This window comes from Panicum virgatum, chromosome 2N (genome assembly GCF_016808335.1).
Source record: "Panicum virgatum strain AP13 chromosome 2N, P.virgatum_v5, whole genome shotgun sequence".
Classification (NCBI taxonomy): domain Eukaryota; kingdom Viridiplantae; phylum Streptophyta; class Magnoliopsida; order Poales; family Poaceae; genus Panicum; species Panicum virgatum.
This window is the reverse complement of record NC_053146.1, coordinates 21,840,195-21,911,254: the sequence shown is the minus strand read 5'-3', so window position 1 is coordinate 21,911,254 and position 71,060 is coordinate 21,840,195. Positions and strand designations below refer to the sequence as shown.

The following is a 71,060-nucleotide window of genomic DNA, read 5'->3' as shown; positions in this document are numbered from 1 at the left end:
CAAACAAAGCTGCCTACAAACTTACAAAGTAATTTTATTACAACATTTCAGCATCTTGAATCTGTCATCAAAGCACGCATTCCTAGTATCACAGCAGTAATCAATAAAACTGTAGATGAACTTGAATCAGAGCTGGACACCATTGGGAGAGCTGTGGCTACTGATCCAGGGGTCAGTCATTTATATCATATTTCTATAATCATGTAATCATGGTTGTATTTTATCTTATCTTATGATAACTTTTCCATAAATCCCAGGCACAACTTTACACTATATTGGACCTATGCCGTGCTTTTGATCGCGTCTTCAAGGAACATCTTGATGGAGGGTTGGTGTTATCCTTCTTTCATATCTCATTTTGTTTCTCTGAGTACATAGCATGGATGATTTACTTAATGAAGCGTATTATTGCGTATTATTCACTTGTTAAATGTCCAGTAGCACATGACAAACCATCTGTTATCTTCTCATATACTATTTAACCTGCATGTTTGGTTTATGGACTAATTTTTTTCACTCCTTATATCTATGTTCCATTTTTTCTTATGGTGCTTTAGGATTCCACTCACTATCTTATATGGTGGACATTTTGAAAAATAAATCCTTAAGCATTCAGTTTATTTTGTGTTGCTACAATGCGTGGGATATGCAATATTTCTAATTTGGGTTAACAGTTCATCTTGTATTGTTTTATGGACTCATGCAATTACATTATGTTCTTAGGTTTATTCTGTTCCGTAAACTCTTTCATGCCTAACTGCAGGAGGTCAGGCGGCGATAGAATTTATGGTGTGTTTGATCATAAGCTCCCTGCTGCTTTTAAGAAGCTTCCCTTTGATCGCTATCTATCTGTGGAAAACGTGAAGAAGGTGGTCTCGGAAGCAGATGGCTATCAGCCCCATCTTATCGCCCCCGAACAAGGATACCGTAGGCTTATTGGAACTGGCCTTACCTATTTCAGGGGACCAGCTGAAGCCACGGTTGATGCGGTAAATTCTCTCCATGGCTTTTCTATCTAGTCCTTCTATTTGTTGAGTTAATCTTCCATTAAATGATCAATCGATGATGTACACTGACTTGGGGCCTTCAATTAGTGACTCGCCGTATGCATTAATCTTTCCGCTTTACTAGTTGTATTCTGCATTGACATATGGTCCAAATGCTTGCATTCCTTGTTTGGTAAAACACCTTATTACCTTCTGATTCTCAGTAAGATATATCTGACAAAATCTATGTTCCAGGTCCACGTTGTTCTAAAAGACTTGGTCAGGAAATCCATAGGAGAGACAGAGGTGGCTTCCCTTTTCCATTATTCTCAGTGCTTTCGCATCTTAGCAATATACGATAAACACCCCATCCTTGAAATAAAAGAAAAGATTGACATGATATTCGTGCTTTGGGGATTTCAGCAACTGAGAAGATTCCCCACTCTTCAAACTGCGATCGCGACCGCTGCTAATGAATCCCTGGAACGATTTCGGGAGGATGGGCGCAGCACAGCACTTCGTCTGGTGGAAATGGAGGCTACATACCCGACGGTGGAATTCTTCAGGAACCGTCCTCAAGATCTTCCTGCTGCGGATGCTAGTAGTAAGGCAGGAGCTAAGCGTTCAGCGGAGTCGCCGGTGCCTCTGGACCGCTATGGCGACGGGCACTACAGGAACATTGCCTCCAACGTGTCCCAGTACATACGGATGGTCGGAGACGAACTCTTGAAGACGATCCCCAAGGCAGCTGTCCACTGCCAAGTGCGCGAGGCCAAGAGATCTCTGCTGAACCATTTCTACGTGCAGATCGGGAAGAAAGAGGTAGGCCATTGCCGTATGTACTGTTTCCGTGTCCTAGTTCTCCTATGTTATATGATGAATTGATAACCGTCCGGAGCAGGCCGGGGAGTTTGCGCATCTGCTGGACGAGGACCCGGCGATGATGGAGCGCCGGCAGCAGTGCTGGAAGAGGCTGGAGCTGTACAAATCTGCGAGGGATGAGATCGATTCTGTGGCATGGAGCAGCAACAGATAGGTGATGAAGTGATGAGAAGGATTGGAATCGCGCGCGCGGACGGACGACGACACACCAGTTTTGGGCCTTTTGGCAGCGCTACGTAGTGTGTATATATCATATATGTATGATTCAGAGATAATGAACAGATACTGGACATGCTTTAATTAATTACACGAAATATATATATGTTCAGAGATTTTTTTCCGAAATGGTATATGATTCAGAGATAGTAATATAACATAACCTACATTGCTCGTGCTAGCTGATGGAGTTTATTCGTAATCTAAACATGCGGGATCGGAATGAAATGCAAGCAAGATCAAGGCCAGGCGCATGCTGATCAAGAAGCAGCAGGATACGCGCATGCCAGGAACAGACATGCCGCCCGTCAGTAGCTGGGCGCGGATCGGAGCGCGTAGCTCGCGAGTATCTCGCCGCAGTTGGGGAGCGGCTGCTCCTTGAGGAACCCCAGCGGGTTGGCGCGGCGCACGGTGGTGGCGAGCCCGGCGTCGGTGAGCAGCGCGACGGGGGCGCGGTCGCGGCCCACCTCCTTCTCGCCGCACCCGGGCATGGGGCTGCTCACCAGCGCCACCACGCACACCTCCTCGGCGCCGCGGTTGTCCACCAGCTCGATGCGGTACTGCCCCGTCGCGTTCGTGGACCCCTCCGCCGACCGCTCCACCGCGCCGCTCGCGCTCTTGTAGTGCCGGCACTCCAGCCGCACCTTGGCGCCGGCGATCGGCGTCGTCGCGTTCGTCTCGAACCCTGCCCGGCAGGTGTCGCAGTACACCGAGCCCTCCACGAAGAAGTCGTCGTCCCGCACCGCCGCGACGAGGACGCAGCTTGCCGCCGCCGTCACCACCGCTGCGCCGAACAACGCTGCCGCTGGCCACCGCGCCATCATCAACTGGCCGCTGTAGTAAGACCGTTACAGTACTGGTCGCCGGCGAGATGCGACGTGTATATATATATATATATTTATGCATGGTTCAAGTCATACTCGCAAGTCCCGGACGAACGATCGATGGAGAGCAATTGTAGCTAGGAATGGCCAAACCACTAGCTAGCCATGGCAGAGGCCGTCCGTCCCTCGTTACATGTCGTGATTTAGACCAATACTGACCACCCATTCATTCTTATGCATATTATAATCCCAAATTCCCAATAAAGATAAACACACGCAACTCCACTTACTAGTATGTAACTAAACATACTATATATGTATTATTGCCAAAAGAAAATACTATATATATATGTAGATGTATATAATTACAATATCGGTTACATTATTATATATGCGATAGTGTCTCATCTCTCTATATACGAGTACATAAATGTATCTACATACAACCTCTCTCCAAAACAATACAACAATTAAGAGAGAATTATTTCCTTGGTCCTAAAAAATTTGTGCTCAGTTTCTTAGCTTCATTTCTCTTGAACTTGGTTCTTTGGACCCAAAACAAGTTAGTGATTTATTTATAACAATATCTATTTTTTAGTAGCTCAAATAGCATGTTAATATTTTTTTATGGATCTAGCATGCTTAGATATGACTTCATTGAATATTTTACTATTTTACAATGTTCTTGTGATTTTTCTATGATTTAAAAACAAAAAATAGGCTTATAAATACCTAGAAATTATTTTAGTTGTGGAAAAATACAAAAAATTCGCAGAACATTCCTTTCTGTTATCGTTTTCCTGATTGAAAAAATCTAAACGGATGCATTTGAATATAATTAGACCGTAGATCTAACTTCATGTGACGAAAGGACCAAGAAACTAAACAATACTAAGAGCATCTCCAGCAACAACCTCAAATCACAGCCCTCATATAGCTTTTGGGGGCTGGTCCCCATCCCGTAGCCTCCAAATAATACATCCAAATCCAGCAGAAGCCTTTATATTTGAGCCCTCATCCAAGTCTAAGGAGGTTGGTGAGTGGGACCCACGGATGCAGGGCTCCCTGGAGACCCAGGCTTAGGGGGGTGGAGGAGATTTGGAGGCCTCCTTATTTTAGGGGCTCAAGTAGAGGACCTGCTGTAGTTATTTTTTTATTTCACCCATCAAATTTGGGGTAGGAGGCATGATATAGGGTCTACTGAAGTTGCTGCAAATGCACGTGTACATACAAATACAACACAAAATAGTAAGTAGTAACTAGTTAGGCCATGAGGCCAGCGGCGAGTGAGGCCCCGTCAAGGAGTTGCTCTAAGAGGCCCCGTCGAGGTGATGCAAAGAGCGTCTTTTTTATTTTTGTATTTTTCAAAAAAAATTTACAGAAATATATTTTTAGATTTAGGTTTTACAGATCTATACCCCTACCGCCCGGCAGGGGGGCGGCAGGGGGCCTACCGCCCGGCAGGTGGGCGGCAGGGATCTATATGTAAATAAAAATAAATTTTTTTTGCGCAGAGGTCCTTGGAGGGAGCCTGCCGCCCCCCTGCCGGGCGGCAGGCCCCCTGCCGCCAACTGGTGGGGCGGCAGGGGGCCTGCCGCCCGGCAGGGGGGCGGCAGGCTCCCTCCTCAAATATAAAACTCCAACCCTTCCCTCTGCGCCCTTATTTTCTGACCACGAGATCCAAAGAGGGGAGAGGGAGAGAGGAGGGGTGAGGGAGGTAAAAAAAAACCGGCGAAGCCCTGCAGGATTTTTGATCCGAATCGCAGGTAACCAATATTTCTCAACTATTATAGACTTGTTTCTAAAATAATCATGAATTAGAATAGATTTAGATTTTGGATAGTGAAATATAGAATAGTAAACTTAGTATGACAGTACCTTACTGTTATTGCAGCATAAGGCAATGTCTGCCTCCAATTCTGTTGGATTTTCATGGACCGAAGAAAAATCCAGTATATTTCTTGAGATCATGACACGTCTTGTAATCAGTAAGAAGTTGGATCCATTAGCGGATGGTACGATAGAGATGGTGTTGTCCAAATTAGTTGAGTTTAAATATTTGACATTGTTTCGAGGTATTACAATGCAAGATTTAAAGGAATACCTGCTAGAACGTAGGAAGATATACATGAGGGTATGTGAACTAGCGAATCATCAACATGTTATTGGATTCTTACAAACTACTTGTAAGATATGGATGCGGCCAGAGGTGTATGAGATGCACATTAAGGTAACTCTTATTCAGTTCTAATCACGTCCGTTATTTGTAATCCATATTTACGAAATAGTAAAATTATTGTGTAATTATATGCTAGGATTACCCCGAGGACACGGAGTTGATTAACAAATCGATACCAAATTTCAAAAAATTGGTATGTATCTTCGGTGGAGTTATGCCGCAAACTAGACGAAGGAGGTGGAAAAGATCTTCGGGTCATAGTTCTCGGCCTCCGCAAGAACACGTGACCGGAGGTTCGTCAAGTCGTGCTGCACCACCTCGAGCACCTAGTTGTGTTAACTGGGATGACGATATGGATGACTTTATGCCCCCAAATCGTGGCCTCGAACACCTGATGTTCCTCCCCCTGTACATGAAAGTAGAACCATAAAAGAGAGAAAGGGAAAGTCAAGAGGTTCGTCAAGTCAAACTGCACCACCTCCAGCACCAAGTTCTGTTAACTGGGATCACGACTTAGATGATTTCATGCCCCCCAAACCATGGCCTCCAAGAGATGATGTTCCTCCCCCTGTGCGTGACTACCTAGATGATTTCATGAAATAATGTGTAACATATATTGTTCATCGGTCTAGATTGTGAAGCAAATTGTACTGAAATAATTTGGATTCTTCAGTATCATGGATGTGTACTCATTTAGCTATCTTCTATGTGTCACATTATGTGTCCAAGCATTTGGGGCTAGCCAATTTGATACAATGAACGATATATAAATATAACGTTAAACAAGATACCACATAAGATATTACATTAAAGGTTACGTTCATTACAACCAAATTCTATAGAAATACGCACTGCCAACTAGTTAAACAAGACATTTAGACATAGTACATACACAATATACTTAATTTCGTACACACAAATAAATGCACAACTAGATGCGGCGAATTCTTGTAGGTGGAACCGATCCATCCGTCGGATTCCCGGAAGGTCCAGCCTCGGCAGCACCATTGGGTACTGATAGTTGTGGGCACTTCTTGTAAGTGTGACTGTCCGCTCCACACAAGTTGCAATGTTTTTTCTTCTTTCCAGCCTCGGCCTCGTCCATTCCGTTCCGGATACGACGTGTCTGCCTTCGGCCTATGCCCCGCTTCATAGCTGCATCAGGGATGAGAATTGGATGGAGATTTTTTTGAGTGAATGGGCCTAGACTACCAATGCCGTATATCTCATGACACCAAGTCTGTGCTGCGGCTTCTTTTGTGAAATATTGAGAAACATATGACGCAGCATCTAACCCAAATACAGAACAAGCCGCGATGACATGGGAGCATGGTAAGTGATGCACCTTTGGCTTCTGACATCGGCAGAACACCCTCCCGTCAATGGTTATCAAACCTTCTTGAATTACCCTTTGTCTGCGGACACCCTGTCCGGTCCTGTCCCTGCATGATACCTCAAATCTTTGCTCCTTTGTGCCCATCGATATGACTGAGTGAAATCGAGCCTTTTCAACTTTTTTCTCCATGTACTCATTGACCCTTCTGCAAAAATGCACTCCTGGATCATTAAGTAAGGGAGCGGCTGATGTGTATCGCTCCCGAAAATACCTTATGCATCCATACATGATGAACTCAACAATGCCAACAAGAGGAAATCCACGAACACGACGCATTACCATATTGTAACATTCAGCATGGTTGGTCGTCTCGATCCCATAACGTCTCCCATCTGTGTCATACAGAAGTGACCACTTCTCTTTAGGTGCACCATCAATCCACTGTGAAAATGGCTTAGCATGTCCAACTAATGAATCTGTAGAACGTCTCCTGCTGGATGATGAGGCCTGGCTCTTAAGCAATTCAGCACTCATGTCATCAATTATAACCCACAAAGCATCAAACTTCCTCTGCTGATTCTGAGTGCACAATCGCTTGAACAAATTCATCAGATCCTTATTCTTGAACCGCTCATAAAAGTTAGCAGCCATATGCCTCACACACCACCTATTGACAACATCTGGCCATATAGGAGGTGAAAATTGACTACCTTCTTGGAGCTGCCTTATAGCTGCAAGTAGACCTGCATGCCTATCACTGATAAGACAAACATTAGGCCTTCCAGTAACAACGTGAATCTTCAGACGTTCAAGAAACCAGTACCAGCTTTCTGTGTTCTCATTCTCAACAAAGGCAAAGGCAATGGGAACTATCTGCTTGTTGCAATCAATTCCGATTGCCGTCAATATTGTTCCCTTATATTTCCCTGTCAGGAAAGTGCCGTCAATACACAGAACAGGAAGGCAGTAAATGAATGCCCTCACACATGCTCCAATGCAGAAGAAAGCTCGCAGCAGAATGCTTGGCCCCCCTGACAAGCACGGTACACTGTATGTATCAAAAGCACTTCCATGATTTCTTTGCACAATTGCTTCAAGCATACGAGGTAGGTTGTCATATGATGCTTCATAAGTGCCAAACCTCATCTCAAATACTTTTTGTTTAGCCCGCCAAGCCTTTGCATAGCTGATCACATACTGGAAATTCTGTTTGATGTCCCTAATTATCAATGCAGGCTCATAATCCATTTTGTCAAGAATCACCCCATACATCTTCTTAGCCACGAAAGTTGATGTGATATTACGATGATGTCCCACTACACCTGTCATTCTACAAGTATGTGGTGTAACAATTGAACATTCCCAGTGTGTCTTGAACTTTCCCTTGTATGCATGCACTCGCCATGTACAGTCTCTATCTGCACACCTCACCTCGTATTCTTTGCTGCTAGACTTCAGTACTCTGAATTCCTTCCTCAGAGATACAGCCCAGAGCTTCATAGCATCCTTCACATCCTCAATGGTACGGTATTTTGCCCCTTGTATGACCTCATTCACTCTGTATTCAAACTCCGGACATCTAATATCTTGTACCACTGGATTACCAAAACCCTCTTTATGCCATTCACCTAGCACTGGGAAGCGCTCATCGTCCTCATCGTCCGATGAGTCCCCACATTGCTCTATTATTTGTGCATCCTGGTCTTCTTTCTCCATATCCTCCACAATTCCAGGTATCCGCTCGCCTTCATCTGCTAAACCTTGTGGTTCTGGTTCTGGTTCTAGTTCTGGAGCTTGCACGTTCTCTTCTTCTTTATCCTCTTCCATCTCTTCATTGCAGTCAGATGTTGTGTGTGTTGACCCTTCACCTAAATCACCGGTCTTCTGGTGATTCTGAATTACCATTGCGAGAGGCCACCCACTTTCAAGAGCTGCGTGCATGTAATGTTGCCATTCTTCCGTACTATTTATATGCGTCAACTCCCAGAAATCCCCATTAGCTTCCCAGGAAGTCAAGGTATGAACCGTAAGCAAATGGGTCTTTGAATTCACATTGAACATCTTGTGAAGACATTTCCGTATGGACTCAAAACTCCTCTCTAGGGGTTTGTCTAGACTGCACTGTCTTCTTTCCAATGCTGATAGATTTACTCCATAGGAATCATGAGTAATTCTATAGAAGTCACCGTAATGAACTTGAAATGCCACTTTGCTCGACATATCTGGAAGTGCAAAGACTTCATTTTAATTAATCTAATATCTACAAATATACTATGCCTTCAATTATAACCACTAATCCGAACCCTAAGTGCTTACAACAATAAAAAATACTAATCATAAAATTAAATATAAAAAAAATCTGGAATGACAAAGTTGAGAAATATTGGTTACCTGCGGTTCGGATCAAAAATCCTGCAGGGCTTCGCCGGTTTTTTTACCTCCCTCACCCCTCCTCTCTCCCTCTCCCCTCTCTGGATCTCGTGGGCAGAAAATGAGGGCGCAGAGGGAAGGGTTGGAATTTTATATTTGAGCAGGGGGCCTGCCGCCCGGCAGGGGGGCGGCAGGCTCCCTCCAAGGACCTCTGTGCAAAAAATATTTATTTTTATTTACATATAGGTCCCTACCGCCCACCTGCCGGGCGGTAGGGGTATAGATCTGTAAAACCTAAATCCAAAAATATATTTCTGTAATTTTTTTTTTGAAAAATGCAAAAATAAAAAAGGCGCATGCAAAGATCTCTCGTCCTTGTAATATAGGGCCTATTTGGGAGCTCTCCTCCGCTAAAAAAAAAATACTCCACTCCAAGAAATCACTCCACCTCTCAGTTCCACGCTCCATCTTTTTTTTCATTCTGTTTGGCTTCACTCCTCTCCACCAACCGTTGTGGGCCCAAGTTGCCATCCCCATCCATGTTGGCCATCTGTCAGACCCGGGGCAGCGGGACTGCTTATAGGCATAGAATGTTCTAGAGTAAGAGATAGCACATGGATGTATCTTTTTTTTTGTAACTACCCGAATAGGTGTAGAACTAGCTGCAGTACAAGGAAACTATCTGATCGGATTGTAGTAGCACTCCAACAGTACTCGGCTAGGACTTTTCATGTAACCCTGTCCCCCAGAGTATATAAGGGCGGGCAGAGGCCCCCTCAAAACATCAATACCTAAGGCAATACAAGAAACCACACAGGACGTAGGGTATTACGCACCTCGCGGCCAGAACCTGTCTACATCTTTGTGTTCCTTGCACCATCGAGTTTCAGAGCTAGTCGATACCTTGCCAACAATCCTACTGCTAAGGGTATCCCAGAGCAGGCTTGGCGGCTAAACACCGACAGCTGTCGCGTCAGGTAGGTGACTCGGTGAGTTCATCGACGAATTCGATGGCCACCTTTGCTTTCAGCACCATGGCGTTTCCTCGAGGCACCACCTTCGTCTTTGGATCATGGGTCTGCGTCACCAACGGTTTAGGCGGTTTTGACAGCCACTTAATCAATCCTATGGAACCAGAGGCGATCTCGTCAGAAAGTTGCAACGCCATCACTGGATCAGATGTGAAAGCGATTGGGTGCTCTAGCCTAAGAGGGGGAGGGGGTGAATTAGGCACTTTAAAAACCTTAACCTATGCCTCCAACTAGTTTGCATAAAACTTAAACTGTAATAAGCTATCTAGATGTGCAACTACGGTTCACCTTAGTGTGAAACCCTCATCCCAAAAGAGTTTTGCAGCCTATAGCCAATCCTAGCAAGATACTATACTGAAAAAGTAAAAGCACACAAGTTGCAATATGAAATGCGGAAGCTTAAAGAGAGGGATGAGAGGATGCGAACTCTCGACACGAGGATTTATCCCGTGGTTCGGATTGCCACAAAGGCACCCCTACGCCCACGTTGTTGAAGCACTCACGAAGAGTATCGCTTCCCGGCAATCAAGTCTCTTTCGTGAACACAATCACGGTCACCTTGATCCAGATCTTCACTAAGGGAGATTGCCCACGAAGGAGGGGTCTCCATCCCCCGCACAATGTTGTCGACGCCGTTCCACACCAAGCTGGAGGGTCGTTGACTTGCCGGCGAGCCACCAAAGCTCCAAGGATGCCGACGCACCGAGATACAAGTTTGGTTCACTCTAGAACCACAGCACAAGGATCTAAACCTTGCTTGATCACTCACTCAAGAGCTAACCTAGCACTAACACTCACAAAGCTTGTGCTTAGGACTAAGGATTTGATCTTTATGCTCTTGGATGGCTTGGAGGTGTTCTTGGATGTGTGTGTGGGATGTGCAGTAACTCCAGCAATCTTCAAATGGCCGGGAGAGCACATATATATAGGCCTCCAAGTCGAACTAGCTGTTTGTAGCCGTTAGCAGCTTTCTGTGTAGGCATCGGAACTTCCGGTGCAGGGGCATCGGTTCTTCCGGTCACTCACAGCAACTGAAGTAGCCGTTGGCTTCCTGACACAGTTGCAGCGACTCCAGGGACCATCGGTTAAACCGATGCATAGGGCATCGGTTAAAACCGGTCACACATAGCGCCAGGACTAGCCGGTGGACCTCCCACTTCTGCTGACGTCATTGCACCGACGCTGTGCTCCGATGCACCATCAGTTAAACCGGTGCTGAAGACTTGGCTCCTAGGCACTTAACATCGTCTCTGGAACATAGTACGTTGAATGCACCGATGCTTGACTTGACACTGTCGGTTCAACCGGTGCTTCACTTCTTTCTTCACTTGATCTCCAGAGGCGCTCAGTCTTGCACCAATGCCAAGACGTTGGATCTTCCAACAACCATCGGATGCACCGATGCTATAGGCATCGGTTCTTCCGGTGCTACTGATTTCAGTAGAACTCTTCCAATTCATCGTTTCTTTGAGTTCTTTCTTCGTGTTTTGCTTTGTATGGCCTTTTTACTTCATTCCTGGGATCTAGAAATGTTCACTCAACAAAATCATTAGTCTCATTGATTGCGTTGTCATACAATCACCAAAATCACTCGAAATGGCATAAATGGTGCCATGTTCGTTACAGGATGATCACGGCGACATGCTACTTCCCGACCTCGCCAAAGAGATCGAACAGAAACTCGATGACAACTCGAGTTCCATTCGGACTCAGTTCAATCTCGACCCGAGTTCTACCCAAGTTGGGACTCTCCTTGTTCAAACTATCTTTGGGTTGCGCAACCCCTCGTCTGCTTACCAGTGGATGATCGAACCCATCTACTCCTCTCATGAAGCTAGCTTGGATCAAAACGCACACGTCAAGAACTCGTCTGCCACCGCTAGTCGGGAGGCACATGTTTTCGACGTGTACTCGGATTCAGAGAGTCATCTCATGACAATCTGGACCTTATCATTGATGTGTTGGCAAAGCTCCAAGTCAAGTCCTGCCATGGTCACTCACCTGCAGAACTACTCGATAGCCTTTGAGAAGTTGCCAGCATCGATGACCTACCGTTCCAGCACGGTACCCCCCCCCTTACACCCATATGTGAAACTGGATCTAGGGGAACTGAACTAGCCGACTACGGGTCAGATCTCGAAAGTTACACCCAAAGCATCAGATCTCTGTGATCATCCAGAATCCACTAGACCCAGACGCCCTCAGTCAGCACGACCCCAATGAAACCCCAGATCAGATCTCGAAGGATAATCTGACTGCAAATGCCCCACAAGATGAGGATGAAGCTACGCTGAATGCGCTCGTATTAACCCGCTTGATCTCAATCAAGACTTTGACAACGAAGTAGATGCCGTCTCCAACACTCCCATTGCTGCAATGGCAGAAGCTACTATGCGCCTCATGCAACTGCCAGGAAATCCAGAGACAGAGCGCATAATCCAGCTCACCCGCAACGCTGTCGAACAAATTGAGCGACAAAACCCTTTGTCCTCAATCTGCGGTACTCGATCCAGGGCTATTGCGTCAGCAGCTCCGCAAGCAAGTCGCACTCCAGGTGGCCATCGTCGTCCACAACAAAATCAAAGGGTACAAGAAGAGCAAGAAGTCGCTAGCGGCCTGCATCCCAGAGGAGGACAACCTGCAGCTAACCAAGCTCCAAGGTACAAAATAAACCGCAACAATAGCCGCGGCCACAACCATGAAAAAGTAGCCCATTTCGGGGTGGACATGCAGGAGATCATCAATGCAAGACGCCAAGCGCATCTCGCAGATAACTCTGACTGGTTTCCAGCCCTCAGCAGCGTCTCCGACAACGTCCACTACCCAAAGGATTTCAAACCCACCAACATCCAAAAGTATGACGGTAAGCAAGATCCTACTCAATGGTTATGTTTATACTCGACCGCTATCAATGTTCCAGGAGGAGGCACCTATACCAAGGTCCTCTACTTTCCCATGGCTCTGGAACCCGCGCCTCTCACCTGGTTGGAGAGCTTAAAGCACGAGTCCATACACTCATGGGAGGATCTCAAGAAGGCCTTCATCGACAACTTCCAAGGATCTTTACACCGGGTAGCTACTCGCCATGTTCTTGCAATGTGCAAACAAGAGCCTGGCAAAGCCATCAGGTCCTACATCAAGCGCTTCTTCGACACAAGGGCGACCATCACCAATGTCTCCGACGAGGACGTCATCCACTATTTCCATGATGGCATCACCACCCAGTCACTCTACTGTGATTTCGGATGAAACTGCCTGGACACGGTGGTAAAACTACATCATATGATGCAGCGGTGGGCAGAAGAAGAGGAACAAAAGCGCAACCGCTTCCCGTGCCACAACAACGACAACAATGGGAAACGTAATAATGATCATGGAGGCAACAGCAACCAGCGGGACCCGGCGCGCAAACGCAAGCCAGACGATGTCGTCGGGGCTATTGATCGCAGTCCGCGTGGTATGAAAGCTGGAAAGCCCCAGGATCAGTTCGATAAGATCCTGCACAAAAAGAAGTGCCTGCTCCACCCTAAGAGTAATCACTCGATGTTCAAGTGTACACTCATCTGCAAGTCCTTCCAGTCTCCTTTGCCAGATGCACCCAAGAAAAAGCAAAACAAGGATGATGATGATGACAAGAAAGATCCTGGTGGGTTTCAGAAGCATGAAAATGTGGTCAACGTCATATTCTGAGGAGATCCAAGGTTCTCCAAACGTGCCCAAAAGCTGCTGCTAAGGGAAACCCTTTCCGTCGAGCCTGCAATTCAGAGGCCTTTGAAGTACAGCAAGGTCCCTATCACATTCGCCAGGGAGGATCAAAGGACTAGCTTCTCTGAACCAGGAAAATTTCCACTAGTACTTGATCCAGTCATGCAAGGATCTAAGCTTACTCGAGTACATATCAACAGTGGAAGCGGGCTCAACCTGATTTTTGCTAGCACCATAATGAAGATGGGCCTCAACTACATGAACTTGCTCACGCCAAGCAAAGCTCCCTTCTATGGCATCGTCCCAGGAAATTTCTCTACACCAATTGGCTCGGTCACCCTTCCTGTCACATTCGGTACAGAGCAAAACTTCCGGACAAAGCATATCAAGTTCGAAGTAGCCGACTTCGAATCCTCTTATCACACCATCTTGGGAAGACCAGCACTGGCCAAATTCATGGCTGTGCCCCACTACGTCTACTTACTTCTCAAGATGTCGGGCAATACAGGAGTCCTCTCCCTGTGCGGGGACCTCCTCAAGTCATTCGAGTGTGACAAGGAGGCAATTGTCCACGCCTCCAGCATTGGAGTATCAAGCTCCGTGAGCGAGATACTCACAGCCGCTAAGGAGTTATCTCTCAACAAGGACTCGATGCCCTCCAAGAAGCCGAGCCAGTCGTCGGTAAAACCAGCCGGAGACGATGGCACCAAGACCATCTAGCTACAAGAGGGAGATGAATCCAAAACTGCTATTATCGGAGCTGGCTTGAATGACAAATAGGAACTCAAGCTCGTCAACTTTCTTAAGGCCAACTGAGACATATTTGCATGGAAACCAGTAGATATGCCAGGGGTGCCCAAGGAGTTGATCGAGCATGCACTAAAAGTTGAATCCAAAGCCATACCATAGAAACAACGACTACAACATTTCTCCCCGGACAAGCAAGAAGCCATCAAGAAAGAGATGGCAAAACTACTCGCAGCAGGGTTTATTAAAGAGGTCTACCTCCCCGAGTGGTTGGCCAACCCTGTACTCGTCCAGAAGAAAAACAACAATGAGTGGCAGATGTGCGTCGACTACACTGATCTGAACAAGCACTGTCCGAAGGATCCCTTTGGGCTGCCCCGCATCAATCAAGTAATTGACTCTACAACAGGATGTGTGCTGCTATCCTTCCTTGATTGTTACTCAGGCTACCATCAGATAGCCCTCAATGAAGAAGACCAAATCAAGACGACATTCATCACCTCATACGGGGCATACGCCTACAGGACCATGTCTTTTGGGTTGAAGAACGCAAGTGCTACCTACCAGCATGCGATACAGCTGTGCTTCACTGATCAGCTACATCGCAATGTTGAAGCTTATGTCGATGATGTCGTTGTCAAGACCAAGAGCCAAGACTAGTTCATAGCTGATTTGGAAGAAACCTTGAATAGCCTCCGTAAGTTTCGCTGGAAACTCAACCCAACCAAGTGTGTCTTTGGCGTACCCTCTAGAAAACTACTCGGATTCATCGTTAGCCACTGAGGAATTGAAGCTAATCCAGAGAAGATTAATGCTATCGTGGCCATGAATGTTCCAGCAACTGCCAAGGACGTCCAGAAGCTTACAGGCTGCATGGCAGCCTTAAACTGGTTCTTGTCTAGAATTGGTGAATGGGGCCTACCTTTCTTCAAGCTTCTTAAACGGCAAGACAAATTCGAGTGGACCATAGAAGAGGCGGAAGCACTCGAGAACCTCAAGCATCATCTCCAGTCACAGCCAATTCTCATAGCTCCACTACCAGGAGAGGAACTACTCCTCTATATCGCTGCGACTACTCACGTAGTCAGCACATCAATTGTGGTTGAACGCCCGGAGGAAGGCCACGCCCATGGTGTCCAGAGACTAGTATAATTCATCAGTGAAGTACTTTCCGAATGAAAATTCAGATACCCTTCAATTCAGAAAATTATCTATGGAATCCTAATCACATCCAGGAAGCTTCGCCACTACTTCGACAAATATAAGATCTCAATTGTCACTGACTTCCCATTGACGGACATACTCCACAATCGGGATGCCACAGGGAGGATTTCAAAGTGGGCAGTGGAATTGGGAGCCTTGGAAATCAAGTTCAAGCCAAGAACAACTATCAAGTCACAAGCACTAGTCAACTTCCTAGCTGAATGGCGGGAGAATCAAATCCCAGCACCTCTCAACATTCCAGAGCATTGGGTAATGTACTTTGATGGCTCACTCAAGCTCGATGGAGGTGGCGCGGGAGTTTTATTCATCTCTCCCAAGGGAGAGCAGCTCAAGTACATGTTCCAGATCCTATTTAAAGTCTCCAATAACGAAGCAGAATATGAGGCACCCTTGTATGGGCTTCGTCTGGCGGTTTCCCTCTGCATCAAGCGACTACTAGTATATGGCGATTCTCTACTCGTCGTCTAGCAAGTCAACAAAGAGTGGGACATCCACAAGGAAACAATGGACGCATATGTGGAAGAAATCAAAAAGCTCGAGAACAAATTTTCAGGATTGGAAATCCACCACGTAGACCGCAATAACAACGTGGGAGCTGATGCCCTTTCCAAGCTTGGATCTACTCGAGCCGTTGTTCTACCCGGTCTTTTTGTTCATGAGCTACATCATCCATCGGTCAAGATTCAAAATCAACAAACCACTAACATGGAGGCCTCGGCCATAGTTAGAGAGGTGACGATGATTGAAGAAGACTGACGGATACAATTCATCAACTTCATCAAGGAATTCAAACTCCCACCGAGTGTTGAAGAGAAAAGCGCTCAGGCAGCGCGCATCATCCAGCGAAGCAAAGGTTTCGCCCTAGTTGGCGACAACTTGTACAAGCGCTCCGCCTCAGGCATCCTCATGAAGTGTGTAACTCTTGAGGACGGTAAGGATACCCTAAGAGTAATCCACGAAGAATTCTTCGGCAACCATGCCGCATCAAGGACACTAGTCGGCAAAGCTTATAGATCAGGCTTTTTCTAGCCAATTGCTATATCAGACGCATAAAATCTTGTCAGAAGATGTTCTGGATGTCAATTCTTTGGAAAAAAAGCTCATGTCCCAGCACACAGTTTGATTACAATCCCTCCATCATGGCCATTCGCATGTTGGAGTCTGGATATGATTGGACCTTTAATTACGGCGCTAGGAGGATTTAATCATGTATTGGTGGCAGCAAACACGTTTACTAAATGGATCGAGTACAAGCCAATTGTTAAGATCTCATTAGACCGAGCAGTTGATTTCATCTCTGACATCATTCATCAGTTCGTATATCCTCACACAACAATCACAGGTTTGGGTTCTAATTTTACCTCACAATCTTTTTGGGATTTCGGTGACAACTCCTGCATAGAGGTCAAGTATGCTTCAGTGGCCCATCCACGGGCCAATGGTCAAGTGGAGCGCATCAATGGCTTGATACTCGATGGCCTAAAAAAGAGGATCTACGACGCTAATTCTAAAAAAGGCGGCAAGTGGATTCAAGAACTGCCTCATGTGGTCTTGGGTCTGCGAACGCAGCCTAGTAAGGCAACTGGACAATCTCCCTTTTTCCTCACTTATGGATCAGAAGCTATACTACCCGCAGACATTATGTGGAAATCTCCAAGAGTTGAGGCTTATCAAGAAGTAGAGGCAGACAAAGCTCGACAACTTGAGTTAGATACAGTCGAAGAAGCAAGAATCAATGCTTTGACTCAATCGGCTAGATATCTTCAAGGAGTCAGACGCTATCACAATCGCAATGTCCAGCAAAGATCTTTTAACATAGGAGATCTAGTTCTACGACGAATTCAAGATGAAACAGGACTGCACAAGCTCAATTCCAAATGGGAAGGACCTTTCATAATCTCTAAAGTTACAAGACCATGATCCTACAAAATTACCGATGTTGATAGTAATGAAGTACCCAATTCTTGGAATATCGAGCACTTGCACAAGTTTTATCCATGATTTAGTTGGATGATAAAGGTGTTAGTTGATCTCTTTAATAAAGCAATGGTTCCCAATACCTCTAGACTACATTAAAGGAAGCAATCAAACTAATACTATCAAAGATCGACTACTACAACCAAAGGGTTTTTCCAACCAGGGTAATCTTATGAGATTCACACCGACCTGGATAACCCAACATGATAACCTACACAATTTTTTCTACATGGATATCCTTTTAAGGTTCATCCGAATCGAATAACTATACTGGCCACATCCCTGTCCTTGGTGTTGGAAATATGCACTAGAGGCAATCATATTTCCTTGTATTCATGATTAATAAAGTGTTCCTTGAATATCTATGGATGACAACTTGTATTGATTAATGCTTATGTGAAGTATTTGTGAAACTCTTTACTTGTATGAATATTCTAAAATGTTCCTAATCTGAGTTCATGTGAGGACACACATGAATATTAGACTAGCACATGTATTAGTTGATTGACTATATTTCACAAGTCATGGACATGGGGATGCAAACTAATAATGTGGGTTCATGTGAGACATGAGATTGAACTGACCCAACATGAGATGATGACTTCTCATTACACAATATGTACGCTGTGTCTTAAGGCCTGAGATCATCATATGTACTCAAGATGTAAACCGACTTCCTTAGGAGCCATCAAACGCTACACCATAACTGGGTAGTTATAAAGGTGGCTTTCGGGTATGTCAAGAAACATGCTGTGAGACATAGTCAGTCAAGATGGGATTTGCCCCTCTCTGCAAGAGAGTGATATCTCTGGGCTCCTCGAGTGATTCGGATCAGGAAATGCATGGCCATGCTGCAGTTAAGAGTTAACCAAGGATTCCAAATCACAGGATCGAGAAAGAGTGGTCCGCTTAAAGCTAGACCAAATATCGTGAGGCAAAGAGAACAACATGTATAAGATTGTGACGGCTCGACAGATATGATTCGCGCGCACATAAGAGTTGACACGTCTTGCTAGAGACCGCTATCAACTATTGGCGAGTAGGAGTACCCGGCCATGTCTATTCACGCATGAGCCCATAGGGTCACACACTTAAGGGCCAGAAGCCTAATGAGAATGAGATCCAAATTAGACTGGTCTTAGATGCACTAATGGGCCTCATTAGGCCCATTGGGTTGGACCTCAGGTGGGACTCAGAGCAGCCCACCTAAGGGGACGCCCAAGGTGGGGCCCACCAAGGCCCACCAAAGTGGGCGCCCCAGGCCATTATAAGCAAGGGGGGCATCCCCTGAACCCTAGCTTCCTACTGGCCACCCCCTTTGCCCCTTGCTGGTCGCCGCCCCTGCTGGCGCCTTCCTTCTGTGCATCAAGCTCTAGTTGTTCTCGTGGATCTAGCAATCCGGAGTGCGACGCTTCTTCCCGTACGTGTGGACTTCATGGAGGTACTGTGCTTGCTGCACAAGGACAAGCCGTTCGTGAGGTGGTTCACGCAACTACACTGCCGGCTTCCATCTACACTGCACCGACGCACTACAAAAGTTCCACAACCACACGTCTAGTGGTTATCCTGTGATCTATAACTAAAGAAGTAATCCTAGTTTATGCGGTAAATTTTTTTTGTTTTTGCTACCCCATATCCCAACACTTGGAATAGGACGCATTGTACTCGCTGGCTCGAGTAGGTTCTTGGATACCTTTAAAAAGTTAGTCCCACTTGGGTAACCTGACAGGGTTCATCCTAATCGGTCAACTTTTAAGGTTACTCCAACCGTCTAATAAGGCACAACTACTCGCTTGCTCGAGTATGTTATGGATACAACAACAACAACAACACAGCCTTTTGTCCCAAGCGAGTTGGGGTAGGCTAGAGACGAAACCCAAAAGACACAAAGGTCATGGAGGCATGTTGATAGCTAGTCTCCAAGCACTCCAATCCAAAGCTAACTCCTCAGAGATATCCCAATCTTTAAGGTCTCTCTTAACCGACTCATCCCAAGTCAGTTTAGGTCTACCTCTACCCCTCTTTACCTTATCAACACGCTTTAGCACCCCACTACGCACTGGCGCCTCCGGAGGCCTCCGTTGGACATGCCTCTTTAGTATGTTATGGATATTCTTAAAAATAGTTCTTCTTGGGTAACCTGACGAAGTTAATCCTAATCGATCAATTTTAAGAGTTACTCCAGTCCACGATATGGACACTCTACTCGCTTGCTTGAGTAGATTTTGGATATCTTCATAAAGTTTTTTCTATCTGGGTAACTCGATGGGGTTCATCCTAACTGATAAACTAAGGAGGTTACTCCAAGACGCCCTACTCGCTTGCTTGAGTAGGTTGTATATATCGACTACTTGTCCTATGATCTCAGAACAAGCCTCTGATGATGCATCCTTAGGACAAAATATTGATTTATACAACAAAAATACATGTCTTTACAGATCTGGGAACTACTACTCTGCCAAGTTCTTAATGATCTCCTCAGCAATTGGAACAACTTCATTACGATACTGGAGGAAATCTTCATCCGGACAATCAGAAGCAATTCCTAAAGCTATATCAGCTAAGTTGTGCTGAGGCCAATAAGACTTTATAATGCCAAGCATGTGAGCAATGTAATTCTTGGAGGTTGCAGAAAGGTAGTCGAGGATCTTCCTGGGAGCTTCTTCCAAGCGTTCGACCAGGGATTTACTACTCGACATTCCTTCTTCCTGAGGATCAACCATATCTAAAATTACTTGCACTGCAGCTACTAGCCGCTCATGCTCACTTGATGGACCTACACAAGGAAAAAGACTTCAGTGACCCTGAAACAACTGCTAAAAGCTATCAGGTATGGTTCGAGTACTTACAAGCTTGGGAAGATTGAAGTTGTACCTAGAGCTTTGTCTTCTCCTCTTCCAAGCTATTGATTTGCTGCTTCAAGAGACAAGTCTCTTGCGTATGCTTCCGGTTGGCTGCATAGAGCTGGTTCCACCAAGCGAGAGCTTCATCAATGCGCTTCGCAATCTGCTTATCTTTTTCAGCAAGGAGTTTTCGGTTGTCTAAAGTCTTGTACAGAGCATGCGACTTTAGAAACGAACGATTGGCAACATCCTACAAGAAGAGATGACACATCAGCTGTCAAATTACTCGATACTAAGGAGAACTTGGGGGAAGTTGGTTTACTTGCGTAAACTTGAAGCTCCATTTCATATAATCCTGGAGTTTTTTCATGTTCTCAGGAGTGAGAAGGGGATCATAAAAAAGATCCTTACCCAACTCCTCTTGAGAAGAAGGGAGAGACTGGAAGGGTATTATTCGAGTACCAGAACTACCCAACCCTCCAGCCTTTCCATCAGTAGCAGCAGCAGCATCAGTGTAACACCCTAATTTAAATTTCAGCATTTAGTAATAAATTTAATTGGCTTTATTTAATTTTCTAGGATTTATTATGATTAGTCTTGCATTTAATCTAATTTTGTTTCACAAGGAATTAAAATTTTTCTAGGTTTAAACTTGTTTGTGCATTCATGCTGGTGCATAACTTTATTTGATTGAGTGTGGTTTGAATTCAAATTCAAATTTGAATTCAAATAGGTTTAGTTTGGTTTGAATTAGAAAAAGAAAAGAGAAGAAAAAGGAAAGGAATCCAAACCTAGTGACCAGCCCAACCCAGCTCGGCCGGCCCAGCGCCCGCGGCCCACTTTCCTTCCCTCGCGGCCCGCCTCATCCTTTTCACGTCCGGGCCCAGCAGCCAGCCCTCGGCCCAGCTAGCGCCAGCTCCTCCTCGCACGGCCCGCTCTCCCAGCTCCGCTCAGCCCGCAAGCACGCGTCCCCGCCTCATCTCGCTGACAGCACGGCCCCAGCTGTCGGCGCCCCTTCTTCCTCCTTTCCTTCTTCTTCCCCGCGCAACTCCGCTCCGCCGAGAACCCCGGTCACCTTGCTGCCCCGTGGTCCTGCTCCACCCCTCGCCGTCGGTGAGGTTCAGATTGCCTTGACCCCCATCACACCTGCACAGGACCAACGCGGATTTCCTTGGTGGATCAGCAAGCCCGGAGACGCCCTCCTTTGACCCCGTCCCCGAGCTGTGCCCGTGCGCCGCCGCCGGCCATCGACGTCAACCCCTCTGCATGGCCACATCGCCCGTTTCCAAGCCTCGGTAAGCACCCCGAACCTCCCTTGTCCTTTTGCGCTAGGTGTTGTAGGCCGTAGCGCCCTGTAGGTGCCCGAACGCCGATGACGGCGCTCCGTCGCCGTCGCCGCTCCGCCGTGGCCATGTCCGCTGCATCATGACACAGCCCCGCACGGGCCTCGTTTCCACTTGTGTTAGCACCGCACACGCACACGGGAACCTTTGTGCCCAGACCAGACCCCCAGAGCAGCCCAGCGCACGCGTGCCGGCGAGTGCAGCCGCGCAGACCCGCCGCCGTCGCAGCACGCGCCGCTACAAAACTCCCCGAGACCCGCAAAGGCCCCAGGTGGACTACGCGTGTCGCGTAGTCCACCCCAGACCCAAGTCCGGGTCGATTTGACCCCCGGACGGCCAAGTTTGGCCAAGTCCGGTGAGTCCCCGCCGCGGGAACGTGTCGCCGGCGAGTCCCGCCGCCGCCCCGCGTGCCCCTTCGCCCAAGGCCGCCCGATCAAGATCCTGCGGCCCAGATCCGTTCGGCCCGAAGTCAACCGGATCAGAAAACGGTCAGCGCTGGTTGTTTTGCAGAAAGCCCCCTGCTCTTTACTAGAATAAACCCGTAGTCCTGAGCAGTGTAAAAACAATTCCAAAACCGCCCCTGCTTTTACGTTTTAGACCCTGAGTTTCTTTAAAATAGAACCCGCAGTCCAGCCTGGTAGTTGTTGCGCGTTAGCCCCTGGATCTACCCATTAATTACATTTAGGTCCCTGGTTTTTGCGCAGACGCCCCTGGAACTCTGTTTTTCTTACAGTTTAGCCCCTAGATCTTGTTTTAGGCCTAGTTTTTGCGTTCTAGCTCCGTTTTAGGTGTTCTTTATGTCCACGCGATCGTTGTAACACGTAGAATAGATCTAGCTTGGTTTTGCTTGCTGTTTTTATGTATTTTTATACTGTTTCTTAGTGTTATCCTTTATTTGCATGTATGTTTATGTTGTTGCCTTGTTTTTGGCCATGTGTTTGTGAGTAAACGTTGAGCTACCGGAGGAGCACCAGTACCCGGAGCAGCCACCATCTTCTGAGCAGTTTGAGCAGCAGGAACAGTTTGAGGAAGGCAAGTATAACATGAACACCACCTATCACTTTTAAATACAATTTCATACTGTATTTTAATATTGTATGCCTATAAGGACTTTCCTAGCCACTTTATATCATTTATATATATATATATATCCCTCGGGTTGCATTTTAGTTAGTTGTGCTAGGCTGCTGTGCTATAACACACTTGATCCTTTTTAATTAATTTGATTAATGGTAAATGCAACTTAAATCTGGGAGTGGCCCTCTGTGATCTGTGCTTGAGTGGCTCATGTCTCGTTAAAAATTATTTTTTCTAGAAACTTGGTTTAGGGGCTCGCACTGTGTTTGGTGCTAGCTACTCTCCATAAGGACCGTACATCATTAGAGCGACAACCTGGGACAACCGCGCAACCACAATACTAGAATGGGACGGTCTTGGCTTACTAATTAGGTCTTTTGGGTTTGGAGTAACTTACCTGTGGGGCAATGGTGGTAAGCTTCTATGGCCCTCGTACTGAGTGGCCTCGTCTGTGCTCCGTGTCTTGACGCCCACTAGACCTGCTCCATAGTTGCCGATCCAACCCTCGCGGTTACTCCTTACCAACGAGATTCTTTGTAATGGCCTCGTAGTGAGTTTGCTAGCCATCTCACCTACGGAAGTGTGATGAACAACTAGCGTAGCTCACGACTTGTGGGTAAAGATGTGCAACCTCTGCAGAGTGTAAAACTGGTATACTAGCCGTGCTCACGGTCATGAGCAGTCCGGATCCTCCTTTTGATTAGTGGGGTTACCTTGTGGTTTCGATTTGGTTCTCAATAGTTCATAATTAATTTTGATTAATTACTATGTAACTGGGTTTATGGTAATTCATCCACTTGTAGTAATTATCTTAATAAAATTTTGCTAAGATTAAAAGCTAATGCAATTGAGTCAGCCAACCTTAGAGCCTCATAGTTTGTGTTATACTTGTTGAGTACAAGTTGTGTACTCACACTTGCCTCCTCTACTCTTTTCCTCTTGTTCTTTTTGGGATACTTTACTGCTGCTCAGTTCCTGCCGACACGAGGGAGTTCACCCAGAGCTACCAGGAGTACGAGGACTTCTAAGCATTCGTCTCCCAGTCGACGTCCCTGTGGCGCCCAGCTTCCGAGAGTTTCTCGTATATGTATTTACGCTTCCGCTGTATCAGACATTTTGTCATTCATGTAATAAATAACATTTGTACTCGCTTTATTATATCTTTTACGTGATATGTGCTGTGATATACTGTTCATTCTATTATATATACGTGTGACTTGATCCTGGCACGTATATGATTACTCGGTTTATGTCCTTTTATAAACCGGGTGTTACAATCAGCATCAGCAGTAGCGCGGATGGAGAGGGCCTTTCAGTATTAGCCAAGGATGGAGCAGACTTCTCTGCTCCGGGAGCATCTTCCTTTGCTTCCCCAGAAGCACTCACCTTCTGGGTTGCCGCATCACTAGAACCTTTAAGCAACCCCATTATTGGTGAATCGGGGGCTGGTCGAGTAGAAGTTTCTGGATTCGCTTGGCACCAGTTGCGAAAATCTTGTATCTGAGCTTTTTCTTGCTCAGGAAGATGTTGAACACTGAAGACGCCAAAATCAACACAAGGCAACTGGGCATGAATTGATATTGAAATAGATAAGACACTTACTCACCACTGTCAGTATGATAGACTTTCCTTCGCAACAGAAAAGGTCCGGGATTTTCTTTCCACATCTTTCCAATGAAATCAGCTAAGCTCCGATTGTTGTCATCAGACTGGGCAACTTCAGGAGGAGGTGGAGGCATGCAATACCACACCTTTTAGTTCACCTGCGAGAAAGATTATGTCAAAAAAGCAGAAGAAAGCACACAAGGGAAGTACTCGAGTATACTATCGACTACTTACCCAGGTATTCTCAGGTGGATTTGCTGCGTAGAACAACATTGGGAGAGTCGGTGACTTGTCAAAGCCATTGAGTACCTTGCAGCATCTCTTCAGTAATTCAGACTGATGGATCTTCTCAGGGGAAAATCTTGATGGATCATCAAGACCTTCATATCTGAATTCGGGATATACCCGACGCTGCAATGGTTATACTCGACGACCTAGGAAGGAGTATACTACATAGTCTCTAGTCACTCTCCTATCTTTTTCAGTCTCTCAAGAGTGCACCAAAGTTTCACAACTTGACTCCCACCGGGCCCAGCGCTCATCCAATTCGCTTGTGCCTTGGGGGCTCTAGGAGTTCGTCCAGTCAAAGGAGATTCAAAATTTCCAACATAAAACCAATAATTTTTCCAGTCGACTCCTTTACCCGAGGGCTGATAAGATAAGTACTCGCTCTCACTCTCAGGGGAGAGTACTAATTCAGCTCTACCTACGTCAGCAGGCTTGCTACCATTGGGGATTGGTCAAAGGTAGAAGAAGTGTTGGAAAAAGTGAAAATGTGGCAAGATGACAAGGAAAGCTTCACATAAATGAGTAAAGATAGAGAGATGTAGAATAGATTGGGAGGTCAGATGATGCGATTGGATTCCCCAAAAGCGCAGAAGAGCATGGAGGAAATCCAAAACTGGAACCGCAAGACTGCATTGTACAAAATCGCGGAAAATGACGGTCTCAAAGGTACTTTCGTATGAACAATCTTCTCCTTCAGCAGGAAGCCACTGGATGATGGCGCAGCTCTGTAGCATTCCCAGATTCTCCAACTCTTGCACATCTGCTTCTGCCATCTTGCATTTCTTCCATCTTGTGGCAAGATCGGGAGTTTCCTCAACTTGAATCTTGGACTTAGACTTCTTCGGAGCCATCTTAGTGTCACGAGCAGGATTCTATGAATTACGCTCGGGGGCTGAAAGAGGGGCTCAAGGAATCGGAGAGAAAGTGTGAAAGGTTCAGCAAGTCCGGATCTACAATTGGCGGCGGCCAGGAGTAGAAGGGGTAAAAACCCTAGGGAATTACCAGACAGTTAAATAAGATGGCGAGTGGCAATTTGGTGAATTTCCAGAAGTCCAACGATCCTCCCCTATTCTAAGTAATTTCTAAAAATCGTCAGAGAATGGTTATATGCCACGAGTTTTTGATCCTCAAATATAAAGTAAAAGATTTACATTCAAGGCTCGGGGGCTGCGGGATATGTGGCATCAGAGATTTATTTTTCAATTTTTTTGGAAATTAAAGAAAGAAAAAGACTGAAGTGACCCTCAGCCTGATTCTGCGATTCAATCTAAGGCTCGCGGGCTACTCCATATGGAGCGCGAGTACTTCGTGCACCATATATGATTAAGATTTTGGGGCTTGAGCACCTCACAGCCTCGGAACAGTCGGTAGAACTTGGAAGACTACTCGATGTACTCGAAGTTAGACCCAGAAGCAACCAGAAGGATGTTCTGACTACTTGAAGTACACGAAGACGCCTCGCGAAGTACTCGATGCCTGCAGGACTCGGCTACGAAGAGCTCAGGGGATTGTCAGACCCGGGGCAGTAGGACTGGTTAAAGGCATAAAATATTCTTGAGTAAGGGATAGCACATGGATATACCTTACCTCTTTTGTAACTACACGAATAGGCGTAGAACTAGCTGCAGTATAAGGAAACTACCTGACCGGGTTGTAGTTGAACTCCAACAGTACTCGGCTAGGACTTTCCATGTAACCCTGTCCCCCCCAGGGTATATAAGGGAGGGCAGGGACCCCCTCAAAATATCAAGACCTAACGCAATACAAGCAACCACACAGGACGCAGGGTATTACGCACCTTGCGGCCCAAACCTATCTAAATCTTTGTGTTCCTACAGGACGCAGGGTATTACGCACCTTGCGGCCCAAACCTATCTAAATCTTTGTGTTCCTTGCACCATCGAGTTTCAGAGCTAGTCTATCCCTTGCCTACAATCCTACTGCTAAGGGTATCCCTGAGCAGACTTGGCAGCTAAACACCGACACCATCCTGATCCACGGAGGCCAACCGCCGCCCCTCCGTTGCGAGACCTCCACCACATGTGAGGGTCCTGAGGGTGGCGTCGGGAGACCCCATGTGCGGCAGCGGCGGCAGACCCCGAGGGCAGCGGCGGCGGTAGAACCCGTGACTGAGGGACCGGCACCAGTGGTGCGAAACCCAGGCGTCGGCGGTGGCGAGACCCCGGTGGCGGTGGTGCGACAGCAGCTCCTGGCCCGGGCGGCGGTGGCGGCTCCTAGACCAAGTGGCGGCGGTGCGACGGCAGTACTGCCCCGGCGGCGGTGGTACGAGGAACCTCCTTAGCGGTGGGCGTCATGGACGACTGATCACACTATCGTGGGTTGGAGTCGCGAGCGAAAGTTGGCCGAAGTTAGAAGAGCGAATCGTCTTTTCCCACTTACCAGTAGTATGGTGGGTAAATAACTCTAACTCCTTCAGCTTCAAGATTTGGTGGAGTACCTCTTGAGGTGCTCCAAAAAAAGATTGAGTGGAGCTATATTTTTATGGAGTGGAGTGGAGCAAGGTGACCTGTTTGGACAATATTTTTTTTAGAAAAAGTCTACATAACCCTTCAACTATTGCACCCGGACTACATAACCACTCAAACTACAAAACTGATTATTTTACCACGTGAACTTTCCAAAACCGGCCAAATAACCCCCAATGTGGTTTTGTCTTTGTCTTTTTTATTTATTTCAGCTGAAACATTAAAAAATCATAACAAATCACATAAACATCCAAAAATTAAAAATCCAATTCTGTTGGACTCTACATGAGTAGATTCTTATAGTGAACATATAATATGGTATGTTTTAGTATAAATTTTTTATTGTGGATTTAGATCTATACTTTTTTGCAATTAATAGAAATAATTCATATCTGCAATTTCTGGTGTCCAATTGTAGTCAAATGTTTATGGTGGGATAACTATTGTATGCTTGAACTTTAGTAACTATGGTGGATTATGTATAATTTAGTTATAGATTTATTTAAATTTAACCAATACGAACATAAAATTTTTTTAACAAAGGTATACATGATCTAATGAGTATGAAGTCTTTACTAGAGTTCAATCATACAATAGTTATTCCACCATAATTGGACCATAGAAAATGCAGCTATGAATTATTCTATTTAATTATAGAAAAAATATATATCTAAATCTACAACAAAAACTTTGTATGAAAGCAAACTATATTATATGTTTATTGTGTGTATCTACTTATGTAGAGTCCAACAAAATTTAATTTTTAATTTTGTATTTTTCTATAATTTATTATGATTTTATAAAGATTCAGCTGAAATAAATAAAAAAGAAAATGACAAAACCACCATCCAAAATCTCCTTAGGGGTTATTTGGCCGATTTTGAAAAGTTCAGGGAGGGTAGAATAACCGCTTTTGTAGTTTGGAGGGTTAAGTAGTTCAGGTACAATAGTTGAGGGGGTTATATAGACTTTTTTCATTTTTTTTTGAAGTAGAGCAGATTTTGGTCGAGTGGAGAGCTACCAAACAGACCTATAGCCTTAATACTAGTATCCATGAACGTGCAACACACAAGTGCTATATGTCGGTACATCTAGTATAGAGGTGAGTGGACAGCTTCTAATAATTCGTACCAAGTTCACAACAATATCACAGTGTGTTCAAGCCAATAATCGGTTATTATGTCAATTTTTCACAATTTATTTACACTAGCAAATATAGTACATTGTTGTTCCATTTATGAACCGGTTTGACATTGTTAGGAAGAAATAATAATTGTAACTCAACCTGGACAAGCCTGTCCACCATGGGTCCATGGCCAGAAGTCAGTCTCCTCCAAATCCTCCGATCCATTTCTCTACCGTGTGTTGACGCCTTTTACGGGCCAACACATGATCGCGCTAGGTCGCACGGCGCGAGGAGGAGTTCCTTGCAGCACCTCCTGTGTGGGGCGGTCAGACCGGTTATCTGGACCGGTCAGACCGGTTGCCGTGCATAACGGCGACGATCCGACGAACGCTCGCCCGGGAGGGACCCCGTCGGGGTAAGCGCGCGTAGGGTTACCCTAGGCTCGGCAGGCCAGCTAGGTCGTCCTCAAACGCCATGGAGACGAGAGAAGAACAACATGTCGAGGTTGGAAAAGTAGGGTAACGAGGAAGAAAGGTAAAAACGATAAGGATAAATGTATTTGATTGGTTCGATTGGATTGTTCCTTCAATCGGCCGTGACCCTTTATATTTATAGGGTGGGGAAGACTTACCCCGCAAAAAATCCTGTTTACAGATCTAAATCTATTAAGAACTCTAATTATACTCGGACTCCTCCTAGACCGGTCAGACCGGTCGGACCTACCGGTTAGACCGGTTGGTCATGACAGACCGTCTACAGACTCCTAGACCGGTCAGACCGCCTGGACATACCGGTCTGTTCAAGTTGCTGCCAATTTTGGTCGTCAACATATACCCCCTGTTCTTTGGCAAAGCTTGCGGGCCAAAGAACACTTCTCTGAACCAAAATTGTCTAAGGGCGACGATTAACAATGCGTCGACCATACATTATATTTAAACATGCTAAAATAGCCAAACTAAGAGAACTAGCATGTAACAATTTCTAGCTTACGATCAGCAAACTATTTCGGCTTTACATTTCTTAGCATGTTCAATAACAAAAATCTTGAGACGGCCAATGCGGTCGATTATACAAATCATAGCTCCTTGGTAAAGTATAAAACTGATAATCATAATATGGCGGCCAAGGATTATGATCAAACCATGGATTAAACACACCTGAATATGCAGACCATGGTACGTGCATCGACGGGATGAATGACGAAGACCAATACGATGACCGTTGATGCTTTCTTGATCTTGGTGGTAAAGAACTCCTTCTTCATTTGTCTTCCAATTGATTGCTTTGTTTTTGCGTAGATATCTTCTTGTATTTATCCAGAAGCTCCTCAAAGGTCGGCTTGATCCTATTTTTTGCACCACCAGACTTCCCAAGTTCAGACCGGTCTGACGAACCGATCAGACCGGTCCTGTCAGAACCGATATGGTTGCTCTTATCTTGCCCCCCGACCGAACTTGAACATTGTTCGACTACATTATCAGGATCATCATTGGGGACAATTTTACTAATTGAGCTATCTGATTGCTCTTCAACAACCGGCTTCTCTTTATCTAGTGTCAAATCTGAATTTTTGTTTAATCGTCCATCTTCTTGGACACGATAAACTTGCTTGATCACCTTGTGTTTCTTTTTCTACACAAACCGATTTTTAGGATCAAAACGGCTATCAATTGTAGGTGATGGCTTACTAATTGCTGGCTCCTTATAGGTAATATAATTTGGGCACAAATATGTAGGAAGAGATGGCATACATGAATTATAATACCATGACGGATAAAAACAGGGCATGCTATAATAAGATCCGCATGGCATATGTATAGACGACCTATATGATGAAAACGGCATTGAATTAGGAAAATTATTCGGCTGCCGATTCCGATCATGGAATTGCTGTCTTGGAGTATATCTCATGTGTTTTGGATGTTTTGACCGACTAGCATCATTATTTTGTTTTTTGGATTTAGCCGGAAGATCTCCAAGAAATGGTTTCGGCTTTTCCTTTTGATGCTTGTGACGGCCTTTGGATTCAACGGTTTTCCAAACACCAATCTCGGGTTTTTTGGGCTTAACCATCTTAAGTTTTGATTTATTTTGCAAAATCCTAGATGAACCGGTTAGACCGGTCGTGGAACCGGTCAGACCGGTTGCAATGCAACCAGCATCTTTGACTTTATTTTGTTGCCCCCCAAGCATTGAAGTGCTAGATTTAGTCTTTGTGCTCTTGTTAGGGGATTTTGGTTCAACAATTTCGGCTTGGGATGGCCGAATTGTATCTTGACAAGCAACATCAGGCAAATTTTTGTAAGGATAATTAGCCGGTTTTTCAATAGCCGACTTTTGAATAATAGGAATTGGATTTACTTTATCCACTATATCAATTAGTTCAGGTTTACCAAGCAAATACTTGATATAGATACGATCACTATTGGATAAAATACTTGTAGACTGTACCTTTCTTAGAACATCGTGGTATGATGGCGATCCTTTGTTCTCCATCCAGCATGAAAAACTCAGGTCGATCTGTACTCGAAGAATCTCCTGACATAGTTCAGAAGTCATCGCCATAGGTATGTCTTCGGATTGCACCATATTGCTAGGGCTTGATTTCGGTTATGCAAAACCGAAACACCTTTGTCGCCAGCGGAGTCGCCAATATGTGTTGACGTCTTTTACGGGCCAACACACGATCGCGCTAGGTCGCGCGGCGCGAGGAGGAGCTCCTTGCAGCACCTCCTGCGTGGGGCGGTCAGACCAGTTATCTGGACCGGTCAGACCGGTTGCTGTGCACAACGGCGACAATCCGACGAACACTCACCCGGGAAGAACTCCTTTGGGGTAAGCGCGCGTAGGGTAAAAGATTCAGGACAACTAAAACCCTCTCTTTATGTGTCAGGTACTCGAATTCTCCATCCTTCCTTTCTCTCGTGTGGAGAGTCCTCCACGCCGGAGCTCATATCCTTCTCGCTAACTCGTCATAGTCACCAAATGCAAATAGCAAATGTTCCCTCCGTAGGCGAGCACCGGCCGGGAAGATCCAGGGCAGCGGCAGCCCCTACATGGTTGAGCTCAGGGTAGGCCTCTCCATGGCTAAGCTCCATCCACGCGTCCGGGGAAGCGGGCTCGTGGGAGGTAGGTTCGTCGGGGCCATATCGCCTCCACGCGCGGACGGAAGGGAGTGGCGCAGGCCTTGTCGACGGGACTCAGTAGAGTAAGACTGATGATTTAGTCTGCTGCTGGCCGCAAAATTTTTTGCAGTTCATTTCTCAATTCATTTGTATAGTAATTTAGCTCTCAACTATTAATACATGATCTACTTGTCTATCTTACAATTTTTTTGATTCTTATGTCGAAGCTGGTTGTAAGTTAACAGTTCACTTCTCATATCTCTCCTCTTCTCTCTCCTCCATCTTAACATTTAGCTTACTACATTTAGTTTACTCATAGCTCACCATAATATTTGGTCTTATTACCCCTACGGCTGCCTCGCGCGCGCCCAACGAGTGCCGCCGTGCGCCGTGCTACTGCGCAAGGGTCCAGGAGGGAGCGGCGCTCACGAATGGGAGGCAGCAGTGCCGTGGATGGTGTCATCGGGAGTGCCATAGATGGCGTCATCGGGGTCGGAGGGGCAGCGTTACGATCAAGGTGGGACGGGGTGGCCAATGTTGAATTTACCATCGCCCGTACGCAACAAAAGTCACGATCGATATGGCTCACGCGCACGTGAATCCCCTCCCTCCACCCCACCCCGCCCCGCCCCGCCTCGAGACCCCCCCCCCCCCCCGCGTTGAACCCGTTCTCCGTTACCTTCCTCCTCTGTCTCCTTTTCTCTTTCCCCCTTCTCTAGATCCCGGATCCAGGCGAGCGGCGCTGGGGAGCTCTTGCGGCGCGGCGGCGGTGGCGTTGGGAAGCGGCCGGGTGGGGAGGTGCGGCGGGCCGGCGACGGCGGTGGCAGCGAGTAGCGGGCTGGCGACAGTTTGTTTTGTTCTTTTTTATAATCTGAACAAAATTTTTCTACCTCAAATTTTTTATGTAATTTTTATCCAATTGATTTTTGCACAATTTTTTCTCGTTAATTTTTCCTCCATCTCTTCAAAAATTTTCTTGAAAATTTTTTCATCTCCCTTATTTTTTTCTTGCAATTTTTGTTAAACTTTTTTTATGAGAAAACGACAAAACTTTACCAAAAAGGAAAAAAAATTGTCTGAAGATCGACCATAAGGAACCCTTTCCTACGGTCGACCGTAAACTAGCCTCACCCGAGGGGGTGCCGGCGTGCCGTGACATCCATGTGGACTCTGGAGTTCGGTCGGGGATGTCCGAAAAACAATAGGTGGAGTTTGGCCGACGGGTAAGCGAGGGATTAGTGAGAAAAATAATCTATTATTGGCAGAAACATCTCCTAACTCATGATTTATATGGATCTACCCTTCTTCCCAACTTCCTCGATACTGACAGGTGGATTCAGCGTGAGAGCTATGGCGGATCCAATATGGATGAAAAAACGTTTTCAATTGTTTTCAACTTTTATATATTATATTAGATTAGATTATATTATATAAGTGTAACCAAACTCAAAAAACATAAATAAGTATGTGGACATACGCATACCACGTTGGTGTATCAAAGATTGGGGTAACTACATGCGCGTATAGAAAAAATTATTACCAAAACTATATATACTATATGTATGTAGATGTACATATATACTAACATGTATCTCTCATCTCTGTATATACGTACATACATGTATCATGTGTGACCTCTCTCCAAATCCGAAAGAATAATACAATAATCAACGATAAGTAAATGTAAGTATGTATGTGCATATATGTGCGCTGGCTGCAGCACAATAGCAACTACTTAGACCAGGAGACTGGCGGCGAGCAAGAACCCGGCGAGAGCGAGGCCGGTGGCGGTGGCCTTGGTAGCGGCGGAAGCGGGCGTGGAAGGGGTCTGGGGAGAGACCGGGGCGTTGGCGCCGGGAGCGCCGGCCGGGGCGAGGGAGGTGGCGCCGGGCACGACGTCGACCTGGAGCTTCATGCCCCCATCGCAGTGGCCGGTGATGCCGCAGATGAAGTAGCGCGTGCCGGTGGAGGTCAGGGCGATGGCGTCGTTGCCGGAGGTGTGGGTGGCGACGGGCCTGGCGTTGGAGCAGGAGTCGTAGTCCGCCTTGCTCACCTCCACCACGTCGTGCGCCTGCGGGGAGTACCTGAAGACGATCTGGTCGCCCGGGTGGAACCGCTTGGAGGCGGCCCAGTCGCCGTAGTTGGTCCGCAGGTCCCAGGACCCGGCCGGCTCGCCGACGTTGTAGACCGCCGCCGACGCCATGCCGACGAGGGCAGCTGCCATCACGGCCGCAACGGCGATAAATCTTGTTGCCATGGCACAAGTAGTCAGGTAGGTAGCTATTAGCTGCTGGAAGGGGTGGTAAGCAGAGAGATCGCCGAGCTTCGTGGAAGAGCAAGCTAGCTAGCGTGCTGCAGAGCTTGCTATAAACTTAATGAATGGATGGATTGGTCCGAGAGATCGGGGGGCATACATATATAGCGTCTATGTGATCGACCAGTTCGCGTGACCACGTCAGAGCTTACTTTACGTTGGATTTGCTGCTACGTACTGGTAAAAGCCATGACCAGTTCGCGTGATCGACCGCGTCGTCATTTCAGCGGCGGCGTACCTGCTGCGGCCAGGCCAGTCGGCTGCGTGTGGGTTTGTTGACCTGGCTGACCTTTCTACGCATGGTCGTCTGACCACCGTACCACTGCGTGCACACCCGTCAACAGAAGTTGTTGTGTTCGTTGTGCAACAAGTGAACACGAAGAAGAAGCATTCCAATCTGACGGCGGCGCGGCGGCTCTCTGCTAGCTAATCCTGTTGAATGTGTCATATATTCAGATCAGTAATTCAGCATATATGCATCGGAGAGCTAGCTATATCGTTTATTATTAGTGCAAAAGTTCGTTCTTTCTCAGATCTTGTAACGATCGCGCGTCTTCTTCGTTCCGTGCTCGGGGAGTGCACGTATCTGCAGCTTAATCAATTCGCGCGAGTCGCTGTCGGGGACCAGGGACATTTTGTGGCCGTCGACGAATTCTTCCATCGCCACGTTGTAGGCAACCTCGATGCATGGACCAAAAGTCTCGATCTGAAAGCCTCTATGGCGGCCCTGCGCTAGCTGCTGGCTGCTTTTGACTTGCATACAATTTTTTCGCGTTGGCATTCAAGCCTGAAAACTAGTGAAACTTTTCTGCACGCAGCTATTACTCACGTCTGAAATGCAGAAAATATTTCTCGGCCAACAGTACCTCTTCCAGAAACGCGGTTTCACTTTTTTCTTCCCTCCTGTTGTCCTCTCTTTCCCCCCTTTTATTTTTATTTTGTATGGTTTTTAATTTTTCTCTCCTGACCACAGTACGCGCGCCGCATAAAAAGTTAAAAACATCATCGCTGATCTTGCTCTGCCCGCCGCCCGAAACCTCCCAGAACGCAGCTCGATCCGAAGCGAGCCGCACACTACTAGCACCTCATTACCGCCGGTTCAAAATTGCCATAAAAAACCTATTTTATGAGCATTGGATTTACTCGGCGGTGATGGAAGGAACCACCACCGCCGGTTGTAGATTCGGGCGGTGAGCCGGTGACACTCCCGTCACAAAAAAAAAAGCATACTATTGCCGCGCCGTGCTTCACGTCATTGTTGCCCTGCTCTGCACTTGCCCACGTGCTGCTCGACATCGCTGCTCGGGCGTCGCGCCGCCGCGGCCCCACATACTGCTCGGGGCCCCACATGCTGCTGTTGCTGCCGTACAGTCGGGGCCCATGCTCGCCGCCACCACTGCCCCGAGTAACGCGGCGTACACAGAACTTGCAGGTTGCTTGTGGCCCAGAAAGTATGTGCGTAGAACCATTTCTCTATTCTCTCGGGATTATGAGCTCCTCCTTTGGCAATGTAATGCTTGTAAGCCTTATTTTAAAAATAAAGAAACTAAATATAAGAAGTTAGTTTATATATAGTCTTTTTGTCAAAGAATTATCATGGTGTACATATAGATGACAGGAAATTTGCTAACATCTTGAGCATGAATACGGATTCTTTGTATATACTCTTTGGCCAACCCAAGAAGTAGTCCGATACGAGAACTTTCCAAACTTTGGTTGTACTAGAAAAGCAATCCAATGATCTCTGCAAAAATACTATAACAAATAATTGAAATTAGATTTACTTGACATAGTATGACCATCATTTCCAAGGGTAGGTAATGGCGTCACCCACTCCTATGGCGGGCATCTGAAAATGCATTATTAGGATGGCTTGGAAGTTACAGTAGCAAGTGGCGGAGCTGGCGAATCCGCAAGCCTAGGGCCACCCATGTAAGAGCTTAAACCATCCACATCAGGTCACGTATTGATAGTAAGGCACTAAATGCATGATTAAGTTTATCTCAATTCCAAGCGTTGAAAAATAGAAGTATTTGACTGCATTGTTGCTTTTTATTTTATTTCGGCTGCTTTGCTTCCATATTATGAACTCATGTACGTGAACCTGCCTCTCAAGCTAGCATCGTTATAGCTAGTTTGCGTGTATGTTTTATGTTGTTGAGTTCAAGAAAATTGGGACATGGACTAACTTACATGCTTTATTGCACGTGTAAAAAAAACATACATATTTCACCGCCACGGCTAGAAAATCTAGCAAGCATAAGCATTAGTACCGGTCAGCAACCCCTTTTAGTACCGGGCGGCTGACCGGTACTAAACGGTTTTGCGTCCAAAAATTAAAGAAAAAAAGTGTTGAGTAGCTAGGAGGCCCCTGCACACGTGCGGTCCTTGGGAATCGAACTCACGACCTTCGGCCTCGCACATTTACCATTCCATCTATGCATCACTTGTGACTATATGGGAGATACATTTCTTTTGAAGTAACCCCTAGAGGACCATTTAGTATCGGGCCAAGCCCACACCCGGTACTAAATGTCGCATTTTAGTACCGGTCGGTGTTACCGGAGGGTACTAAATGGCCGCGCCATTTTAGCACTGGTTGGTAACACCGAATGATACTAAAATGCGACATTTAGTACCGGCCGAGGGCTTGGCCCGGTACTAAATTGGTTCTGGGGGATTTGAAATTTGGACCCGGTACTAAAGTGGCGTTGAGGCAACTTTAGTACCGGACTAAAACATGACCGGTACTAATGATCGGGGACGAATGAGCCATTTTCGGATAGTGTGCTTTACTCTGGGCACCAGCCGCCAGCGCCTGCATAACAGCAAAAGGCTGCAGCTTGCAGCGACGCCGCGCCACTGCTCGGCCGCGCGGCCTCACTGCACCAGTCGCCGAACACCCCGAGCTCCGGCTTGCCGGGGCAAGGCACGACTGCGCTCCATCCTGCAGCCTCATCTGGCGGGGGAGGACTCCAATCCCAGCATTAATGCCGCCGCCTGTCTCCAATTAAATAGATGCGTATTGGATCAGGATTTGGCAAGTGCAGAGGCCGGTCACACACAAGAGGCCGACGAGTGCAGTATTGGGCCACTCGTGAGGCTAGCTTGTACCTTTTGTTGTTGCTCGGCCCTTGTCCAATTGGAGTCAGTTCATATAGGAACCAAAATCAGGCTAGGAAAACATAGGTGGGCTATAAGGGGATTTTGGGCAACGCCTAGAGCCATGGCCCTAGGTGCCCTAGCCCCAAATCCGCCTCTGACAGTAGTCCTGATTCTTTGTAGGAGCAGGTTATCTTTTGAGTTGCTCTTAGAAGAAAAAGAGAGCGCTCCTAAAAATCATTTTTTAGTAGTGGGCAGCGGATCCATGATACTTTTTTTTTCATGGGTACAAGAGATGCAAATTTGACCTTATTCAAGTGATAAAATCCAACCACCAAACTGGTGGAGCAAGTTTTTTTTTCATAATGAGTTTAGAACTACGGCCATAATAGATAATGTCTGATTGGATACAATCATTGAGCCATACTCCTGTCCCAAAAAGACTGTTTGTTTAGCCTTTAAATTTTGTTCCACAAAGACTATTCCTTTAGATTATAGTCCCTCCATAATTGAAAAGAATGTCGTTTTGGACAGCGACACGGTCTCCAAAGCTTAACTTTGACTTCTTATTTTTATAAACATATTTATCACAAAGTGATATATTTATATTTTTATAAAAATATTTTTCAAGATAAATTTATTCATATGATTTTTGTATTTTGAAACTCAACAACTTAAAAATTATTCATGATTTATGTTACCAATGTTTGACTCAAACCTTGTACAAAACGACATTCTTTTCGAGTATGGAGGGAGTAGTAAAGTTCATCTAATTAAAATAATATCAAATACCAAGAAAAAATTGCATTGAGAAGGGCATGGAGCCAATCAAATGTTTACTTTTCTAGTTCCAATGCATTTGCATTTATTGATGATCTAGGAAATCAAATAAACATCACGGTCTTTAATTACAAGTGCTATAATTAATTAGGGGTAATATGACCATTTTCTACAACAGGTAGTATGTCTAAATTTTTTCTAAACGAACAGTCTTTATGGGACAGAGAGTGTACACCACTATCATGTATTTTTCCGAAAAGAATATATATCAGTTGTCATCATAGAACTATAAGCCGGCGTTACAATTTTGTCGTGAAAGTCCTTTCATCATATCGATCGATCGATGGGATATACACATGCAACAACACAGTATATGTACGAATTTACGTACACATAATCACATATGCATGCATACAATGATCGTTTATATGCAATTCACGCCTCGGAATTCCCTTCGAATTTCCATCGGACATATATATGTTACGCTTGCGCGTCGTCGTCGGTTTGCTGCTGCTGCTCATCGGGATCCGGACCCTGCTCGTCATCGGCGGCGCCTCCGCCTGCGACCGTGAGGTAATCGAGCGCGGTGACGACGTCGCTGATGGCAGGGCGCATGGTGGCGTCCTCCTGGAGGCACATGGCAGCGATGGCGAGCGCCTGGTGGAGGCCCTTGGTGGGGTAGTCGCCCTGGAGCATCGGGTCGGCCATCTCGGCGAACCGGCGCTTGTTCTTGAAGCGCGGCCCCGCCCAGAGCACGAGGTTGTGCTGGTCCGGCGGCCTGGTCGTGTCGATGGCGCGGCGGCCGGTGATGATCTCGAGGAAGACGACGCCGAAGCTGTAGACGTCGGACATGGTGGTGAGCTTGCCGGTGAGCGCGTACTCGGGCGCGCAGTAGCCGTAGGTGCCCATGACGCGCGTGGAGACGTGGGTCTTCTCGCCGGAGGGCCCGACCTTGGCGAGCCCGAAGTCGGAGAGGCGCGCGCGGAAGCCGGTGTCGAGGAGGATGTTGGAGGCCTTGAAGTCGCGGTAGATCACGGGCGGCCGCGCGGTGTCGTGCAGGTACTCGAGCCCCCGCGCGGCGCCCTGCGCGACGCGCATGCGCGTGGCCCACTCCAGCGGCGCGCGCCCCGGCGGCAGGTCCAGCAGGTGGTCCTCCAGGGACCCCAGCGGCATGTACTCGTAGACGAGCATGCGGTGGTCGGCGTCGGTGCAGAAGCCCAGCAGCGTCACCAGGTGGGGGTGCTTGAGCAGGCTCAGCATCAGCGCCTCCACCAGGAACTCGCGCGTGCCCTGCATGCCGTTGCGGTCCAGCTGCTTGACGGCCACCTCCGGGCCCGTCGCCTTGGGGGGCAGCCGCCCACGGTACACGGGGCCGAAGCCGCCCTCGCCCAGCAGCGACTCCGGCCGGAACCCGCCGGTGGCCTCGGACAGCTCCGCGTACGTGAAGGTGCGCGCCGTCACCTTGCCGGCCTTGCCCATCTTGAGGATCTCCTCGGCCACGCGCTTGTGGCGGTAGCTCACTGCATGCATCACAGATTCACAATCTCACATCGTTGCCATTCCAATCATCGATCGACATCCATTTATTATATATTGCCCATCTTTGGGAGGTGATCGATACCTGAGTCGCCGACGATCTCGTTGACGAGGGCGACGAGGTTGCTGTAATCAACGCTGTTGTTGTTCCTGCTGCTCCGGTCCTCGCCGGGCCGCCGCTCGGGAAGAGGACGATCCTTGTTTCCGCTCGACGAGGTGGCAGAGGACGAAGAAGCCGCCGATGAGGGAGGAACAGCCTGACCATGGTGGCCGCCCCCGCCACCGGCGTGGGACTGGAAGCAACACAAGATGCCCATCGCCGTCGCCTCGGCCGATTCCCGACTGGTCAGCTACCGGCCAGGAATCGAGACGAATGCTTGAGCAAATTCGAATCGAATTTGCCCAAGCATTCTTCAGTCCAATGCAATCCAATCGGATGGGATTGTCAAGAGCAGCGACACCCCGATGCTGGGTGCAATGCCAATGCAGTGGCGAGCCGTGCGCTCCACCGGCCGGCAAGGTGAGGGGCGATCGCAGGCAGCGATGATCCGATTGGAGGGAGGGCTTGGACCCGGAAGAAACAGCAGCAACAAACGAATCAAGAACAGGTCACCTAGAAAGTGAATAATCCAGTTGTCTTGTTGCCAGCACCCTGGCCGCCAAAAGCGGACCAATATAACTAATGGCTGCCCACAAATAGCATATGGCCGCGTGCATGGTTGTGTGCTTGCAGGTTGCTGCTAATTTTGGAACAAAAACAACTGCTTCTCTTCTCTTTGGGTCATTTCAGTTAATATACATACTATCTTGGATGAATCCATCTTCAGAAAACATATTGTCAGCCCTCTATCAAATTCAGTAGATACCAACCAGATAGATTGACCAGACCTTGGAAAAGAAGCACTATCAGGGTGCTGATATGAGAATATGGCAACCTAATTCCCACTCTCAGGATCATCACATTGCCCACCACCATTATTTTCAAGATTCACCTTCACCAGCGTCTTCTGCTGCTCATCATCTGAAGGTACATGCAGATGAGCCTCCAAGGTAAGGATCTCCCAGTCATGATGCCGCAGAAAGGAAAGCAGACCGTCCTCTGTGTAACACAAACAGACTCCATCATCGCGTTGTATCAGACGCACAACTAATCAGGCACAGCAATGATAGAATTGAACACCAACCTTCATTTCGGGTTGCCTCAATTTGGAAAAAGCCTGACCCGTGTGGCCCAGATACAGGGAATGTGCATGAAACAGACTTGCGTTGGTGGCCGACCTCAAGAGATGCTTCATACCACGGTCCCCTGACTAGAGGTACCCCAATTGCCTCGACAACCTTTTGGTTGTCAGCAGCCTTCTTCAATTGCCTTACTGAAAGAATTCAAACTTGTAAGTTCTCCTTTATTAGTTTTATCAATTATCATTGAGAAAAGCACACAAAAATGCAATGTCACATCCATGTACATTTCTACCATTGCATGGCGGCACCAGGTCAAATATAATATATAGAAAACCATGTTCATAAGCATCTAGAAAATATTAGGGTAACAGAAAGTACGATGGCTGATGAACAAAGCCGATGTCCGTAAAACAATAAGATTAAAGGGGAAAAAATAAGATGGATGGAATTCAGTTGGCAGGCGCACAGCTATGTAATCTATTTGGTGCGAGGAAAGCAACAGAGACCAAATAGACCAACCACATCATATGTGTGTGAGGACTTAACCCAATCATTCCTGTTTGCATTCATGAAACCGAGCACCACTTACAAAAATAACAAATTACCGTGCAACCAGATAATAGGAGCCCCATCGTGGCTGTCCAAGATCAAGCCACAACTCACATTGAGTGTTGCACGTCAATTTTAAATACATTGGCATTCAACAGTGAGCATCTGATTTTATACATAACATAGAGTTCAGTCTTAATTGTAAGGAAGAAGTCTATATAACCCCCTCAACTATTGGACCTAGACTACTTAACTCCCAAACTACAAAAGCGGTTATTCTACCACTGAACTTTCCAAAACCGGTCAAATAACGCCCACAATGTGTTTTTAGGGTGGTTTTGTCTTTTTCTTTATTATTTATTTCCGTTGAATATTTGAAAAATCATAACAAATCACAGAAAAATCCAAAAATTGAAAATCAAATTTTGTTGGACTCTACATGAGTATATTTACATAGTGAATATATAATATGGTATACTTTAGCACAAATTTTTTGTTGTAGATTTAGATCTATATTTTTTGTAATTAATGGAAATAATTCATATCTGCAATTTCCATTGTCCAATTATAGTGAAATTTTTATGGTGGGCTAACTATTGTATGCTTGAACTCTACTAAAAACTTCATTCTCATTGGATCATGTATACCTTTGTTATAAATTTATTTATGTTTATGCTGGTTAAATTTAAATAAATCTATAACTAAATTATACATGATCCAATGAGTATTGGGGAAATGCTCACTAATTCACTATTGGGGAAATTGTCCCAACTTTGCCGTGCCCACCCCATGCCATTTTGATGCTCTTGAGTAAAGACCAAAGCTACTGATGTTTGGCACTCGCAGTTGCTCGCATAAGCAAATTCAATTCTCTCCCGTGACTACTAAAATATTGGGAGCACAAGAGTAGATTGGTATGGGATTTTTTTTTGAGCCTCTCATCTGGGTACAGCTGTAGTATCTGTTCATGTACAACTCACACCAACCCTACACACGCACACCACACGTACACAAACAAACCTACAACTACACTCAGATCAAATCGCGTCCTTTGTGAGATCACCGGATCCATCCAAGGCTCCGTAGGCGACGGGCGCGTCGCAATCCTTTTGTGGCTCCACGCGTGAGAGGCAACAGAATTTAATAGGGAACCTACCGTTCCCGGTGGGAAATCCGGGACGAGCAGCGCTCGAACCAGCGACCGGTGGCTTCCGCACCCGGAGAGCGCACCAACCGAGCTAAGGCTCGGTCCCAGATTGGTATGGGATTTGTTTTGAATGGAGGAAGCCAAAAAAAAAAGAACAGGGAGAAAGGAAGCTGACGATGTGCATCCATGGAAGATGGCGAGGTCGTTGACGGCGCTGAGCACGAGGCCCCCAGCCAGGCTGATGGCCCCGATCGACAAGACCCTCCGAGGCAGTGACCTCGATCGGCTTCCGCTGGAGCCGCCTCCATAGGAGCTGAAACTAAGGTTGGCGTGGCACAGAAGAGAAGATGGGAGAGATCTCGGGTCAGTTCGGGCTTGGCTTGGGATTTGGAAGGGAAGGCTTTAGATGAATGCCTACCGGTAGAGAAGACCACCGGTCGAGGCCGGTGGAGCGCGCAACTGAGCGATTCCGGTGACCTTTCTCGCCGCCGCCGCCCTCGACATTTGACTTTTCTCCGGCGACGGAGGAGAAGAGGAAAGAGAATGAAGGCCAGCAAATTGGCGTCTTTTTTATTTTTATATTTTTGAAAAATATTTTTTACAAAAATATATTTTCAATTTCACAATTTATAGTTTTATACTCCTACCGCCCGAGGCCCTTATATGTAAATAAAAAAAGTTTATTTGGGCGGAGGCCCTTGGCGGGAGCCTGCCGCCCCCTGTCGGGCGGCAAGCCCCCTGCCGCCACTCCATTGGGCGGCAGGGGGCCTGCCGCCCGGCAGGGGGGCGGCAGGCTCCCCCTCCCCGCAGAATGCGCCATTAAATATGGTTTTAGATATTTTGGATACAAATAAAAAACATTAGTAAAGTATACGAATATGAAAAGTATAAGTTAGCAATTCATACACATACGCAAATAAGAACGAAATAGGTGATACATGAGAACGAAATAAAGTATAACATGACGACATGTCCATAACAAAAATACGGAAACAGCTAGAAGCACCTCCTAACCAACCCGGCCACCCCGGCCATGTCGACCTCTTTTACGCTGAGCGTGGACGTGGTCTGTAGAGTATGTGTGCCGCTCTGGAGGCTCTACGTCTCTACTTGGACGTCCGGTGGCCATAGGTGTCTGGAAGGTAGAATCGGCCTGCTAGTTAGGTGTAGAAAATAACCGACTCCAATCTTCGAAGTTCGCCTCAAAGGTATCCTGTGTGGGCCCTATACAGTAGTAATTAAGATATCTTAATTATTGTCTTATAAGTCATATATTTGGGTACATATTCATCATACGTACCTGGTGGTGGTGGATACGAAGAATGACCCATATCAGAAAGCTGGTGGTGCGATCTTGTAAACCGTTCAAATTATTTAAAATATTCATAGAAATAAGAAGCACATGATAAATTCGGGCTACAAATTAGGTATTTACCTTGCGTTCTTTCTGTTGTCGCCGTAGGGTAATACGAAGAAGGTCCAGCATCATATAACTGTTGTGATCCTATATGTAAATACAAAAGAAATTAGACTTCATACCACAATTAATTGAAATTAAGATATTGACTATATGTCTACCGAAAGGTCGTGGTGGTGCCTGTGTTGGTTGAAATGACATCCCTGCAGCTGGTGCCATGGTACTAAATTGAGTCCCTCCGTGAGGTTGGTAAGATGGGTGTGCATCACCTGTATGGACTGAAAATTAATTGTTGGCTTTAAAGTAGGAAGTTAGTAAGTATCCTCACGTACCTGGATAATACTGCTGGGACCAATAAGGTGCTTGGGAAGATTGCTACTGTGTGGGACCACAAGGAAACGAGGTCGAGGCTTAGACGAACCGTACGAGTCATCGTACGATGTCCGGCTACCAAAAGCTTCAAGCATGGAATGAGCTTTTTGTGAAACTCAGGTCTAGGCCGACTCTTGCTCATTCCTATCCATCATAGATCCCGCTCGAATCCTCATCAAATTCGCACTGGCATCTATGTCCATCAACCCGCACATTTCAAACTGCAAGCAAGAAAAAGAAAGACATTAACACTGTAATCCAAAGTATTTAAAAAGCGACGATAACTTTGACTCACCGCCCCAGCTAATGCCTCATCCCTATGTCGAGCGTAGCCATCCTGTGCTGTCGCAACATGCGGCTGTGGTTGCATGTCAGCATATATCAAGCGGCAACGAGTCTGAGGCTGGTACCAGCTCAGGTACGCCCTGTACGAAGCCTCCGTGTGTGCAGGGGTCGCAAGCGCCACGTTCTCCTCTGCCTGGTCCCAGCCATCGACCCAAGGCTGCACCCTTGTCACCCACATGTTGGAGAAGGGTTGCCCAGTCCTCGATAAACTAAATATTGAAAACAATTTAGTCAAATATGATTAGTTAACTATACAATGCATAGTCACTGAAAATAGTATATGAATTGTTACCTGTGGTCATGGCGTTCGACCCGATCCAATACTGACGGCACAGGATACAACTGCCTTTGACCGAACTGTCTCCTGACTCTGTCCGGGCAGTGAGCCTCAATGTAAACGTCGTACACCAACGCTGTAGTTGTCATCCAAAAGGCCTGGTCCTGAAAGCAAACCGAAGATATCCCGATCGGTACACAATGTATATGAATTGCTAACTTATACTTTTCATATTCATATACTTTACTAATGTTTTTATTTGTATCCAAAATATCTAAAACCACATCTAATGGCGCATTCTGCGGGGAGGGGGAGCCTGCCGCCCCCTGCCGGGCGGCAGGGGGCGCTCCCGCCAAGGGTCTCCGCGCAAATAATTTTTTTTATTTACATATAAGTCTCTGCCGCCCCCTGCCGGGCGGTAGGGGTATAAAACTGTAAATTGTGAAATTGAAAATATATTTCTGTAAAAAATATTTTTCAAAAATATAAAAATAAAAAAGACGCCAGCAAATTACATCGTTAATGGGCCTCAGCCTGGTAAGGCTCGGCCCAGCCCAGCCCAAATGCCTACCCGCATCGTATTATCTCCGCTCCACCATCCGCGGCCTCCCCTGCCTGTTGCTGCTGCTCCAATCTAGCAGTGGAGTCGAATCGATGGCGGCGTGGTCGTCGTCGCCGTCGCTTCGCCACCTCCTCCTCCTCCGCCCGCGCGTACCTCTCGGCCCCACCTGCCTCGCGGGCTCCTTCTCCCGCCGCCACGTCCACAGCCACAGCCGCCGCCGCCTCTTCTCCTCCGCATCCTCCTCGACGCTGACCCACGGCGACGAGGCCTCGACCCATGTTGATGCTGACGGCGTCGTCGACGTCAACCCGCCGCGCGGCACCCGGGACTTCCCGCCGGAGGACATGCGCCTCCGCACCTGGCTGTTCGACCAATTCAGGGAGGTCTCCCGCCTCATGACCTTCGAGGAGGTGGACTTCCCCGTCCTCGAGTCGGAGGCGCTCTTCATCCGGAAGGCAGGGGAGGAGATCACGCAGCAGGTCTCTTTTTTTTTTTTCTCCCTCTATTTTCTGTTCTTACCATCGTCATTGTTGTTATTAGGCGGATAAGCCCATTTTGATTTGTGAATTTGAGTCATGTAGTATAATTTTGCTATTGATTCTGCAACGCAGCTCTACAACTTCGAGGATAAAGGAGGTCGCCGTGTTGTTCTCAGGCCTGAAATCACCCCTTCCCTCGCGCGCCTAGTCATCAAGCAAGGGTATGTATGCCTTTGCCCTTTGCTATTCTATTCTCACCCATTCTCATGCTTAGAACCTATCTACTTACTTCCGTCGGAATGTGATTTTCGCCTACTCTTCTTCTGTCTAGAAAATCAGTCTCCCTTCCACTGAAATGGTTTACTATAGGACAATGTTGGCGATATGAGCGAATGACCAGAGGAAGAAGACGGGAGCATTACCAATGGAATATGGATATCTTTGGTGTGCCTAAAGTTCGGGTATCATCCTTCTCCTTTGCTGATTCCTGAAGCTGCTATGCTTGTATATTTGAATTGATTCAGCATTCCCATGCCACTATTCAAATTCAGGCCGAGGCTGAGCTTCTTCAGGCTATTGTTCTCCTATTTCAACGCCTTGGAATTACATCTTCAGATGTGGGGATCAGGGTGTCCAGCAGGAAGGTAATCTTTCAGTCACTCAATTATCAATCCATCTGAGTTCACCTTATCCTCAATATCTCCCATTTCATGTTTTTTGTCCTTTTGTCTTGGCTGTATGTCCTCCAAAAGTAAATTCGTAATGTTTGTTGGTATGCTATTTGTCACAGTTAACTCTTAAATTTGAGTTACCAAATTTGTTTGGTACATGACCATGTTATTTTGTTGTCCTTTTCATTCCACCTATTTCACAAGGAGGTGGAACTCCAGTGGGAATTGGCCTATCTGAATGATGCAGATGCAACTTGAAAACATCTTCATATATGCCAGTGCATGTGTTTTCTTTTCATTCTAGCTGATTATTATTTGCCTTTTCCAGGTTCTTCAGGCTGTGTTGAACATGTATTCCATACCAGAACATTTATTCACTGAAGTTTGTGTTATTGTTGATAAGGTATGCTAAACTTTATTAGTAATATAACACATGTTCTTTTCTGATTGTTATACTATGTTGTCTTCTTGCCTATTGTATTTTGTTTGTAGCTTTGTGAGCTGACAAGTTGTGGTAACTTGTAACATCAGACTGCAAATCAAAGTAGGATGATTTGTATATCTTCTTCAGCTTCAACACTTTTAATAGTGGACTAGATAACTGGCATTTCTTTTTTGTAATGGAACAAGTTATTTTAAACCCCCCTCAGCTCTTGTTAGAATTCAGAAAACATCCCTCAACTCCAAAACATTTTTTGCTTTTTAGTAGTTCGGCACTTGCTACCAAGAGCACCTGTTGGTCCATTAGATGGTGATATGGACCATTTGATTGTACCCATGCTTGTATCATGTGAGTGAACAGCTGGATAACCTGATAAATTTAGCCCTTATTAGCTCATGACTATCTTTATCATGAAATTGGAAGTAACCAGTAAACATTTATTACAGAGCCTCAGTGCTTTTATACAATTATTGAACTGTGCAACAGATTATCACTGCTGTATTTATTGTAACAATTTGATGAATACCATACATTAATTTATTTGTTTATTGCTATAATTTTATTGGTATTATTACATGTCTTGGATTCTAAGATGATCATTTGCAGTTGGGAAAATTGACTAGGGAAGAAATTGAGAAGGAACTGATGTCAACTGGGCTGTCATCTGAAGCTGTCCAGGGTATCATTGAAGTGCTTTCGCTCAAGTCATTGTCCAAGCTTGAAGGTTTTCTCCTAGCCTTTGGTGCTTGACTTGTTATTATGCATGCTCTATATGATACTCCCTCCATCCCGAATTATTTGTGGTTTTGGCTTTTCTAGGTGCGGAAATTTTGCTATGCACCTAGACATAATAGATATCTAGATGCATAACAAAAGCTATGCACCTAGAAAAGCTAAAACGACTAATAATTTGGGATGGAGGGAGTATATGATATACCTTTTCTTGAATATTACCTAAGGTAATGTAGCTAAATTGTTAATTGTATTATCTAAAAACTATTTATTAAAATTATGTGCTGGGGTCTTTGAGCTGAATTTGTTATTAAGCTGATAATTTTGGCTTTCTTTATCCATATTTAAATGATTGTTTTTGTTAGAGTATATTAGGCAACTTTGGATATGATTAGTTTAGGATTAATTGTAATCCCGGGATAACCTTCCTTATCTCTAGGAGAGGCTACTTGCCCTCCAAGCCATGTACTCCTATATATTCATCCTAGAGGCTCAATGCAATACATCCCATGCATTATATACCCAATCTATTATTCCACGCAATCTCAATTGCTCTCAATTTTAATGAATAATATTCATTGATGGACATTTTGACAAAGGTTCTTGTTTAAATATGAATGCAGAGGTGCTAGGCTCTGGTGTTGAAGCTGTTGCTGACTTGAAGAAACTCTTCTCATTTGCGGAGCAATATGGTTATGCTGATTGGATTTGTTTTGACGCATCAGTGGTCCGTGGCCTTGCATACTACACAGGAATTGTATTTGAGGTAGTTTTCAGCTCATCTCTTTCTCATGTCTGAATTTGTGAAACCTATTGGTTCAACTGCAGGACTGCTAGCATCAAACTGTAAACAGAAGCTTATTTGAAAAGATTTTATTCATTTTCAGATAATAATGTACTGTGTCTACAGAATAATATCTGCTAGGTTTTCCCATGTTTAATGCCATGGTTTGTATTCTTACTTAGCATTGTTCTAATTGCTTAAGCAAAGATTATACATTGTCCATGCAGAATGGCAGGTTAAAATTTGATAAAACAATTTAATATAGATGCCTGATTTGATAACTTATTTCGTTATCATAGAGTATATCAGGCTTCTTTAAGATGATGTGCCATTCCTTCTTTTTCCCTTTTTTGGCTAAATATATTCTGCTTCATCATTTGCATGCCACTTTTGTAGGCATTTGATAGAGAAGGAAAACTTAGAGCAATTTGCGGTGGTGGAAGGTACGATAGATTGCTTTCAACATTTGGAAGTGAAGATATTCCAGCTTGTGGCTTTGGATTTGGAGACGCTGTTATAGTGGAAGTATGCCATGTTCTAACCTGTCTTTGGTTTCTTTCTTTACAGAATCAAACAGTTAGATATACATGCTTAATGAAGATAGAGACTACTTCCTGTTAGTATGAATTTAAAAACAGAACCAATTCAAGACAATAAGCATCACAAGTGTTAGCTGTGTGCTAATTCATGCAAAGTGGACGACGGAAATAAGATATCTACTACTTAACAACTTGAATTTCTCAAAATTATTATTTGCAGTTTTACATTATCTTGAGTCACTGCTTCAAGAGAGTGACACTAACATTATTGTAATGAATTTTGCATTCTGACAGCTGCTGAAAGAAAAGGGTCTGTTGCCTGATATGTCACGTCAGATAGATGACATTGTCTTCCCTTTGGATGAAGAGCTTGAAGGACCAGCATCCAGTATTGCTTCTTCGCTAAGGAAGAAAGGACGAGCTGTTGACCTTGTAGAAGACAAGCGTCTCAAATGGTATATATTATAGCATTTCCCCCCTTTCTATATATATGCTGTGTCTGAAACATCCCTTTCGCTACTACCAGGGTATTTAAGCACGCGGAGAGGATCAATGCTAGCAGGCTGATATTGGTTGGAAATTCTGAGTGGGAGCGTGGTATGGTTCGTGTAAAAATACTATCAACAAGGGAAGAATTTGAGGTTAAGGCAGGCGACCTAGAGTGAGCTTTTGCTGATTAGAGGACTTAAGTTCCGAACATCATGTTTTCTTGCTAAGTTGTGTAGATGCATATATACGTGGAATAGATACAGCTCATGATATGAACCTTTGCTGTCAGAGTTGTATCTTCATTTGTTTGGTTCCAGTAATTTAGTGTAAAGAGTCATCATCGGGAGTTATTGTTAAAAAAATGCTAGGTCAGGCTTGCTTGGATAATGCTGGTGAGGGGTGAGTTGGGACGGATCACATGAAACAGGAGCTAGCTAGCTTGGAGTTTAACCTGATGTAACAACTTGGGGTTTATAACACTTAGAATAGCCTACAGAAAGATACTATTTATCAGATACGTGCCATGAGTAGCTTGTTGCTGTAACAGCAAACTATTCAGACAATGAGACAATGCGAGGCCCTTGCCCTGACTTCCAGTCCTGCTCGTCGTTATATTAAGAATTCTTGTTTTCGGTGGGGCGCGGTCGAAACCTGCCTCTCTTTTTAAGGGAGGAAGAAAATGTAGTGATAGTGAATGTGGATCCTGCACAGCCACTGAATCGTCGTCGGCAGTCGGTGTGTCTGTCTCAAAAGGGCGCTGCCGGCACTGAAGCGCCGACGTAGCCGAAACCGACGATGAAGGCCGCCGCCGACTGCAGGATCAGGTACAAGTAGAAGTGGTCCTGGGCTCCTGGCCAAAGAAGACCATGTCGTAGACGGCGCAGTAGAGCAGGCACGCCCCCATCACGAGCTCCAGCACGTGCACCTCCCGTCTCCGCACCTCCTCCTCCTGCTGCTTCTTCTTCTTCCTCGCCACTGCCGGCGTCGTGCCACCGCCGGCGTCGTGCCACCGCCGAGCTTGTAGGTGACCACCCACTCGTTGGCGCGGCTGGCCTCCAGCAGGCCGATGACCACGGCCTTGGAGCGGTGCAAGGACATGACGTTCTCGAAGAGGATCCAGAAGACGAGCAGGTGTCCGGACCTGGGCGTGCAGACGCCAGACGGCGTTGAGCAGCGTGATGACCGCCGGCACGTACACGGCCACGTACTTGGGCAGGCTCACGTCGCCCTGCGCCAGGACGCAGGCCAGGATGATGACGACGCAGTAGAAGAGGAAGGTGACGAGGTGCGCCACCACCTTGCGCACGAAGAAGAAGGCGTAGAGGAGGTGGAGCTTCTTCCACGGCGAGACCCGGTCGCTGCGCAGGATCTCCGGGAGCACCTTGCGGAGGAGGTTGGCGGGCCCGCAGGACCAGCGGTGCTGCTGGTAGCGGTAGGCCCGGAAGGTGCTGGGCAGCTCGCTGCGCACGGCGAGGTCGCCGGCGTAGACGAAGCGCCAGCCGCGGAGGCTGGCGCGCACGGCCAGGTCCATGTCCTCGACGGTGGTGCGCTCCTTCCAGCCCCCCGCGTCGGCCAGCGCGGCGGCGCGCCACACGCCGGCCGTGCCGTTGAATCCGAAGAAGGCGTGGCAGGCGGAGCCCACGGCCTGCTCGACGGCGAAGTGGTAGTTGAGGGACATCTCCTGGATGCGCGTGAGGATGCAGTCGCCGGCGTTGACGAAGCGCCAGCGGGCCTGCACGAGCGCCACGCCGGGGTCCCGGAGCAGCGGCGGCACGGCGCGGCGGAGTAAGTCGGCGTCCGGCTGGAAGTCAGGCGTCGAAGATGGCGACGAGCTCGCAGGCCCGGGCGTAGGCACTAGAAAGCGTTCAGCACCAGCCGAGAAGGAAGAAACCGGTTTCCCAACCAGTGTCCCGCAATCGCGACCAATGACCTCATTTTAAGACACCGGATTTTTCAACCGGTGCCTTAGGCTTCCATTAGTACCGGTTGGAAACACCAACCGGTACCAAAGAGGCTGCCACGCTGACGCAAGGTGGCAGCCCCTTTGATACCGGTTGGTCTTTCCAACCGGTACCAATGACCTTTTCTCTTTTTTTCCCAAATCCAGTTTTGTTTGTTATATTTATTACTGTTTATTCTTTTATAATTGTTAAACGCACTCAACCTCTACAGTACTATACGTTCATTAGTCGTTCGTGTTCGTTTTCAGAGAATATTTGAAAAACTGACTATAAGTGAAATGCGAGCATATAATTAAGTTAATTAGATGAACTAATATATTTACAAATTTACAAACATCAAGACATAATGTTTAAAAATATTTACAAATGTACAAGTCATGTTTGTAGTCCAACTACTGGTCCCCTCAGGAGGTCGATGGAAGTCCTCTATGGATGGGACCGTCGTGGTAGAACTCGCCTCTAGGATCCAAGTTCTCGTTCAAAATGAATCCGGCGAGCTGCTCGCACACGGCGTTGATCCGATCAGTAGAGTAACATTCATCCCCCATTTGAGACATCTATCATTTAGAAAAAAGGATTAACATCATGTGCGTTACTACAATTATGAAAATATACTAGTGAACGGTTTGGACGTACTCTCGTGTCTTCATCAGTAGCCTTCCCGCATGGAGTCATGATGTGCAAGTAGTCGCATACGTAGTACCCGCACCAATCAGTTCCTTGTTGTTGTCTCGCACATTTATGGAGAAACAAATAAATTACTCAATTTAGAACAATTTGGGATTATATACTTAACTAGACAAATCTTTATGAATCAACATACCGGATAATCCATGTTAACGTTCAGTTCGGGCCTCCATTGACCACGTCCTTTGTTATTTTTCACAAATTTTTTCCAAACCCTGCGCTCAAAGTTAAATTTGCTATTCAGGAATTGTTATTAATAGAAAAAAGATTTAATTGTGCAAACTGAACTTACCTGTTCAAGGGGTGTAGGATATGTTGGATTGCGGACTTTGGATTTCTCATTGAGTCAAAGACTATAAGATTGCCGGTCTCTACGGGAAGTATAAGTAAAATCCAATGATAACTGCGGATATAGATAGGATATATACATACATGCATTAGGCGACTTAGTATTTATTTAGTAATATAACAGAGGATTGAGTCGACCAAGGCTTACCCAAAGTTGTATGGTATGAATATATAGAATTTGTAATTTTGCCTAGTTAACGAATCGTACATGTTTTGTCACGTTTCCTTGTAATTTTCGTTGAGCACTTTCTGGTTGACTAGCAAAGGAGACATGAAGCCGATCTGATGGTGTCATCCATGTTTTCGGCTTCTTTGGGTCTCCTGTCTAAACGATACAATAGAAATTTTATAATGCACACATATAATTATGTTCTTGTTAACAAAAAGTATTAATGTAGAGGTAAGTGATACTTACAAAACCCAAATGGTGATGATAGAGGTGTCGAGGGCTTGTCGATGGTAAATGTGATATAAATTTTCGAAGTACACCAGAAGTCCTCCTCCCCGCGGAAGAAATCATGGTCACGATACTTGACTCCAAACATTTTCCCTTGGTCATTCGACATTCGCAGGTACCATCTATGCAAATTGAACATCTGTGTGCCTAGACTTTTCTCCTCTTCCTCAGTAACAAAAGGTTTTCCATGCTAGAATGGAGTAAGAATGGGAGCGACAGGGATTTCCGCCTCCTCTTGCCCCGTTGCCTCCTCTAGCTTTAATCCAGTTTCAGAAAGAAATATCGCGGCCTGTAGGTCCGCCTGGAGTTGTACGTCCGTCGGGTGTAGGAGTGACAACCCTGTCACCCGGAGGGGCTCGAGTTCTTTTTGTTGTGTGCGAAGCTGAGAAATGGTCTTGCCACATTTTTTCTTCAGATTTCTCACCTTGTGTGCTTTTGTCAGAGTACGATCATAGTCCGAGGGTAAGCTTTTCGATTTTGGTGGGTTGTCTAGGTTTGCGAGAAGCTTTTTCCCTAGTTCTAGAGGTACCTTTTCCCTCGGCGGGGGGACTTTAGGATTCAATTGTTCTTTTATATATCGAGCAGTCTTCTCTTCCAACTCCTCAGCAGTTTTCTCGTAGGTTAATTTTCTTTCGACCGTTTTCTGCTTCTTCTTTGAGTGTCCAGCCGCTGGGAGGGATGCTATCTTTTTCTTTCCTTTTTTTGGGTCAGGAGGAGTTAGAGTACTCGTGGCCCTTTGCGCCGGCGGAGACGGTGGTGAAGGAGGTTGGTTGTGGGGACGTCGGTGAAGGAGGTGGTTGTGGAGACGGTTGTGAAGGAGGTGGTTGTGGAAATGGCGGTGTGGGCCCTTTCCTCAACTTCGCGCAGCATCTGACCAAGATTATCTTCTACAACGTATCCTTCAGTATCTTCTTCAGGCTCACCTATTGCAGTGTCATTGAAAAAAGAATTATAATTGGCTGCAAAGTCAGGAATTCTGTCCTCTTCTTCTACATTATTATCTAGCACACTTCCTCTTTCGCCATGCTTGGTCCAAACATAGGAGTTCGGCATGAAACCACTATTGAACAAGTGACTATGGATGGTTCTTGATGATGAGTAATCCTTCTCATTCTTACAGAATTTGCATGGACAACGAACGAAACCGCCATACTTGTGTTTCTCAGCCGCTTCTATGAATTCATGCACGCCATCCATGAATTCCTTTGAACGCGGGTCGGCCATGTACATTCATTGCCGACTCATCTGAATTCACAATACATTTATATACATCATTGTACTGTACAAATAGTTCATTCATACTACCAATTTATAACAATATATTTATATAATTGATAATGCATATAACTATAATAAATAGATACTATTCACTTATCAAATAAATTGATAAAACATATAAATACAATAATTTGATAGTATTCAAATATAAAATAAATTGATAATGCATATAACTACAATAAGATGCTACAAATAAAAATAATTATCACATGTATAAACTAAAGCGAGTAATAACTGTTTCTAAAAATTAATTGCTAAGTTATAAAGAAAAATAACTAACCTTTTTTTCAAAAAAAGCAAAAATTCACCTCCCCTCACCTCACTCAGCTGCCATGAACAGTGAGTTCACGGCAGCTTGAGGGGGGAGGGGCTAGGGTATTTATAGGCTCAGGCCAAAGGCACCGGTTGGTTTCAATGACACGGTGCTAAATTTTGTTCAATAGCACCGGGTCAATGCACCAATCGGTGCCTTAGGCCCGAGTTCCTGGCAACTGCCATGTTTCATCACCATAGAACCGGTTATTACCATCAACCGATGCCTATAGCGCCGCCTTCATTTAGTACCGGGTGGTGGTTCAAACCGGTTCCTATGCTGACGCATTGGAACCGGTTGGAACCATCACCCGGTGCCAATTGTCCTCCACTAGATTGGTCCAAGTACCGGCTACAATAGCAGCTGGTATCTTTTGCCTGGGCCGATGGCTGATGTTTTCTGGTAGTGAGGGCTCGCGGAGGCCCTCGCTCATGGCGCCGGCCTTGTACCCGTTGCGGTTGCTGCGGTTCTCGTTGCGGATGCGCACGCCCTTGCCCGCCCACCGCGCGCACTCCACCTCCACCAGCTCCCGGATCGCCGGGTCCGTCGAGTCGTCCAGCACCTGGATCACCAGCCGATCCGACGGCCACGACAGCCCGCACGCCGCCCCGATCGACAGCCGATACACCTGGCCGTAGTCCGCGCGCGCGTGTTTTAATTCTATTATTGTAGGATCATCAAGCAATAAACTGACTGCTCTAGATATACATATATTATATATAATAAGTGTGGAAGCATGCACACTGATATACTATATGTCCAGAAATCGTACTAGATATAACAAGATTATATTAGGGAAACGGAAATGATTAATTCCAGCTAGCATCTCAAGCAATTTTCTAATAATTCTTTCTCAATAACTAGTATTAGAAGATGTCTCAATAACAGTTATGGATTATTGGAGGAGTTACTTTTGCAGTCTTCCAATACTCTTGTCCATATACAACAACATATTGGAAAAACATGAACCCTTCATTTAGTGAGGGGAGATGGGATGAAATATTGGAACATCCCAATAGTTATTGGAGAAGGAAGATGCATTGGGGTACTGCTGGAATATATATTTTTTACAATAGTAAAAAATTATTGGAGAGTGAGGGACTCCTGGAGATGTTTTAGATCTTGGTATCATCTCGAATAGCTAGCTACAAGCGCGAGAGTTGACCTCGGATCTCGCCCGTTGCCTTTCCTGTTTGTAACCACCTAGGCACCTACTGGATATGCCGGTGACGTGTCCCTAACATTCACTCTACATATACATGTATGCAAACAATTCATTTCTGTGGGTTTAATTTGGACGTGGGGGGAAGGTAACCAAACAAGAAACTGTTGAAGCTAAAGGAAAACAATGTAGCTTGCATTGGGGTTTAATTTCTAGCTTTTTCACGGAGGAGAAACAAACAAAAGTACATATAAGAGAGGCAACAACCAACTGCACAGAAGAAACGAAACGCACATACATAGATCATGCATGCTTGAGGAGTTAGTTGGGGTGATCGATCATGCCATGCATGCTTGGACAGATCTATCGACGCTCCCCTTACTTTCAGTTGTTTCGCATGCATGAAGACTTCACGCTTGTTTGCTTGCGCTATTGCAAGCAAGCAAACAAACAATGGTGTACTCATACCATACCAGTGAGCCAGGCTTTAACTCAGTGGCACATTAGCTAGCAGCTAGAATTAAAGAAGAAGAAAGAAGAAGCGAAACGCGAATCGGTAACAATAACCAGAGCAATCTCGATCGCTCACCTGTTTCTCGTTGAACATGGGAATCTGGACCAGGACCATGGGGCAGCGGCGGTCCTCGCCGGCGGACTCCAGCAGGTCATCGTCCTCGTCCTCGTCTAGCACGCGTTTCCGGACATCGTCGTAGCCGGAGAGGCGGCGGCGGCGGCCGGCCCGTTTGCGGCGCCGCCGTTGCAGCCAGAGCCCGGCGACCACGGCCGCCATGCAGAGGCGCTCGAGGAAGAGCATGAGCGACATGGCGGCGCAGACGTACACAGCCAGCTGCAGCCCCGGCATCACCACGTGCCGCCGCACCGCCCGCCAGGCCGCGCGGATGACGGATGACGCCGCCGCCGGCGACTACCGGCCGGCAGCCGCCGCGGCACCCAACCCGAGGTTCCTCATGGCTGTGGCATGCGAAGGCACGGATCGCGCGGATGTCTTCCTCAGATCAACCCCTCCTCATGGAATGTAGCTGTGGTCGTCGACCAGGGTTTAGTTTGGAGGGTGTGCACGTACCTATTCTGCTTGTACTGGAGTGGCAGAGGGTCGTCGGTCAATACGTTTTTGGCTGTGCCTGCGCCATGTGCCTCCAGCAGCCGTCGATAGGGTTGAAAATGAAAACGAAAATTTTCGATTACCGGAACCGTTTTCGAGATTTTACCGAGATTCTGGTGTAAACGAAAATGAAAATGACTACCGAAAATACGAAAATGAAAATGATATTTTTATCTGAAACTGAAAGCGAAAACGATTTCAACCTCTACCGGCCGTTTTAAAAAAATATCGTATTTATTCAGTAATTTACCGTGGTATTATCATATTTGAAGCCCAGCTCAACACATGCTTTCCCCGGCCCAATAGCTCGCGGAGGTTCAACTGTAGGCATAGGCAGCCTGCGGCCCTGCACTTAGGGATGGATCTAAACATCCGAATTCTTTGAACAAATTTGATATTTTAAAATAGATATGCTTAAAATTTTATGCTAATTTTTTTATATTATCAAGCATATTATTACACATAAGAATAAAATTTTGTATAATTTTTTTATGTATTATTTGCTCCCTACAATTAAAAAGGTGAAAAAAGATTCGTATCCGTATCCGATCCGTATTCGAATTTTTATATCTATTATTTGAGAATATATATGATAAATTTGAGGTTTAGTTTTTATGAATCTTTACCAGATCAATGTTAAATACAAAGCTATGAATTTATATAGTAAATTCTATATCTTATTTGTTCATAATCGAAGAAAAATGACCAAAAATCTGACATTCGAATAGACATCCGAATCCATCCTTACCTGCACTAGCACTATTCTTAATGGCATGCTAGTCTATGTTTAAGTCTCTATTTAAATTTGATTAATGATCACGTATGACTATATCACTTATGTTGTGTGCAAATTTGTGACATACTATCGTGCATGCTACTATGTGTCAGTTATCACGGATTGGTTCGATATTTGGATTAATATCTTGATCGAATCTTCAGTACTTGCATAGGAGATGTGTCAAGTCATATAGTTAGTGTTATGCTTTATTGTTTAATATGTTTATTGTTTTTTAAATATTGTTTTGATGGGTTTCGACCGTTATCGATGTGTTATCGACCGTATATTTCTGTCTTCGAAATTACCGTAGAAATACTGGGTGCGAGTGCGGAGTGCGCGAATGGCCGATAGTGCAAACGCACGCGGTGATACCTATGAATTATGTTGGTTTTGTTTTTGTTTGACCTTGGTCAGCAACAGAATTAGCAGAAAAAGAAGGATATCTCATCCCGTAACCTTAGGGATCGGTTCCCAGCAACCTATCCGCGATTGCCTTGATCGGGAGGCAATCCTAAGCCCATTGGACTCGGCCTTGGGCCAATAGTGCTTATAAATAAGAGGGGGTCAACCCCAGGGTTAGTAACCTAATCGATTCCACCATCCACCGATCATTCAGAGCACTGGAAGGCTCAGAAGCACGAGCACCACCTCCGGGACAGTGCCGGTGGCGTCCTGAAGGTCGCCGCTACACCGCCAGGACGCTCAAGGAATGTCTACGCTACATCCCCGACGCCATCAACACCGTAGACGTCGTCACGCCTACACCAACTTCCAGCAGCGCCATGGACACCACTACCGCTGGTATAGAACCGAATCTAATCCATTCCGCATTAGTTAATGTACTAGGAATGATCTACTTTGGGTTAGTGATCCTGGTTAATTAAGTCAGTGCTATGTTTGGTTAGATTTAATTCTAACAATTGGTATCAGTCGCCTATCCTAATCCTGGTTAGATCTCCTAGACAAACCCTAAGCTTTAGGTTCGGATTCATGGTGTAGATCTATCTGTGCATGTTCTTGTTCATGTTTTTAGCTCTACTCAGTAAAGTTTCAGATCATGCACGTGTTTCTAGTTAGTCAGAAATGCCTTCATGCCTAGAACTTTAGATCTGCTAAGTTTATCTAGGCGTTTTTCATGTTTTAGTTCAAGAAATTAAGGTTTTCCCTCTAAGTCAGTGAACTAACCATCTCGGTTTTGGGTCAATTTCGTGCATAAGCTCGCACTCAGTAAGATTAGAAAGAAATTAGAAGGAGGGGGATGCAAATCTCAGATCGAACCAAAGCTTAATCCTGCAAATCTTAGATCGAACCAAAGCTTAATCCTGAAAATCCCCATCCCAAACCCTAACCCTAGATCAGTTTAAGTAAGATTAAGATAAGGAGGCTTACCTCACGGTTGGCGTCCGTGCGCGACATCAGTTGCCGCTGCGCGTGGTCGCCGGCGAGCCTCCGCGAGCACCGACCGCCTCGGCGAGGCGGTGCCAGCTCCCTGGCCTCGCTCGCGCATCAGTAGCGTCGTCGCCGCGCCTTCAGCTTGAGCCCTTGCCGGGCAACAGTTGCGCTGCGCCTCGCCATTAGATTGCGCCGACGCTGGCCTTCAGTTCGTGCCGCCGCCGGCTATGGAGCTCCGGCGGAGCCCCTCGGCGGCCCGTGCGCGAGACGCACGCGGTGCCGCAGAGAGGGCCCGCGGAGCTCCGGCCATCAGATCTGTAGAAGAGGCGCGCACGGGGCCGGACTGAGCCACGTGGCAAGCGGCGGACGACCGTGCCGCCGGCACTGCCCCAGCACCCGTGAAGCTCGCGGGGAGGGGATCAAATGAGTTAGGGTTAGGGTTCCCTCTCGAAATTTCGGCTATTTATGCGGAAAAAGTCTACTTAATTCCCTGAACTATTAGTGGTAGTCTACTTCACCCCCCAACTTTAAAACCGTCTACTTTACCCTCCAAACTATCCAAAACCGGTCAAATAACCCCCTCAGGCGGTTTCGGACGGCGGTTTTGCTACAGCAACACGATTTTATCTTTATCTTTTTTATTTATTTCCACTAAATCTTTTAAAAATCATAGTAAATCATAGAAAAATCATAAAATGAAAAATCTAATTTTTGATATAGCTTTAAATATATACTTTTCCATAATTAATTAGAATAATTCATATGTGCAGCTTCAATGGTCCAATTGGGGTGAAATTTTTATGGTAAGAAAATTATTGTATGCTTGAACTGTAATAAAAATTTCATACTCATTGGACCATGTATAATCTAGTTATAGATTTATTTAGTTTTATGCTCGTTAAATCTATGCTCCAAATCTATTAAATCTATTACTAATTTATAATTGATCCAATGAGTATGAAATTTTTACTACAGTTCAAGAATACAATAATTTTTCTACCAAAAAAATTTCACCCCAATTGGACCATAGAAGCTGCACATATGAATTATTATAATTAATTACAGAAAAGTATAGATCTAAAGCTACATAAAAAATTTTGTACAAAACTATACCATATTATATGCTCACTGTGTAGATCTACTCATGTGGAGTCCAATAAAATTACATTTTTCATTTATAATTTTTCTGTTATTTACTATAATTTTTCAAAGATTTATTGGAAATAAATAAAAAGAAGAAGATAAAATTGTGTTACTGTAGCAAACCGCCGTCCGAAACCGCCTGAGGGGGTTATTTGACCGGTTTTGGATAGTTTGGCGGGGGGGGGGGGGGGGGGGGGGGGTAAAGTAGACAGTTTTGAAATTTGGGGGGCGAAGTAGACTACCACTGATAGTTCAGGGGGTTAAGTAGACTTTTTCCCTGTTTATGCCCATCCCGAGCTATTCTCAGCCGTCGGATCTGAGCCAACGGCTCAGATCGCCTCAGGGAAAGGGGGGAGTTGCGCGCCGCAGTGGGCCGGATTGGCGGCCTGCTCGTCGGTTGCTGGGCTCAAAAGGCTATTGGGACGCCTTAAGCCGCCGCCTCCGCTTTCAGCCACCTAGCCGAGCTGCCCCTGAGTTGAGCCGCTAAGCCGAGCCCCTGCCACGCGCCGTTAGCCAAGCCGCCGCGCTGAGCCGTGCGCGCGCGAGCCGAACGCAGTGCTGAGCGGCGCGCTGCATTGTGTCGTGCCCCTTTTTCCTGCTGGGCTGAGCGCGCGCGCGTCGTTTGGGCCGCGCGATTGAGAGTGCGCCGTGCGCTAGCGGGCCGCTACTGGGTCAATTTGAGTTTTGGGCTAAATTTTGAGTTTTCTTTTATTTCAGTTTTCAGTCTCTTTTCAGTATTAAGCTCAGTTTATTTCTGCATTAATTTTAGTTAAGCTATTACATGAGTAATTTTAAGTAGTTGGTGTTTATTTTATGTTCATAAGTTTATTCCACCACTATACTTTGAGACGCCTCTAAATAAATGGAACCACCGAGAAGTTTATTTAGAGTAAACTTGTGATTATTTTTGACCACTGTTGTTTAATCATGAGTATTAAGATAAAATTTCATTTGTTTTCCCCACCGGTGATGCAAATTGAAATTTTAATTGCATGATGTTAATCAGACCACCGTAGGATTATTATCATGTTTTTATTTACATTTCATTGTATATGATTACTAAGATAAGTTTTTATTTTGATTTTCAGTGATAAATGTCAATGTTGTGGCCTCCTACCTGAACAACATTGAGCCGCTCAATGGAGCGAATTTTCCTGACTGGAAGGGCAAGGACATGATGTGCTTGGCTTGGAATGATATTGATTTGGCATTAAGGGAGGATAAGCCTGCTGTTGCTGCAGGACAGACTTCAGCTGCTCTGAAAAAGTGGACAAGATCAGACCGCATGGCGTTTATGGTCATGTCTCAGACCATCAGTGCTGGCAATAAGGGCGCCATCCCCACCAAGGATGCGCAGGGAGCAGATCTGAGTGCTAAGGTCTTCCTAGCAAAGATTGAGGAGAACTTCAAGAGCTCATCCAATACTTATGCAAGCACTCTCATCATGAAGTTAGTGGCCTCTCAGTATGATGGGAAGACTGGTATCAGGCAGCACATTCTCAACATGTGTGACATAGCCAACAAGCTTAAGGAGATGCAGATGGAGATCTCTGAAGGTTTTCTTGTGCACTTCATCATGACATCATTGCTTACACAGTATGCTGCATTTAAGATCAATTACAACACCAACAAGACTGTCTGGTCTATTAGTGAGTTGATCAACTACTGTGTTGAAGAAGAAGAAAGGCTTAAGACTGAGAAGATGAAGGATGTTGTCAACATGGTCGGCAACCTTAGCATTTCATGCACTCCTAAGAATCAGCATGAGTCAGGTAGCAGCAAGCAAGGCTAGAAGTAGTTTAAGAAGAAAGGGAACCATAGCTTTGGTCCAAGGAACAACAACAAGTTCAAAGGCAAGCAGTCCCAAGGTGGAAAGATGCTGTGTTCATTCTGTGCTTCACCCAAGCATCTTCAGAAGGGCTACCCAGGCTTTAAGGAATGGTTGAAACAGCAAGGTAATGTTAAGATTGATGTTGTTTCTTTCATTGATGAGTTATTCTTAGCATATTTATCCCCTAATACTTGGTTAGTTGACTCAGGTGCCACTGTGCACATTTCTAATTCATTACATGTATTCAGTTCGATCCGAACTATAAGAAGGGGGGAGCGAAGCCTAAGAGTGGCTGATGGGAACATGGTTGAAGTCGAAGGCGTTGGAAGCTTTACCTTAGAGTTGCCAGGCGGCTTCTAGCTTAATTTAGATGATGTCCTTTATGTTCCTAGTTTAAAGAGAAACATTATTTCCGTTTCACGTTTAGACAAATCTGGACATGTGTGTGAGTTTGGCAACTCGGTTTGCAACATTAAATTTCATAATATTAGTATTGGCCTTGGTCATTTACAAGGCGATCTTTATTTGCTCTCTCTTGATGATAATTATTCTGTAATGAATGTCTGTGATGCGATGTATAAGAGTAAGCGTGATAATGAGACTTCTTTGAAATTGTGGCACTGTCGCCTTGGCCACATTTCGAAGGGGAGAATGGAGCGTCTCATTAAAGATGAGATACTTCAGGAGTTAGACTTTTCAGATTCAGAGTAGAGCATCGACTGCATTAAGGGAAAATATGCTAAGACTATTAAGAAAGGAGCGACTAGGAGTATGGGTGTATTAGAAATAATTCACACAGATATCTGTGGCCCTCTCTCAGTAACATCGGTAGAAGGTTATGACTCTTTTATAACATTTACTGATGATTATTCCCGTTATGGACACATTTACCCCATTCAAAAGCATTCAGACGCTTTAGAAATATTTAAGATTTATAAGACGGAAGTTGAGAAATAGCACAACACTTCCATTAAAATTGTAAGATCAGACCGGGAAGGTGAATATTATGGGAAACATGCTCAATAAGGTCAGATTAAAGGACCATTTCCTAAGTACTTAGAAGAAAATGGCATTAGAGCGCAATACTCTATGCCAGGCGAACCACAGCAAAATGGAGTTACTGAGCGACGCAACCATACACTGCTTGACATGGTACGGAGCATGCTCAGTTATTCTAGTTTGCTTGTGAAGCTGTGGATGAAAGCATTAAAAACAGCTGCTCACATACTTAATCGGGTTCCGTCTAAGTTAGTTCCCAAGACACCTTTTGAGCTGTGGAATGGGAGGAAACCATCACTTAATTATTTAAAAGTGTGGAGCTGTCCTGCTGAGGCTAAATTATTTGATCCACAACAAAAGAAATTAGATTCTAAGACAATAAGCTGCCACTTCATTGGATACCCAGAAAAGTCTAAGGGGTACATTTTCTACTATCCTGGTCGTCACACTAAGTTCGTAGAAACCAGGCAGGCTGTGTTCCTAGAGGACTCAGAAGTTAGTGGGAGTTTTCCAAGGAGGGAAGTGTGTCTCGAAGAACTACGGATTGAGCTTCCTGATCCAGTGGTTCAAGAGCCCACAGAGGTATATCAGTTTGTACCACCAGTTATTCCTCCTGTTCAGGTAAGTGGCGCCATGCCTTCTACTACTGTTCAGCAGGAGAACATGGAGCAAATGGTTGGGAACCAGGCGCAACCTGCACCACAAGATCAAATTCCTCAACCGATTCCTCAACCAGTTGCGATTGAACCAGTAAGAAGGTCGCAACGGGCAAAGAGATCAGCTATTCCTAATTATTATGAGACATACTTAAGTGAGGATGTATATGATATCGGGAATATAAGTGACCCTGCCACATTCAGACAGGCAGTGTCAAGTGAGAATTCCACTAAATGGATTGAAGCCATGGAAGATTAATTAAGGTCTATGAGCACTAATAAAGTATGGGATTTATTAGAAATTCCTGATGGAGTCAAACTAGTAGGCTGTAAGTGGGTCTACAAAACCAAACGTGATTCCAAAGGGAAGGTCGAACGATTCAAAGATAGACTCGTAGCAAAAGGGTTCGCACAGAAGGAAGGAATTGATTATAATGAGACTTTTTCTCCTGTGTCTACCAAAGATTCTTTTAGAGTCATCATGGCATTAGTAGCCCATTTTGATATAGAGCTACATCAGATGGATGTTAAGACTGCATTCCTAAATGGAGATTTAAATGAAACAATCTTTATGGCACAGCCAGAAGGTTTTGCCATAAAGGGTAAAGAACATATGGGATGCAAATTAAAGAAGTCCATTTATGGACTTAAGCAAGCGTCCAGGCAGTGTAACCTTAAATTCGATGAGGTCATTAAGAAATTCGGATTTAAGGAGAATGATGTGGATAGTTGTATCTACGTCAAAGTTAAGTGTGGAAAATTAATAATTCTAGTACTGTATGTGGATGACATACTGTTAGCGTGCAATGATAAGAACATGTTGCATGAGACTAAGAATTTCCTCTCATCCAACTTTGATATGAAGGATCTTGGTGATGCCTCATATGTCCTTGGCATTGAGATACACCGAGATAGAGCCCAAGGAGTACTAGGATTATCTCAGAAAGCTTATACTTAGAAAATGCTTAAGAGATATAAGATGGATAAGTGCAACACTTCACCTGTTCCTATTCAAAAGGGTGATAAGTTTAGTCAAGCGCAATGCCCTAAGAATGACTTAGAAAGAGAAAGAATGAACAATGTTCCTTATACATCAGCTGTCAGAAGTTTGATGTATGCACAAGTCTGTACGCGTCCAGACTTAGCATTTGCAACCGGAGTTTTTAGTAGATACCAGTCAAATCTAGGATGGGCTCACTGGGTAGGTGTCAAGAAGGCGTTAAGATATTGCCAAGGCACCAAAGATTACATGCTCACATATAAGAGGACATACAACCTTGAGGTTGTGTGTTACACTGATGCTGATCTTGCTGGTGATGAAGATGATAGAAAATCCACTTCTGGATATATCTTCACTCTGGCAGGGGGAGCAATTTCATGGAGAAGTGGTAAGAAAGGTGTAACTGCTGCATCTACGATGCAAGCTGAATTTGTGGCATGTTATGATGCAACAGGACAGGCAGTGTGGCTTAAGAATTTTATTCCGGCATTAAGAGTTATGGATAGTATCTCGAGACTTATCACAATGCACTGTGATAATCAATCTGCAGTATTCTTTTGTGCAAACAATAAGTTGTCTGGTGATTCCAAGCACATTGACCTCAAGTATCGTGTTGTGAAAGATAGAAACCGGGACCGCACAATTAAGATTGAGCATATAAGTACTACAGCAACCATTGCGGATCTGCTCACAAAAGGTTTATCACCAACCCTCTTTCAGAAACATGTCCTAGATATGGGTTTGGTTGATACTTTTGATCAGGTCCTGGTTCAGGGCCATTAATATTTCCCCAAATAAGAATAAGAATCCTAACAAAGTTTTTCAGTAAGGCTATGGGTAATGTTGTCCCAGTATGCCGTTGTGCTACTGACGATGCATTGGTCTGGTACTTGCTGATTTATGGAGGATGGATTTTAGTCTAAGTTAAGTATGAGTTAGTGACATAATAAAATTAAGTTTAAGTTAAGAATAAGTTGTTGACCTTCGGTCAAGGGGGAGAATGTTGGTTTTGTTTTTGTTTGACCTTGGTCAGCAACAGAGTCAGCAGAAAAAGAGGGATATCTCATCCCGTGAATTAGAGATCGGTTCCCAGCAATCTATCCGCGATTGCCTTGATCGGGAGGCAATCCTAAGCCCATTGGGCTCAGCCCTGAGCCTACAGTGCTTATAAATAAGAGGGGGTCAATCCCAGGGTTAGTAACCTAATCGATTCCACCATCCACCGATCATTCAGAGCACTGGAAGGCTCAGAAGCGCGAGCACCACCTCCGGGGCAGTGCCGGTGGCGTCCTGAAGGTCGCCGCTACACCGCCAGGACGCTCAAGGAACATCTGCGCTACATCCCCGATGCCGTCTACACCGTAGACGCCGTCACGCCTACACCAACTTCCAGCAGCGCCATGGGCACCACTACCGCTGGTATAGAATCGAATCTAATCCATTCCGCATTAGTTAATGTACTAGGAATGATCTACTTTGGGTTAGTGATCCTGGTTAATTAAGTCAGTGCTAAATTTTGTTAGATTTAATTCTAACATGCTTGCCAAGACGAAGATATATTCTCCAACTCTCCATCCTATATGCATCGTTCATATGTATGAGATATATTAGATATAGTTGCTGGTACAGCAGTAATTAATGTGTTTTTGCGGACATTGGTATAGCCTGGATGGCATATAATAATAGAAACATATCAGGTACAAACCATCCTATCCGTGCAAACCGTGAAAACTCCAATCAGGCCACCGGATCAACATCCAAGGGGCATGGGAATTGGTTAATTTTACAACTAACCGTCCGCCCTTGGATTGGATAATCACACTTTTACAAATTCCCACTCCCACTCCCTCTGCGCCCCTCTTGTATGTTGATCTGGTGACCCATATTAGAATTTACACAGTTTGCACGGAGAGGTTGATTTGCACCTGATATATTTTTTTGATAAGGGAAATTTTATTGATTTCAAGAATAATACATCGAGGTGATACATCATCTTGAAAAATTCCCGGTCTCTGCTCAAAGAGCACACAACCTGTAGAAGTTTTACAAGGATCTTGACACACTAATGACTGTCGATCCTAAGACTAGACTGCCACCCATGTGCCCGGGCAAAAAAAATCCTTAGCCAGCTATGCCAAAAATGAGACGCCGCTACAAGAATATCCTGCGAAGTTTGCCGCTGAAGAATAGCCCACGTACGGAGCCAGTGCGTAGTCGAGAAGATAACTAGCAAAAAAAAAGATTGTTTGTTATAAAAAACCACTGCGTTTCTGCAGAGCCAAACAGACCGACATATGGCTGCCGCGCCCACAAAAGGACTAGTGGTTTAAAAATTTTTGGTAATCCATTAAGCCAACTCCCAAACATATTGGACACATTTCGAGGTTTGGATATGCCCCAGGCCGCATAGACCGAGGTCCATACCATTCACGTGAATCGGCAATAAAAAAATAGATGAGCTAATTGATATACCCTCCAGTTGAAAGATTTTTGCCTTTCCAACTACTAAGTCGTTTTTCAAACCGTTCTTGGATCTTCATCCAATCGTTATTAGACAATTTCCTATAGTGGATCAAAAAAATGATTGATAGCAACAATGAGCTAATTGGCCTCTTCTAGAACAATATTACAATATTATTGCCTGATCAAACCATATTTATTTCTAATGCCTTATACCATTTTGCCTAATGAGGTATATAGTAAAGAAAGGCTTGTGCTGCTCCACCATGTCAGAGGCATTTAATACAATGTTATTGCCCACATCACTAAAAATGCTAGCTACCTTGGTGCTTCTAGAGGTGCAAACAACATTAATAAAATTGTAATGACTTGGTTCTAGCCGGTCTTATCCTAATAATACTAGATCTAACATGTTTACGGAATACATACCTATGAATTAAAGATTTTTTTATGGAATATACCAGTTGACCTCATTTCGTGCATTCTACAGTCTAACTGTAAAAGTATGGTGTCAATCAATATATATGGAGTATTCTACTCACCGCACGCCAAACATGTTCACTGCACCACTCAATGGGGGGAGAGCGAATCCGCTGGCGTTGGGGAAGAGAGATCTGAGCAGTCGTGGAGAGAGAGATAGAGAGAGAAGTGGTCCATGCCATAAATAGGAGCCGTTTTCATGGAAAATAACAGTTTACAAACCACTCGATGGGCTAACAGCTGCATGCGAGTATGCGGTGGCAACAATTCACATGATTGGAAAACAAAAAGATGGGGTGCATGCCAAAAATAGGAGCTGATTCCATGAGATGCATGTCAAAAACTAACTTGATCTGATAAACGGAATGCGTATGCATAGTAAAATCATTGCATACGTCGCACTATAAATAATGCACTCAAAGAGCACTTGTTCATGGCTAAGATCTCTACTGCCATACACAGAGAAAATGGCAAAGCATGACAAGTCATTCGAGGGGTACTGGGAGTACTGGCAAAACCGGGATGCGTTAAGGAATGTTGTAGACATATGCGAAAGCAACAAAAAGACCAAGTCGAAGAACAAGGGTGTGGTACCGAACAAAGAAAGTAAAGAGGTCAGATGTGATTCCATTTTCATTTCTGTTTTTCATATAATTTTTTTGATGCATATAAAAATGGAGGATGGATGTAAGTTTGTGCGGGAGGAAATAGGACCTGATAAAGAAGCATTGGGGCGGACCTTCCCATTTAATAATGATTTAATGAACGAAATAGAATACGAAGGTTTATGTTTGGTTGATGGGATTCTCCCAGATAAGTTTTTGGAGAATGGCACCAGAATAGGAGAAATTACCATAGTAATTTCTTATGTATACCAGCATCGAGAAGAAGAACATGAAACCTGTATTCAATAGTGAAGTGATATGATTTAATTTTTATGATATTTGGGTAGGCGATTGGAATTGATGAAAGTACAAGTAAATTAAGGAAAGTGAAGGTGGACCACAAGAAAAGGTGGAGCAGATTGTACTGTCTCAAATAAACGAACCAACAGTACAAACAAATTCATATTCCAAATTCCAAATTTTTATATGCTCCTTTTCACCCTTCACTTTTTCTTGTGGTCTACCTTCACTTTCTTTAATTTACTTGTACCTTCATCAATTCCAATCTGTTCCGTAGACTACCCAAATATCATAAAAACATCACTTCACTATTGAATACAGGTTTCATTTTCTTCTTTTCGATGTTGGTATGCATAAAAAATAACCATGGTAATTTCTCCTATTCTGGTGTCATTCTCCGCTCACTTATCTGGGAGAATCCCATCAACTAAACATAAACCTTCGTATTCTATTTCATACATTAAATCATTAAATGGGAAGGTCCGCGCCTATGCTTCTTTATCAGGTCTTATTTCCTCATGCACAAACTTACATCCGTCCTTCATTTTTATATGCATCAAAAAAATTATATGAAAAACAGAAATGAAAATGGAATCACATCTGACCTCTTTACTTTCTTTGTCCGGTACCACACCCTTGTTCTTTGACTTGGTCTTTTTGTTGCTTTCACATATGTCTGCAACATTCCTTAACGCATCCCGGTTCCGCCAGTACTCCCAGTACCCCTCGAATGACTTGTCATGCTTTGACATTTTCTCTATGTATGGCACTAGAGATCTTAGCCACGAACAAGTGCTCTTTGAGTGCATTATTTATAGTGGGACGTATGCAATGATTTTACTATGCATACGCATTCTGTTTATCAGATCAAGTTAGTTTTTGACATGCATCTCATGGAATTAGCTCCTATTTTTGGCATGCACGCCCTCTTTTTGTTTACCAATCATGTGAATTATCGCCACCGCATGCTCGCATGCAGCTATTAGCCGCATCGAGTGGTTTGTAAACCGTTATTTTCCATGAAAACGGCTCCTATTTATGGCATGGACTACTTCTCTCTCTATCTCTCTCTCCACGACTGCTCAGATCTCTCTTCCCCAACGCCAGCGGATTCGCTCTCCCCCCATTGAGTGGTGCAGTGAACATGTTCGGCGTGCAGTGAGTAGAAACTCCATATATATTGATTGACACCATATTTGTACAATTAGACTGTAGAATGCACGAAATGAGGTTGGATTCAGAACTATTGTTACCTTAGCCCAATTCAAAAAACATCTCGTAGTACAGTTAAATTCAAAATTGACCTGCAAGCACACATCAATTTTATATTATTTTGACTAATTTACTTTACAATCTCACACTTTCAAAATGGTTTCACAATACAATTTGTGAAAGCATCTGTTGAAATCAAAGTCTGAAGACTCGGCCAAATGAAAAATATGCCATGTACCATGTACTGACGGAGTAAGAAAATACTGCTAGTTTAAAGGATGTTACAAGAAAACACAAGGTTAGTTTTAGACTTTTAGTTATCTGAAAAAGTTCAGTCTCGTTCCTAATGAAAGGTCTGTATCGATCATCACCTGATAAATGCTCAAGATAGATACCAATGCCAACACAGAGCAACGGCCTCACGATCAGACCTGAAGAACTGATATGGACCTCAAGAGATCATGTGCATGTTCATTGGCTGCATGGAGCCCATCACTTTTAAAACTGGTGAGGTCAGCCATTGTCTGGACAAGCCGACTTGCAGAATGCTTTGTAGATAAGGAAAATTTTGCAACCCAGCCAACTGGTAATGGATCAGGAATGTTTTGCTCTACATGACAAGTGCCACTACACATCAGCATACCAAAACCTGTTAGCACTAACCTTGACATGTGCGTGTGTGTCATGCCATGGGTGTTTTCCTGGCATGTGTGAGTGTTCGCGTGTGTCGCGTTGTCGAGTGTGTGGTCGAGTTCAGGCACCTGCAAGGCTGCGCAAGTTCGTTGCGCATGGGCTGCGATGGTGACAGTGTAAGGCGTGTGTCAGCCGTGTCGAGTCGGAGTCACACGAGAAGCTGTGGCCGTGACAGAGTCAGAGCGCGTTGCGTCGCGTTCTAGACGTCCGGGTCATCCTCGCGAGTGGAGTGCAGGTGTGCTGCCGTGGTAAGCGGTGTCAGTTAGGGGAGTGGCGTGCGTGGCATTGATCTGCATGGATAAGGCCACGACGTGCGGGAGTGCCGGCGTCGTCGTGCGGGTCCTGCGGATCATGGAACGTGGAGGTAAGCTCCATGGCGTTCCAGGCCTATTTATAGCCCCGAGCTCCCCTGCGTATGGGGTAGCCGCGTGTGTGTTTACAATTTCAATCAAAGGCCAACATACAGGCGTACGTCGCCGGGGCGTTCGTCGCCGGGGCGTTCGTCGCCAAGTTCCAGTGTCTCCTGTTCTTCCTCTTCCTTGGTTCGCTGGCGAGTGTGAGAGCATGGGCAAGCGAGCAAATCCGAGAGAGAGCTGAGCGCGTGCTCCAGGGACAACCCCAACAATTGGCATCAGAGCCGGAGACGATGGCGAGCTCGTCGAAGATCGTCGCCAACGCCAACGCCGTCGAGCTGCCGCTGCTGACCAAGACGAATTACCATGAGTGGTCGTTGGTCATGCAGGTGTGCTTGGAGGCGATGGAGCTCTGGGACGCTGTGGAGGCCGAGTGCAAGGAGCGTGCCAAGGATCGGCGGGCGTTGGCCGCCATCCTGCGCGGGGTGCCGCCGGACATGAAGTCTCGCCTCGCCAAGAAGAAGTCCGCGAAGGAAGCGTGGGCGGCCTTGAAGGAGATGAGGGTCGGCGACAATCGCGTGAAGTCCTCGGTCGTGCAGCGGCTCGTGATGGAGTTTGAGAACATCACGCTCCGCGACGGGGAGTCCGTCGACGACTTCGCGATGCGCGTCATCGGGCTCGTCGACAAGCTAGGCGAGCTTGGCGAGGAGATGGAGGACAGCCGCGTGGTGAAGAAGATG

At 45.5% G+C, this 71,060-nt stretch overlaps 6 protein-coding genes, 1 long non-coding RNA gene and 1 pseudogene across 8 annotated transcripts in view; 3 read left to right on the top strand and 5 right to left on the bottom strand.

Moving 5' to 3' along the window:
* Window positions 1-2,213, top strand: part of LOC120660061 (dynamin-related protein 1E-like) — a 5,391-nt gene extending 3,178 nt beyond the window's left edge. For both annotated transcript variants that reach the window (XM_039938398.1, XM_039938397.1), the window contains exons 11-16: window positions 52-171; window positions 258-328; window positions 764-989; window positions 1,242-1,292; window positions 1,410-1,808; window positions 1,888-2,213. In XM_039938398.1, the coding sequence (XP_039794332.1) occupies window positions 52-171; window positions 258-328; window positions 764-989; window positions 1,242-1,292; window positions 1,410-1,808; window positions 1,888-2,022 (1,002 nt within the window). In that variant the 3' untranslated portion in view covers window positions 2,023-2,213. The remainder of the gene's footprint in view (window positions 1-51; window positions 172-257; window positions 329-763; window positions 990-1,241; window positions 1,293-1,409; window positions 1,809-1,887) is intronic.
* Window positions 2,173-2,958, bottom strand: LOC120660063 (pollen-specific protein C13-like). Its single transcript, XM_039938402.1, has one exon. The coding sequence runs from the start codon at window positions 2,906-2,908 to the stop codon at window positions 2,393-2,395; it is 516 nt and encodes a 171-aa protein (XP_039794336.1). The 5' UTR covers window positions 2,909-2,958; the 3' UTR covers window positions 2,173-2,392.
* Window positions 2,959-13,691: 10,733 nt separating this feature from the next.
* LOC120662493 lies at window positions 13,692-14,249 on the top strand. The gene has a single exon (XM_039941628.1). It carries the CDS (start codon window positions 13,692-13,694, stop codon window positions 14,247-14,249), a length of 558 nt encoding a protein of 185 aa, XP_039797562.1.
* Window positions 14,250-32,834: 18,585 nt separating this feature from the next.
* Window positions 32,835-33,764, bottom strand: LOC120660060 (mavicyanin-like). The gene has a single exon (XM_039938396.1). It carries the CDS (start codon window positions 33,625-33,627, stop codon window positions 33,106-33,108), a length of 522 nt encoding a protein of 173 aa, XP_039794330.1. The 5' UTR covers window positions 33,628-33,764; the 3' UTR covers window positions 32,835-33,105.
* Window positions 33,765-37,798: 4,034 nt separating this feature from the next.
* Window positions 37,799-39,841, bottom strand: LOC120660057 (probable serine/threonine-protein kinase PBL23). Its single transcript, XM_039938395.1, has 2 exons — window positions 39,188-39,841; window positions 37,799-39,086 (listed from the first exon to the last, which is right to left on the bottom strand). Exons 1-2 carry the CDS (start codon window positions 39,417-39,419, stop codon window positions 38,047-38,049), a joined length of 1,272 nt encoding a protein of 423 aa, XP_039794329.1. The 5' UTR covers window positions 39,420-39,841; the 3' UTR covers window positions 37,799-38,046.
* Window positions 39,842-39,843: 2 nt separating this feature from the next.
* Window positions 39,844-42,541, bottom strand: LOC120660058. The gene is made up of 4 exons (XR_005669330.1): window positions 42,399-42,541; window positions 42,156-42,299; window positions 40,287-40,475; window positions 39,844-40,201 (listed from the first exon to the last, which is right to left on the bottom strand). It is a non-coding gene; the product is annotated as an uncharacterized LOC120660058 (long non-coding RNA).
* Window positions 42,542-45,000: 2,459 nt separating this feature from the next.
* LOC120660055 (histidine--tRNA ligase, chloroplastic/mitochondrial-like) lies at window positions 45,001-49,679 on the top strand. Its single transcript, XM_039938394.1, has 10 exons — window positions 45,001-45,432; window positions 45,565-45,653; window positions 45,764-45,893; window positions 45,984-46,076; window positions 46,432-46,506; window positions 47,152-47,269; window positions 47,901-48,043; window positions 48,458-48,586; window positions 48,895-49,055; window positions 49,127-49,679. Exons 1-10 carry the CDS (start codon window positions 45,046-45,048, stop codon window positions 49,263-49,265), a joined length of 1,464 nt encoding a protein of 487 aa, XP_039794328.1. The 5' UTR covers window positions 45,001-45,045; the 3' UTR covers window positions 49,266-49,679.
* LOC120660056 lies at window positions 49,542-56,118 on the bottom strand (annotated as a pseudogene).
* Between the last annotated feature and the right edge of the window lie 14,942 nt (window positions 56,119-71,060).

Bases quoted from the DNA above. Each gene is read 5' to 3' on its own strand.
- LOC120660055 (XM_039938394.1), top strand. From the start codon at position 45,046: ATGGCGGCGTGGTCGTCGTCGCCGTCGCTTCGCCACCTCCTCCTCCTC. The intron at 45,654-45,763 runs GTATGTATGCCT...TCTTCTGTCTAG, and splicing joins CGCCTAGTCATCAAGCAAGG to AAAATCAGTCTCCCTTCCAC. The intron at 49,056-49,126 runs GTATATATTATA...CGCTACTACCAG, and splicing joins GAAGACAAGCGTCTCAAATG to GGTATTTAAGCACGCGGAGA.
- LOC120660057 (XM_039938395.1), bottom strand. From the start codon at position 39,419: ATGGGCATCTTGTGTTGCTTCCAGTCCCACGCCGGTGGCGGGGGCGGC. The intron at 39,087-39,187 runs GTATCGATCACC...TGATGCATGCAG, and splicing joins CGAGATCGTCGGCGACTCAG to TGAGCTACCGCCACAAGCGC.
- LOC120662493 (XM_039941628.1), top strand. From the start codon at position 13,692: ATGCAAGGATCTAAGCTTACTCGAGTACATATCAACAGTGGAAGCGGG.
- LOC120660063 (XM_039938402.1), bottom strand. From the start codon at position 2,908: ATGATGGCGCGGTGGCCAGCGGCAGCGTTGTTCGGCGCAGCGGTGGTG.
- LOC120660060 (XM_039938396.1), bottom strand. From the start codon at position 33,627: ATGGCAACAAGATTTATCGCCGTTGCGGCCGTGATGGCAGCTGCCCTC.